The sequence below is a fragment of the Physcomitrium patens genome, chromosome 13 (assembly GCF_059467195.1).
Source record: "Physcomitrium patens ecotype Gransden chromosome 13, ASM5946719v1, whole genome shotgun sequence".
NCBI lineage: Eukaryota > Viridiplantae > Streptophyta > Bryopsida > Funariales > Funariaceae > Physcomitrium > Physcomitrium patens.
The window spans coordinates 13,270,161-13,342,249 of NC_143422.1; the positions used below are offsets into that span (position 1 = coordinate 13,270,161).

General features: G+C 34.4%; 2 protein-coding genes across 4 annotated transcripts; both read right to left on the reverse strand.

Annotated features, from left to right (window-relative positions):
* Window positions 1–10,006: 10,006 nt before the first annotated feature.
* On the reverse strand, window positions 10,007–17,447 carry LOC112290651 (ABC transporter C family member 13). 3 transcript variants are annotated; one of them, XM_024537165.3, is made up of 14 exons: window positions 16,488–17,447; window positions 15,886–16,224; window positions 15,109–15,660; window positions 14,373–14,693; window positions 13,979–14,065; window positions 12,968–13,648; window positions 12,586–12,750; window positions 12,040–12,334; window positions 11,736–11,950; window positions 11,455–11,641; window positions 11,198–11,316; window positions 11,011–11,074; window positions 10,658–10,897; window positions 10,007–10,539 (listed from the first exon to the last, which is right to left on the reverse strand). In XM_024537165.3, the coding sequence occupies exons 1-14, from the start codon at window positions 17,073–17,075 to the stop codon at window positions 10,451–10,453; spliced, it is 3,942 nt and encodes a 1,313-aa protein (XP_024392933.1). In that variant the 5' UTR covers window positions 17,076–17,447; the 3' UTR covers window positions 10,007–10,450. The 3 variants fall into 3 exon arrangements, 2 of the variants coding, with proteins under 2 accessions (XP_024392933.1, XP_024392934.1); XM_024537166.3 differs by having other exon boundaries at window positions 11,736–11,917; window positions 16,488–17,424; XR_002972232.3 differs by lacking the exon at window positions 10,007–10,539 and having other exon boundaries at window positions 10,876–10,897; window positions 11,011–11,114; window positions 11,227–11,316; window positions 16,488–17,424.
* Window positions 17,448–36,075: 18,628 nt separating this feature from the next.
* On the reverse strand, window positions 36,076–39,363 carry LOC112290849 (uncharacterized). The gene is made up of 6 exons (XM_024537628.3): window positions 38,542–39,363; window positions 38,060–38,271; window positions 37,574–37,891; window positions 37,239–37,313; window positions 36,950–37,024; window positions 36,076–36,807 (listed from the first exon to the last, which is right to left on the reverse strand). The coding sequence occupies exons 1-6, from the start codon at window positions 38,747–38,749 to the stop codon at window positions 36,220–36,222; spliced, it is 1,476 nt and encodes a 491-aa protein (XP_024393396.1). The 5' UTR covers window positions 38,750–39,363; the 3' UTR covers window positions 36,076–36,219.
* Between the last annotated feature and the right edge of the window lie 32,726 nt (window positions 39,364–72,089).

A 72,089-nucleotide genomic window follows, 5' to 3' on the forward strand; every position in this document is an offset into this window, starting at 1 on the left:
ACGCAGTCTTCCATTCATCTCCTTCTTTGATCCGTACTAGATTATATGCTCCTCTTAGATCTATTTTTGTATAGATCTTAGCTTGATTCAACTGGTCAAGGAGCCCTGATATCAAAGGTAATGGATACCTGTTCTTGATTATGATCTTGTTGAGTCCTCGATAATCAACACACATTCGTAAAGATCCATCTTTTTTCTTTACGAATAGAATTGGAGCTCCTGCTGGAGATTTTGAATGGCGTATGAAATTCTTCGCTAAATTCTTGTCAATATATGTCTTGAGTTCAGCCATCTCATCTTGCGATAAACTGTAAATTGGTCCAAATGGTGGCTGAGTTCCTTCCTTGAGGTCGATTGAACAATCATATGGACGATGCTCAGGAAGAATATCTGCATTCTTTTTCTCAAAAACGTCTTGATACTCCTGATATTGACTTGGAATGCCACTTGAAGTCTTTACGTTTTCAGAAATAGGTGCAGCATAAATAGCAAAAGTTGATCCTTCTTTTGCTGCGTGTATAAATGCTTTTGCACCTATCAGTACGGGTTTTACTATACTAGACTTATAATTTTTTACTTGGTTGGTAGAACTATTAATAACGCTCTAGGAAAAGTCAAGTTTATGTGAATTCCAATCTATTCGAGGGTTATATTTTTCTAGCCAGGATAAACCTAAAATAATTGGATTGGACGGGGATTTAATTATGTTAAAAGCTATGTAGCTATCATGACCGTCTATTGTTACTTTTATAGGATGAGTTTCATGAGTGACATCTCCAGAAGACAAGGGACGACCATCTATGACTTCTACATGTACTGGTTTAGGTTTCTGTACAAAGGGTATTTTACGACTTTTAACAAATTGTTCATCTAAAAAACATGCTGAGGCTCCCGAATCTAATAAAGCAGAGGCTTTGTAATTCTTAGGTCCTAAATATAAGTCTATTATAAAACAAGGAGAGGGTTCTGAGGAGAGGATAGGACCTTCATTAGGAATTGTACAAGGTTCCAGCTGCACGGTCCCTATTGTAGCTGGACGAATCCGTTTTCCGACATGTTGTCTTTTTTGACCGTCCTACTCCTCATTTTATAGTTGCGTCATTTCTTTGGACAATGTTGAGCAGTGTGCTTAGGTTCTCCGCAATATAAACATAATCCTTCTTGACGACGACGAATCTTTTCTTGCTCAGTTAGGGGTTTAAAACGTACCGCGTCAATTTGCATGTCTTCTACTTCCGAATGTACGTTTGACAAAGATGTTGATGTTGCCATTGAGTAATAACGTTGAGGTTTCTGTGAATGATTCTCAGATCGAAATTCAAAAAGTCGATTATCATATTTTACCGCAAAATCGATTGCTTGACTCAAAGTTTGAGGATCAGGTAAGTTGAGCATCAATTTCTTTACTTCGTATTGCAATCCATAAAGAAATTGACTGATGAGTGCAGCATCATCCCACTTGATGTCAATTGCAAGTTGTCGAAATTGTGAAGCATACACTGTTACTGAGCGATTTCCTTGTCGTAGAATTCGGATCTTATTTGTTGCAACATGAGTTGCATCGTGTTCACCATACATAGATCAAAACTCCGCCAAAAAAGCTTTCAAATTGTCCAATATTGGATTTCGTTGTTCAAGAAAAGATGAAAACCACGATAATGCAGAACCAGAAAGTAGAATGCCAATAAACCTGACTTGTGATCCTGGAGTTGGATAGCTTTGCGGTTGAAGTTCAATTGCCAATTCTACTTGATTGATGAACCCTCGAAACTTTGATCTCGTACCATCAAATTTCTCGGGTAAGGTAATTCTTGGTTCTCTAGTGCTTACATGGTGTTGTACAATTGGAGAAGGAACGTGATTTGTTGTAGATATTGAAGCAGCTCCGATCATCTCTATATCCCCACTTTCTGCTATTCTTGTTCTTTCCTGTGTTGGTGAATTGAGTTGATGCATCGCAAGCATTAACTCCCTCATTTGCTCTTGCATTTGTGCCATTGCACTCTTCATTTCAACAAGCTCTGCCATAATGACACTAAGAAGAAAAATTTGTTTGATACTGCTCAAGACAAAAGAAAATAAAGACTTGATAACAAAGAAGATACTAAGAACAATATCAGTTTAGAAGTGGGTAATCCGCAAACTTCTAATACGCTTATGCCTTGTCAAGAGAAAGGGGTAATCCACTCTTACTCAAGAAAAACAAAGCTCTGATATTGTAAGTGCACTCTTATCAATCTGTCAAGGACAAGAACTCGATGAAAAAATAGTTCAGACAAGTAAGCCTTCACTCAAAGAAAAGTTACAAAATATGAATAATAAGTATGTATATTGAAAAGAGAAACTAGAATGGCTATTGCCAAAAGACAAGAAAACTAGAGACTATCAAGGACAAGAACTCGATGAAAAAATAGTTCAGACAAGTAAGCCTTCACTCAAAGAATAGTAACAAAATATGAATAATAAGTATGTATATTGAAAAGAGAAACTAGAATGGGTATTGACAAAAGACAAGAAAACTAGAGACCCTTGAAATTAAACTAGAAGCAAGAAAGGAGTTGACAAGAGTGAAGAGAGCTTCACTCTTGTCTCTATATATACTATCTAATTAGAAGCCACGTGGCGATATTCTATAAGACCTCCAATATGTGTTGACTTTCTAGGTCACATGTCTTTGCTTGCAAGGCAAGTTTTCTATGAGTCGACTACGTAGTTAGCTTGTCCTTCAAGCTACCAACATATGTGGCACATGGCTAACTTGTTGACTAAGTTTCTAACCTAAAAGTCAACTATGGACTCCTTTAAGGTCAAAGCAGCGTCTATGAAGCTTCTAAGAAGCTTCTGTAGAAGATATTGCACGATTAACCTACTTTTATCTACTTTTACATACTTTTATCGACTCTTGTAGGTAATTATATGTATATCCATGACACCATTTCATATTTGTGAACAAATCAATTATGTTTTTTTATCAATTATATCTATTAGAGTTTATGAAGATCCATTCCATATTCCATGTATCTTTTCTTAAGCCATATGAGACAATGAATATCTCAAGAAGAAGCAAATACTACCTCTTTCTATAAAAATGAATAATATCAATAGTTTGAGATAGAAGAAGTCTTTGATTCCAAATGATGCCAAAATAGGTTAGAATATTTTATTAATTGGCATAGATATGATATTAGTGAATGCGTATGAGAGCTAACAAAGAATCTTACAAATATAACAAAGAAGGTTGAGACTTTTCACTATTAACATCTATCAAAATCAAGACGAAGAATAACAAATCTTTGCTATGAAAAAAACAAGATCCAAAGAAGATAAAATTTTATTTTTTTCTAACTTTGTTTGTAATTTTTGTATATTTTTGGTACTAAGAAGATAGAAAACCAACAGCCAATAGATTCAATTAAAACACTATTGCTTACTATCTTATTAAATATTTGCAATTGTTACAACCTTCAAGATGATGTAATCAAGATGGAGATCTTTAAGAATAACACATTCTTCTTCAAATAGATGGTGAGATGTAACATATTTGATATTATGAGCTTAAAAGAGACTTCTTATGTTTGATAATGTTATTGGAGGTAAGAATGACTCATCACCATGTTCTATATGTCTTATTTGAAGGAAGTTATGAAGGCTTCAATAATAATCAAATAATAGGATAATCTTCTTGACTTAGTTAGAGACACTATTGATGGTTAAAAGGATCTATCAACCATCTTTGAAAAAAACAAAGATCAAAATATGTTGCAAGCATATTCGTTGCATCTTAGATTTCTTCAATGTATGATGATTTTTTCTCATTGAACTTGTTCCTACAAGAGGGAATAATGTCAAGGACATACATATTTATCTATATGATTAAGTAGAAGTAGGTAAAAATAGATTAATTTTATAACATTTTCTAGAGAAGCTTCCTAGAAGCTTCATAGATGTTATTGTATTATGCGTCTCTTTTGTTAGAAATGCACCAAGAATTTGGTTGTAGAAGGTGAAGTCGTATGTTGCAATTATTTAAGAAATCCTAATAGATTTCAACCATTAAGAAAGAAGAAATTTAAATTTTAAGGCAAAAGAGTTTAAAGCCAATTAAAAGTGCTGAAAAATACTCTTTTTAATTACTTCAAGTAAATACAAATCCTAATTGTCTTATTATTTGTTTATTTTTTTTATAACTTTTAATTTTCTCTCCGAATCCTAACTCTAGGCAATAAGCTTCACCTAATTGTAATTCTTAATTTAATTGTCCAAGTGGTATAAAATTTTTCGTACTAATAAATAATATTAATATACAAAAATATACAATACGTCTTCTATATGCTCAAAAAATTTCAATTCAATCCAACTTATAAATTATGAAAAAATGCAAAAGAATTGTGTTAGTATTCTTTGTTCTCAACTTAAAGGTTGATGATAAAGTTTGAGCAACAATTTCTTCATCTTTAATTTTTAACTTTGGCTCCGAATTGGTCTATAGCTTAATATGTCATTCTACTAAAATCACACCAAATTTTTTTTGTTCCAATAAGTAAAACTTTAGATATCATAAAAATCCTATTCTATCCTAAACTACTAACTTTTGGTAATTCCTTGTACTAATAACTAAATATCATCCAATTTCACTATTAGAATAATAAAAAATTTCACATACAATTAATACATCTATTTAACTATACATTGATAAAAATTTCAATTATAGATGTTGTATGCATTTCACAAACCAACTGATAGAACTAGTCTTAATTTTATTGCATAACTCCAAAGTTACTAATAAAAATCCTAATTTTATATAATGATTGAAAGTCTCTTCAAAACCTATAAAAACAAGCTTTATAACTTTTAAAAAATAATTAAAGTTAACTCTTCAATACAACTTTCAAATCTCAAAAATCCTTCCTACTTTGTCTTAAGAAACTATTTTAGTGGCTAGAGGTCTTATTTTGATCCTAACCCACAAACAATTGTTTCTTAGGTATCATTCCAATCTTTCTTAGGAGTTTTTTTTACACAATCCTATCCTTAATTTCATCTTAGAATTGATCTTATTAAATATTTATTTAATCTACTTTATTTTTATCAATTTATGGCTTTTCTTAGATACTAGAAGAATTTTTTACAATCTAAAATGTAAATCTGCTAACCATCTTTTAATCTACAAGCTATTAAAACAAAAAAATAAACTAAGATGCTTTGAAAAAAATCTTGTTTAAATGTATAAAATTATTATTGAACTAAGATGATAGAGTACAAATCATAACATCATTTTTGTTTATATTTTCATCGTATAGTTATTTACAACACAACAATGTGGTTTTGACTTTATACATATTTGTAGTTTAGAAACTTAGTTAATAAATTAGCTACGTTGTTGTCTTAGAAAGTAGTATAATATATAAAAATAATATATAATATTATATATATTTTAATTATAATTAAAAATAAAATAAAATAAAATAAAATATATAAAATAAAATATTTATCTAATTTATTTAAATTTATAATTTAAATTTATAATTTAAATTTAATAATTAAAGATAGAAGTTGTAGGATTTATAAGTAAAGAATTTAAAAGGACTTTGGTATTAAAAGTATAATATTTTGATTCCTAGGCCATCTCATGTGGAAAGATAAGATAAGTGATAGAAGATTTCATTCCCTTTAGTTGAAAGTCATGTCTTATGAGCTTTGAGATATTGTCTAAGATCACATTGGAGTTTGGAACCACTTTAAGGCGACTTATTCAAAGACATATTTAAGGCATACCATTCAAAGCAAAACAATCTATTCAAAGTTTGAAGATTGAATTTGAAAAGTTTATATTTTGGAATAGAATTTGGATGGAAAAAATATAGGATTTGGAGTAGTAATGAGAAAGATAGGATTGTTTGAAGTTAGGATGTGAATTTGGTATCTATTTTTATTCTTTTAAGCATATAAAGAATTGTAAAAAAATATTTAATAATTAAAAAGTAGAATTAAAAAGCTGCTTTAACGAACTACATATCATATCAAAAAATTAATACATTCCAATTTAGAATAAAAGAAAGAGAGCTATTGGAAGTTAGAATTCAAAACTAAGATTTGTAAGTAAGTTGCTTTTAATAGAGGTTTCAATTTGGACCATATCTTGAGTTTTTGGACGAATTTTCAGTTCAAAATTTTTATAAGCATAGATAATTATGTTAAGAAGTTGTATATAAAAAATTCATGGTATGCAAGCATTGGATTTTTGAGATATGATGGAACTAGTGCGTAAATGCCTAGAAATTAATATTTTTAGTATCTGCTAGTAATTAGGTAATGTCCAAAGAATTTTAATGAATTTATGGTAGATTTTTTGTATGAAAGTAGTTAAGGATATAAGTTAATTTTTAGAGAATTTTTAATCCAATTGGACAATTAGATTAGAAGTTATTGAGTGATACATATATGAAAGGGATTTCTATAGGAATAGAAGTGATTTTAGGATATCTAGTCATATCTTGGGTACTCTTGTTCATTCTAGACTTGTGTATTTGATGTAATTATTTTCTTAAAGATAAGATATGAATAATATTTGTGTTGTATAAACTTGCAATTTGTTTGAGTAATTAGTAGCAACTAGAGGCCTAGTGCTTTCTTGAAGCAAAGTCTTTCTACTATGACAACAAGTCACACATGTTAATAGCTTGTAGAACAAGCTAACTATATGGCACATTTATAAAAAACTTGCCTTGCAAGTTAAGACATGTGTTTCACAATTTAGACATGTATTGGAGGTCTATAGAATATTATCGTGTAGGTCTTAGTTAGATAGTATATATAGATACAAGAGTGAAGTCTTCTTCTCTCTTGTCAATGCTATTGTATTATGTATGTTCTTTCTTGAGAATGCACTAGGCACCTACTTTTGAAAGATAAGTAAAAAAATAACAACAATCCTACTAAGTCTAATAGAGTCTTAAATAAACTTTAAGTAATCTTTAATAATCCTAATTAAATTTTAACCAATTCAAAATAAATTTAAAAGAAGTTACAAAAAAATACAAGGTAATTATAAATTAATTTCAAAGAAAAAAAAACATTAAAGAAATATAATAATAAACCTTTAAAGAAATAATAATATTCTTTAAAAATATTAAAAATAGAAAATTTTAAAAAAATAATAAAAAAACTTTTAAAAATATTAAAAAGATTTTTTTTTAAATAAATCCTAAATAAATCCTAAATAAATCCTAAATAAAATCCTAATTAGAATCCTATTGAATCTTAACCAAATCTTATATTAAATCCTAATGAAATCCTAATAAAATCCTAATCAAATTCTAATCAAAGTTTAGAAATTTTTTAATTAAATAAAAATAAAATCTTAATCAGATCTTTGTCAAATCTTAATCAAATCCTAATCAAATCTGAACAAAATTCTAAATTCTAATCAAACTCTTGTACAACAATAAATTTTTCTATTTTCACTTATAAATATACTATAAAATTCATAAAATCTTAAAATTTATAAACTTGTTTTTATTTCTAAATATCCAAATCCACCAAATGCTTCACTAACTTTGAAAATCTCCCAAAATATCAATATCTATTTAAATATTATGAAACTAATACTAAAAAATCTCTCCTTAAGTTTGCTCTCAAATTCTATTCTTTGATTTATTAAAGAATCCCCGAGTCATTGTAGATATATGATTTTATGCCTCAAAATTTGATTTTGATCCAGGTTGACAACCAATTCTCTTCAAATATCAAGTTTTTATAATTTGAAGTAATTTTTGCTTCAATTTATTATCAATTCTCTCTTAAAAATGCCTATATTAATTTCTTATCTTAATTATTTTAATTTTGCTTATTTATGCTTCTACAAAGTAAATAGTAGTCCCTTCTATAAAAGATAATATTAAGACTAAATGTTTATTACCTTTCTATTATTTATCCTTATTTTTCTACTACATCTTTCTATTAGGCTCTTCTATATTAAAATTTTTATTTTTATTTTTCACTATATAGTTGTATTATCACAAGACAATGCCTTTCTTATTCTTAATCTAATTTCAAGAGTCTATACATTTTTTGTATAGACATTATGCACTTTTTGTCTTTGGCAATAGTTATTTTAGCATTAATACTGTATTACTTTTGGAGTGAATATTTATTCTTCTTGAGTTATAAAAGAGTGTTTTAAGGTTCTTCTTATTTTGATTCATATCCTTGATAGTTGGCAAAAGTTGGCATCAGTCTCATTTATGAATTAATTCAAGACCTAATTACATGCTTTGATTATAGAATTTTGAGTGAACATGAAACAAGAGTTATTAATTTCTTTGTGAATCTCCACAAATTCTTTTGTATCATCAAAGTCAAAGAAGTCATCTTGAAAGTTTTTTTTTTTTTGCTATTTTGATTTCAAAATCACTAACCTCATGAGATAGGTGATTTGGTGAAATATCAAGTAATATTTCAAAGTACCAAAGAATACTTTGAGCAAATATTACCTGAAAAGTAGATGTTTGAAATCTCCTAATGACTTTTTTTAAATATAATATTTATAGAATGAAAAATGTTATAACCTCTTATATAGAGATTAAACTATAGAAATTTAAATTTTGATTAATATGTTTTAAATTTGTGTCTATTTAATGATTTGGTTTAAGCATAAATTAATTAAACAATAAATAAAATATTCATGAATCTTGTTCTTTCATTTAATAATTTTAAAAAATAAAGTAATGACATTTTTTTTTATTGTGACGAATTATATTTTTTTCTTATTTTATATTATTATTATTATTATTATTTAAAATTATTTAAATAGATAAATTGATTAAAATTTTAAAATCTTGATGAATTTGACTATTAGAGCTAGAAACAGGTATAATTAATTTAAATATTATTTAATAAAAAAATGTTTTTTAGCATTTGAATACTTATATTTTATACTTATATAAGTTTTATTTTTCTCTATATCATTTGAAGCAAAAGAATTGAAACAGTATATAGATTAAAAAATAATAACTTCTATGATATTATTTTTAATAAGTTTATGTATTTGATAAAAGAAGAAAAAAGAAAAAAAATCATATTTTAAAAATATCATATATTGTTATTTATTATTTATAATGTACATATTGTATGTGATTGTATGCTATAATAAAGCCTACTTTTATTACATAGTGCAAAAAATAAAAATAAAAATAAAAAAAACAAACAAACAAACAAATAAAAAAAGTCAATGTACTCTAATATCACCTATAGTATAAAATATAAATTATACTTTAAAAACCCATGCCATATAAAATTTGATGAAAATAAGTAAATTTTAAACTAAAAATTCAACCAATCAAATGCCAAAAATATCTATCTATTTTTTTTAATATCTTAAATAAATTACCAACTTATATAATTATATATATATATATATATATATATATATAATAAATTAATAAAAGAATTATAGTTTTTTTTTATGTATATATTGCATAAATGGTAGATTTGCAATTATTAAAATACAACCAAATTAAACATTGACTTGTAATAATAGTTCTATTAAAGATAATAAAACAAAAAAAAACTTTAAAAAATAAAAAAACATTAAATAATAATAATTATTTATTATTAAATTATAATTTTTATATATATTATTTTAATATATATATATATATATATATATATAAACCACTTGTAATGAATGTACGGCATACCATGATATACATCTTTTTTTCTACTTAAACAACTTATAAAATACAATCACCATTCACATAGTCCAAAATTCTTGTGTATTTACCATTGTTAAGATAATTACCAACATCACTTATCAAATCAACCTTTTCTATTGCCAAATTCCTTCTTTAGTAGACCTAATCTCTTCCTTTTCTGATTAGTTATTACATTCTTCATTGCTAATTGATTCCAAATTTTGTCTTCATTGACATTAATTTCAGTGACATATATTCCACCACAACCACTATTCCTAATTTCTACTATTGCCACAAAAAAAATCACACAATAATAATACAAACTAACTTGACATTTCTCCCCAAGCAAGTAAAAAAATTGGAAACGATCGCTAAGTTCATGTGTGATCCTGAATAATCTATCCACTACAGTATCTTCCCCATTTGATGCCTCCAGGTATGATCGTTAGCAGAGCAAGCAGGGTTTTCATACACTATACACACGATATCACTGTAACTCAAGCTACTCTGAATAGCCGCTGTTAATCGTCCCAAGTTGCTGATTCAGGGTGTGCTCGTTAAACAGACGAACTCTTCTTAAGTCACCCAACGACTGCAAAATCCATGTAGACAATAGTGGCTACACCTGAATGATACAAGAGAATTATTCGGGTTCGAATCTAGAAATATTAACCTATGATAAGGATTGATGAACTGGGAATGAATCATTTCGCAATCGTGTTCGTTACTCAATTTTGGATAGTTTTGTTTTCCGTAAACTAGATTGAATATTCTGATACCAGCTTTGAGAAGAAAGAGGACTGGTCTAGTAGAAGTGCTGTGGGACTGTCGTGCTCCATAACTCTACCTGCCATCCCAAAATCACAGGTCTCTTAGAACTTACTAGCATTTCATAGTATGCAATCAAATTCTTGTGAGAACAAAACATTGATCACAAAGTAGAGAGTTTGGCAACTCAAACTCACCATTATCAAGCACCAAAACCTTGTCACTGTCGATGATGGTTGGAATACGATGCGCAATAGTTATAACTGTGCATGCACTGAACTCTGATCTCAAAGTTTGTTGAATGAGTCCATCAGTGGCGCTGTCCACTGAGGCTGTTGCTTCATCGAGCACAAGAATGCGCGTTTGCTTCAGTAAGGCTCGCCCTAGGCACACGAGCTGCCTTTGGCCCACACTCCAGTTCTCACCATTCTCGCTCACTGCGCCAATCATCCATGCGGGTGTGAGCTCAGGGTAATTTCCTTGTTAAACAACCCCCAATGATTTGACAAATTGCGAATAAAAATCGACTAACACACTGCGTCTGAGTGACCTGAGGTTTCAAGTTTTTGTTCCTTGGCTCGAATGATGTTCCCGAGCTGACATTTGTCTAATGCCTGGTATAGTGCAAAGAAAAAGTTTAGCTACCGCATGTATCTGATACCAAGACCAACTCACAGGTTAGATTTTTAAAAACTAAAATAAAAAATAAAAAAATAAAAGAAAGACATTTCATGTACCTCCCAAATTTCGGCATCGGAATACTTTCCTAATGGATCCAAATTAATGCGCATGTTACCCTCAAATAGAGTCGGGTCTTGAGGTATGATGCTGAGGCTTGACCGCAGATCATGCAATCCTGTTCACCAAATAAACACGGTGTCACGTTTATTGGAAAACTTCACTGAATTCACATCCAAACTGAGATGCTAATTTGTTGATCTCACGAACGCACCTTGTAATGTCTACTAGGTTACAAAATGGAACAGTTCATTACCAATAGTTGAGATGTCCAGATCATCAATCACAATGCTTCCACCTACAGGCTCCACCGCTCTGAACAATGCTTGGATAAGTGTGGACTTTCCGCTACCGGTTCGGCCCACAATGCCTACCCTTTCTCCACCATTAAATGTGCAACTTACACCATGCAACACTAGTGGCGAATGCGCGTTGTATCGCACCTGAGGTCTCACAAAAGAATCTCACGTTAAGTGTTGTTCAATAAAGTTCTGAAGGGGTTCAAAATTCCTTCTAGGTTTCGAGTTGCAGAACTACCTGCAATCTGTTTATCTCAACGGTGCCTTGCGATGGCCAGTCTCTTGCAGGTCGAACATTGTCGATGACCAAGGGGGGTTCACTCAGCAGCTTGCAATATTGAAGAATTCGCTCCATTGAAACCACAGTTGTTTCAAGTTGACACACATTCCAAACAAGCCTTGCCAAAGCACTGCTGAGGCCTGAACCATACGTGATTGCCACTCCGGCTAGGCCTGTCAGGAGAATTAACAATTAATGCCTCCATCTCTAGAAAGAATTCTCCTAGTCAATCAGGAAGAAGTAGGAATCGCTAGTGGCTTACTTGGACTGATTAACCCCTGAGGAATAGAGACCACAAACACCAAACAGATCGTGTACACGAGCAACGACAGAAACTCCATACGCAAAACTAGCCACTCCCGTGCAGCACACTTGTGGAAGTATGCCCTTGCAAAGGAGTCCAAGAGGTCCAGATTAGACTCCATGAATCGTTTCTCCTGGTGAAACCCACGGATTGTTGCTGCGCCGGAAATGGACTCTTCGTAATGATTGATGATAGGTGATTTTTGAATACTGGTAAGCCGAGCAAGCTCTCTTGCTGAAGCAATGTAGTACCTCTGCATGAAAATATTGCGTTGGAGCTAGGTTAGAAGGAGAGAGTGCACTCCATCCCATTTTGATGAAGTCATTAGGTTGCCAATCAGCACCAATCATGAACAAAAGAAAAGCTGTTCACCAGATGATGACTTGTCAACAATGCAATCTGGTAATTTGATGCAATCCTGAGTATTTCCAACGATTAATACAGTAATTGTGCATATACGAGGCCTTGGATGCTCAAAGTCATGGCAGAAAGGAAAGCAAGAACCTGGAGTAGGATGCAACCCCCAAAGAGGGGGACCGCCAACAACAAGACTTGCCATAAAACCGTTGACATAAGAGCAAATATTCCGAGTAGCTGCAAAAATGTATTTACGACTCGGCTCATCGAAAACTGAATCTCTAGATCCATTGTGCTCTGATCTGCTGACATCTAATCCACATTTCGATGTAGTCATCGTCAGCACTGGTATAGAAAGCCTCACAAATTGACGAAGACTTCATATCTCTAAAGCAGCGCCTAAATCCCATGGACAAATTGGGGAACCTCGAAATCATCACATGGTTACCATTAAGCGTGGATGACCATTAACCCACTTTACTGGCTCTACCAGAAATTGAAGGTTCAGAGGGATAGTAGATGCACATACACGAGTTAGTATGCGGCCCGAGGGCGTGGAGTCAAAGAACGACATTGGAGCCCGGAATATTGACTGCAACATCTTGGAGAAATACTTCTGGCTAGTCTTGAGCCCAACAATTGACACCGTCATTGTTCGGAAGAACACACATGTGGTCCCGGAAAACGCTAGCAACGAATACACCGCAATTAACGTTTTCGTAGAAACTTTCGCTGAGCCACCTTCCGTAGGGGAGGTACCCCATGCCATCCAGTAGCTGCTGAAGATTTGGAAACCCTGAAAACCAATCTGGGAAAGGAGATACAGTGGAATTAAGGCGCCCCCTGCAACAGCAGTTATGTACGCCCAGTAGACCTTGTAACTGACCTTGCCTCTCTCCCTTTCCTCTTCCTTGACCAGCTGCCGTGGACGTGCATTTTCATCAGATGTTACTACCTTCTCAGAGGTCGCACAAACGACATTATTTTTTAGATCCGTGCTGATTTTAGATTTGCTCCGTCCAACGTGGTTTTCACCATTACTTGGCTTGTCAGGGGAATCGTCCAAACCAACATCTTTCATGATGTTTGCATTCATTTGCATGGTTTCTAATGCCTCGTTGTGGGCGTTAAGCAAGGTGCTAAAATCAGTTCCAATCTGAAGAAGGTCCTGGAATATCCCCGCTTGAATGATCATCCCATCGCGAAGAACCTGAAACGTTGAGCAGATAAGTCTAAAATCAGGCCAAACTGGTCTCTCTGTAGCAAATGTTACTGTGAGTCCTACCTTCATAAATTTTTTTTGATGGAAACACGTGAATCCAGAACGGTTGATAAGTTGCCCGTCATGCTATTTGGGGCCATCTGGTATCAACCTCACCACTCCATTTCATTTTATGTTATTCAAATTAAGAAATTCAGAGGTCACTAAAAACCCTTTCTCAAGGAAAGAACTCCCGTATCTTTACGGCAGGACAATAATTTATCGCACCCAAAGCGAAAATCAAAAATCTTCAAAAGCACAGATTGAAGAAAGAGGTACCAGAATGTGATCTGCATCAGACAAGGATTCCATCTTGTGAGTGACATAGATAACAGTTTTGGATGCAAGCATGCTCCTCATGACTTCCTGTTGGTTACGCAGGTCAAAGAATCCAAGCAGTAAAGAGAGCGCAAAGCTTTCAGGAGAAATAATTTCAAGGGCGATCCAAGCTATCCATGTAGCTGAAAGCCTAGTGTCTGATAACCAAATAACAAATACCCAGGGCATAGCTCAGGAAAACAACCAAAGAAAAGCGACAATCTCCTGTGAACTATATCCACACTCTGCATGTGTAATTTCAATGCCTCTGTTAACGAAAGAAGATCGACGGCGTAAATCCGAGAATACACGAGCGGTGCACGTTTACAAGCAAACACAGAAGCGATATACTTACTTTCAGAAGATGAGAGCCGGTGTGGGCATCGACAGCACTGAAAGGATCATCCAAATAGTACACATCTGCCTCTTGGTACAAAGCCCGCGCCAGTTGAATCCGCTGCTTCTGCCCACCACTCAGATTTATCCCCCTCTCACCAATACCAGTCTCATCTCCGAACGGGAACAGCGCTATGTCTTTCTCCAAATCGCACGCTTGTAACACCCTTTCATAAAGTGTCTCGTCCATACGTTTTCCGAAGCAGATGTTCTCTTTAAACGTTCCGCTCTGGATCCAGGCTGTCTGGGAAACATAGGCTGTCTGCCCTTCTACTCTCACCTGCACAGGCACAATGCCCACATACTGAGGTTTTGACATTGCAAAAAACAATGGTACTGTCGAAGTCTGAATCCCCATATCCCCCCCCCCCCCCCCCCCCCCCCCAAATCATGATATGCCATTTAATGAGGAGCATGCCAACGATTGTATTCTCTATTGCACATTATACGATCCCGTCCATGAGCAGATCCTTGACAAGTTTAGTGTACGAGTGACAAGGATGCCAGAAAATCAAGTTCAATATCATCCATATCAAGAGTAGCTCAGAAATCAACTTACAATCGTCTTGACTAAAAGGTATTAATACCCTTCAAAAACAAATATGTATGAATTCCTACACAATCTTGCTATGGTTGACAACAATCAGTTTATCATCAATATATGCATACCGAAGGGATTCCACTGTAAATCATACCCTGCCTTTCAATTTAGGTATCTCGCCCAACATGCAAGCGAGCAAAGAACTCTTTCCTGACCCCACGGGTCCGCAAACTGCAACGTGTGCCCCTTTTCGCACTCTTACATTCACTTCACGAAGTGTAGGTGGTGACTGTTCGTCGCCAAGGTCAGCATCCCAACTGAAAACACCACCCTCAACTTCAATGACGTTTTCAGATGACCCAAGAACACCATTCTCCACGGCATCTTTTGGTAATTCAGGTTCTTGAGAAAAGAGCAGAAGACGGTGCAATGAAACTTTGGCCTGAGCCTGCATGGCTGCAAGGTCCGCTAAATCTCGGAGTGGCTCTCGAAGAACTCTCATGGTTGCAATTGTCGAGAGTACTCTACCTGGAGTTAGAGGCACTCCAAGAAATGCACACGTTCCAAAGGTTGTTACAGCTACAATCGTTGGCGATGTCCAAAGAAGGAATGTAGAAGCTGCGACCATAAATAGGTCTTTGGCTAGCCACTTGTATTCTAACGCTCTCATCTGCTCAATACGGGACAGATACTCGGTTTCCCATGCCTGAAATGACATAAATTTATCATTCGAATGCCGCCATCGTGAGATCATAGCATTGACGTTCGACTTCAGAACAGATATTTCAGAAATAATGAGAACCACATTTTCATATTTGTAAAACAAATCCAGATGATCTGTGAGTACAGAATCTTAGAAAAACCCCGCTACATTCAGTTACCAATATATGAATATTCGATTACATAAACAGAGGCTCCACAAGAATCTAACCTGAAGCTTCAAGATTCGCATATTCCTCAAGCACTCGGAGGTAGTCCTCATCCGTGCATCCTTTACTTTCATAAGCTGCTCTTGAAACTTTTTCTGTAATTTGGTGAGAGGGACGTTCAACAGCATGGTAGCTATGGTAGCGATAAGAGCTGCCAATGTTGCAGCCAAACCGACAAACTTGTACAAAATCGCTAGCGCCAAACCCACTTGGAGTGGAAGAATCCATATGTCGTGCAGCCACCACATGAATTCGACCACGCGCTCCACATCAACAGCCATGAAATTGATGATTTCACCAGTCGTACGGTTTTGCCTTGCAATGCTTGATAATCTCAAACACTGTTGTAAGAATCCAGCAAAAAACAGACGACAGTTCAATACCTGCATCCATTTAATGACTAATCGACTGGTACATCGACACAGATGATTGAGAGGTAATCACTATGAATTATGAGCTTTTGCACCACGTTTAATACCACACTTTTCAAAGACAGTGAGTCAGTAGCGTCAAGAGATGGACAGATGCTGGATATGAAGTATTTTAACATTAAGAGGAGGATTTCAATCAGAAACCTGCGTGAGATTTATAATCCTAAACGCACCTTTTCATAGAGAGTGGCGGTAAGGCAAGCTCGCACGCGGAAGGCCAGGCGGAATATTCCTAAACAGTAGTAGCGCTCTGCCAAGCTGTTGATGAGGTTGGCGATGAAGAAACACGACACTAAAACGTAGCCTTCCAAGGGAAAACGTTGCCTTCCACTCAGAAACTCCACGAAGTCATTGATCAGATACGGACCTACATACGCAGCAAAAACACTAAATGTTTTCAAAATGCCCGTCAAAATTACTGAGACCCAGAACGTTCGGAGCAAATCATATGAAATTGAGGGCGATGTGTCCGGGTGCATGTCCTTTAGAGTCTGCGAGACTTTGTTGAATTCTTTGTACACCTCCCTGCCTCGGTCTTGAGGGGCAAGGAATGGCACATCCTCAATGTTGAGGTGCTGTCGGTAACCAAGGGCAAGTAAAGGGTTCAGCCATGATATTGTCACCAAATTGAGAAGCCCTGTGGTACTGTAAGTGGTCACATTCTGCTGTTGCTCCTCCTGCTGAAGTTTCGCGTTCAGCAACGGCTCCAGAAGACTGTTCTTCCCAGTCTCAACAACAAATTCGTCCTCAAACTTCGCCATAGCCTCCAACGGTACGCTGAGGGACGCCTTTCGCCTACCGCCTAGAGTGGCGATTTTCAGATCGCTATCAAGTGCTGTAGATTCATGAATAATTTGTCAAAAGAATAGCTTGCGTTCGTATTCTACAGCATAGAATCGGAACCCCACATTTGTAGCCTCAATTCTTTTGCCCAAATTCCGATTAAAGGCATAGTGTGTGATCATTAATCGTTTCCAATCCTGTAAGTTGTAGGTGAGCTGTAATATTGCTTGGCGCCCGCCTTCTCCAAACCTTACATGGCTGCCCTAGACACCCCTCTTAAGTTCGACAGTCTACGCCTGTGTGAGCCTCTCAACCCCCACGCTTCCAGTCCTACTTACATTCGATAGGGGGTCACACGCACACAAACTTCACAAGTCTAAGCTCGTTTCTGATCAAGGAATCCCAAAAGGTAATCGATGAGCGACGTGTGGGCATCGGGTCAGGAACTCTATCTACATGGTCCTGAACGAAATAATAATGTCAAGGTAGAGAGACTCACATGCACAACAAATACTACGGTGACATCAGACTCAGTAAGTACTGTACAACAAATACTACGGTCACATAAGACTCAGTAAGTACTGTAGTCTACAGTAAATACTGTAGTTACGGTGTTTGAAATGTAGCAGAGAGAAACTGCTTATTTTCTCCCCTTCTCTTAGTATATGAGAGATAATCATATCAATATACTCATTCTTGTGTGTTTTATATATATGTGCACATTACTTCTAGCTATTCTAGTATCTCTCTCTAAAACATTCTCAACATGTTATCAATACAATTGCTTTTAAGTACTTAGTCTTGGTTCTTAAAAACTTATGTGTATTTTATCTTTGGTTTTTTCATCAATTTTTTTTTCTCTAACTTGCTGCTTTGTTATTTTGCTGTTGCTACTACTACTATTATTGTATTAGTGCTACTACTCTTGTTGTTGTGTTGTTGTTGTTGTTGTTGTGTTGCTACTCTTACGTTGTTACTGTTTTGTTGCTGCTGCTCCTGTTGTTGTTGTTGTTGTATTGCTCCTACTGCTATGCTATACTATTGTTGTGCTACTCTGTTGTCTTGTTGTTGTATTGTGTTGCTACTATGTTGTCTTATTATTGCTATGTTGAATTGCTCCTATTGTTGTTATGTTGTATTGTTGCTATACTACTATATTGTCTTGTTGTTTTGTTATTGTACTATGTTCCTACTATACTGTGATCTTGCATTGCTATTGTACTTTTGCACATTGTTGCCAAACTATGACATCCTACCACCGTTTGCTGCATCCTACCATTGACTGCCGCATCTTATTGCCATCTGCCACATTCTGCCATCGTTTGTTGCATCTTGCCATTGACTATCATACCTTGCCACCATATGTTGTATTCTACTATCGATTGCCATATCTTACAACCAATTGCCACATCTTGCCACCAACTGCTGCATCTTGCCGCCAAGTTGCCATGCCCTATCGCAAACCATTGTAGATCCTTATTTTTGTAAAAAAAAAAAAAAAAAAAAAAAAAAAAAATCTCATCAAATTTTTAACATTTTGATTTCAAGTTTTAACTTTATCATTTTATTTGGCTTTACATTTTAAGGTGAATTTTACTCAACCTTTTCTACTTGATCTTATATTTTTATTTACAAATTTATTGATAATGAGTGCTTCAACATTCTCTACTGCCTCTATTATGTTTCCAACTATCACCACTACATCCCAATATTTTTAAGCTCTTTTATTTCTACCATTGATTGCTGATGGAAACAATTATCTATTATGGGCAAAAATAGCAAAAACAAATTTATTTACAAAATAATTCTTGGATGCAATTCTATTTGAAGAATCTCCTATTGTAAGTACTTCAATTCTTCTTGCTATGCATTGAAAAGCACTTCTTCTCCTTTGTCATCATCTTGTACTTATATTAAAACATGAATATTTAAAAATGGAAGATCTAACCAAGCTCTCGGAGAATCTTAAATCCAAGTTTGATCATCAAAAGATCATTTTTCTTCTACATGCATATCATAATTAGATACATGTACTTATCTTGGATTTTCCAAATTTAAATACTTTCAATAGAGAAATATATTGTATTGTCTTACAATTATGATTATGTAGATAAAGCATCTTTGAATAAGAAATAATTGATATAACTCTCTCTATATTTCCTTCCACATCTATTGTGCTTGCACAATAATATAAGAACATGAAATTTCAGAGTCATCATGATCTCATGTCCTATCTACTTCTTGTAGAGAAACAAAACAAGCTACTCTTGCACAATGCAGAAGCTCATTCTATTGGAACTATGATTCTAAAATCTCATGTATTTAATATTTTAAAGTGTAAAAAAAATTTATACAAATATAGAGAAAGTACTCATAAGCACTAGGTTAGTTACGGTCATGACCATTTTATTCCATATAGAAAGAATAAACGTTTTACAATTAATTACAGTGAAAAGCAAAAATCACAGATGTATTCTTGCCATAAATGTGGGATTATTGGACATTTGGTACATGTGCCATACTTTAGAATACTTTGTTAAAATATAACAAGAAAATAAGAAACTTTGAGTTGAGGTTTGTGAAGTTCATACCATAGATGGATCGATAAACTCAATTGGTGTTAATGATTTAGAGGCTTATATAAATGACAAAACCTCAAATGATGAATCAAATAATGTACTCATTGATTTTGTAATAATACATACTATCTTGCAAGATAGATGGTTTTTTATTAAAAAAACTTCAACTTGGCAAATTAAAAATTTGATGACTATGGCTAGAATGAATGCATTTCATTTTCAAGAGGGAACAACAATGGTAAAATTGCCTATGGGCTCTATCATAAAATATAAACATACAATGTTTGCATCCTCAATACCTCAGAGTCTGATCAGCTACCAAGATGTGTATGCCAATGGTTATCACTTCTCAATCAAAATTTTAGATAGGTGGGAGGTTTTGGTTCTTAAATAGAACCATAAAGTTGTAAAAAAAAAATTTTGCTGCAACAAATTATTTATATCAAATTGGAATCTAACCTCCTATTATATTTAATTTTGTATCATCTATCACAAAAAGTCACATTTCTCTTTGGCATGGACAATTGAAAAATCTAAAATCTACATTATTTTAAAAGATAATTCCATGTATAATTGGGAATAATTTAAGACTTGTAGATGCTAATTCTATGGAATTATGTTGTACATGTATATAAGATAATCATTAAGGTAAGATGATTGCTTATCCTTCAATTTAAAAACTTCCAAAAGAATTACTACCAATGCTTAAAAGATTGCATGGTATCACAAATATATACCTATTATAATTGTTACTTACATAATATAAATAGGTAGAATTAGATAAAAGTAGATTAATTTCATAATACCTTCTAAAAAAGCTTCCTAAAAGCTTCTTAGATGCTATTTTGACTTTATATATGTTTATAGTCGATTGATAGGTTAGAAACTTGGTCAACAAGCTATCCATGTGTCACATGTATTGATAGCTTGTAGAAAAAGCTAACTATGTGGTGCCTATATAAAAAACTTGCTTTGCAAGTCAAGATATGTATCATACAAAGTCAACATGTTTTTGGAGGTCTTATAGAATGTTGTCACATAGATTCTAGGTAGATAATATATATAGATGTAAGAGTGAAGCCTTCTTCACTCTTGTCAACTCTTTTTTTATTTCTAGTATAGTTTTAAGAGTGTCTAGTTTCCTTGTCTTTTGATAATAGCCATTTTAATTTTCTTTTTAATATACATACTTCTCTATTTCTATTTTTTTGAGAGAGTCTCATTTTTTTATTTACTTTCATTGAGTTCTTGTTCTTGACATATTGACAAGACTGTACTTATAATATTAGAGCTTTGTCTTTTCTTGATTAAGAATAGATTACCTATTTTTCTTGATAAGACATAAGCATATTAGAAGTTATGGATTACCTTCTTCTAAATTAATATTGTTCTTAATATTTCTTTGTTTACAAGTCCTCTCTTATGCTTGTCTTGAAAATCATTAGAATTTTTTTTTCTAAGTATTATTATAGCAGATCTTCTTGAAATGAAGAATGCAATGGCACAAATGTAAGAGCAATTAAAAAAGTTGATACTTGCAATGCATAAATTCAATTTATTGCCACCAAGAGTACCAAAATACCAAAAAATAAAGATATACACATGATTGAAGCCACTTCAATATCTATACCAAATCACATCTCTTCTCTTATAGTAGAATGTTCTTCTAATATTAAAGAATCTAGAATTACCTTACCTGAGAAGTTTGATGGCACAAGATTTAAGTTTTGAGGATTATCAATCAAGTATAATTTGTGATTGAACTTCAATCCCAAAGCTATCCAATGCTAAGATCACAAGTTAGATTCATTAGTACACTTCATTCAAGTTTGGCATTATTATGGTTTTCATCTTTTCTTGAATGACAAGTTCCAATATTAAATAATCTCGAAGCTTTTTTGATGGAATTTTAATCTATGTATGGAGAACATGATGCAATTCATATTGCAACTAATAAATTTTGTATCTTGTAATAAGGCAATCAATCAGTGACATCATATGCTTCATAATTTCAACAATAAGTAATTTATATCAATTAGGATGATGCTGCCTTTATTAGCCAATTTTTCTATAGATTATAATATGAGGTAAAGAAATTGATCTTCAACTTATCTAATCCTTAGATATTGAGTCAAGCAATTGACATTGTTGTGAAGAGTGATAATTAGCTTTTTAAGTTTCAATTTGAAAATTATGCAAGAAAGTCTCTACATTATTATAATTTAATAACAACACCAGTGACCTCTCAATCTAAACATTTGAAAGTTAAAGACATGTAAATTGATGTAATACGTTTTGAATCTCTTATTGAATAAGAAAATATTTATCGTCAGAAAGGACTATGTTTATATTAAAAAAAAAGCTAAGCACATTACTTAATATTGTTTAAAGAAATGTTGCAACCACAAAATAAGGAATATTATTGTCAAAGATGAAAAAATATTGAAAAAAAAAAATTTCTAGCAAGAATAGGAATCATGAGGCTAGAATCTTGTACAAATGAATGTCTTATCTTTTCTTCAAAACTCTCTCCTTGTTTTACAATACATGTGCATTTAGGTCCTAATAATCACAAAGCTTCTACCTTGATAGATTTAAGAGCCTCAACTAGTTTCTTAGATAAAGAATTTGTTAAAAACCATAGAATATTGTTAGTACAAAAAACTAAACCCGTACATGTAGAAGTTATAGATGGCCATTAGTTATCTTTTAGAGATATTATTTATAAAATATTTCCTGTAGATGTAGTAATAAATGGTCATAATAGTTGTATAATTTTTAATATAATTAGGTCTCTCTCTATTCTAGTCATTTTAGATTTATTGTGGCTAAAAAAATATAATCCTTTGATAGATTGGATTTTTCATAAACTTGATTTCCCTTAGAACATTATTAAGAGTTTTATAGAAAACCATGAGTCTAATATAACCAAACCTATACTCGTAGGTACCAAAGCTTTCTTGCATGCTGTAAAAGAAGGATTGTCTTTTGTTATTTATGTCAAATCCATTTTTAATGATCGAAAGACTTTAAGTGGCATTTCAAGTAGTTATTAAGATTTTAAAGATTTTTTTGAGAAGAAGAATATAAATATTTTCTTAAAACATCATTCATATGATTGCTCAATCGACCTTAAAGAGAGAAGTTAGCTATCATTTGGTCCAATCTGTAGTTTATTACAAAAATGAGTTAGTTGAACTTAAGAAATACATTGATGAGAACTTGGCTAGAAATTTCATATGCCATTTAAAATCTCTTGTAGAAGCTCTTATCTTATTTATGAAGAAAAAAGATAGATCGTTGCAAATGTGCATAGATTATCAAGATCTCAATAAGATTATCATTAAAATAGATATCCTTTATCCTTGATATCTAGACTTCTTGATCAACTAAATCAAGCTAAGATCTATACAAAAATAGATCTACAAAGAATATTGTCATGTTATAACACAACTATATGGTGAAAGATGATAATATGGATCTTATTATAGAAGAATCAAGTTAAAAGATAAAATAGAAAAACATGAATAAAAGATAGGAAGGTAGTAAAACTTTTAGTAGTAGTATTGTCTTTTTACAAAAGTGACTTCTACTTACTTTGTAAGACTATAAATAAGGCAAAACAAAGTAAATTAGAAAAATAAATGATATAGACATCTGTAGCAAAAAGTTAAGAGTAAATTATAGCAAAATTTACTTAGAAAAATTAGATATTGATGCCCAGAGAGGGCCGGTTATGAACCAGGGTCAAAATTAGACCCTGAGGCACAAAACTAAGTCTCAATGATGATTCCAGGGTTGTTTTGTAAATTAGAGAAAGATATTTGAGAGAAAAATAGATAGGATTTCTATGAGCATTAGTTTTGGGTGATTTAGATTTGTAATGACTTTGTAAGAGCTTTACAAAGTCAAGTTTTTTTTCAGATGACTTGGGTTTTGTGAAATAAAATAGGATTGACGTTTTTAGTGATTTCAAGAGTTTTGTAACAAATCTATGGATAAAATTTTGTGGATTAATGTTTATAGTTGTGTTTAATATATGTTGTGAATCTTAGCTCAATCTAACGGTTGAATTGAAGATTATTGAGGTTTAAATGGATCAAGGTCTCAAAAAGTAGAATTTTAGGTCTAGTGAGGATTTTTAAGATTGCTTGCAATCTACTAGTTGGATTGGAGTGAAATTTATGTGTAAAGATATTAGACTTTTTTTTCTATGTATTTGAGAATTCTGAAATCAATCAAATAGTGAAAAAGAGAGATATTGACTCTACGAGATTAGCATCAAGGTTGGATAAGGTGGCCGGCTAATATCCAAGCACATTTTTGAGGCTATCGTCTATTTGGTAATTGCGATTCTTTTCAAAAAAATTGTGCTTGTTTTCAACTTAATTGTCAAAAATTTTGAAAATTTTGAGTTAAGATCAACGGTTCATTCATTAGTAATTGAGGTTTAAATCTGTTATAGGAATTACTAAGATTTGATTTAGGATTTAGGATTTGGTTTAGGATTTGGTTAGGGTTTGATTTAAGATTTGGTTAGGATTTGATTTAGGATTTAGGATTTGTTTAGAGTTTAAGATTTAGTTAGTTTTTGGCATAAAATTTGAGTGAAGTCCAATAGGATTTTAACTCGGATTAAATTAAGATTGAATTGAGATGTATTTGAGATATATTTGTCATCATTCTAATATTTCTTTAAGATTTCTTATTATTTTTTTGTAATTCCTTTGAGTTTTCTTTGAATTTGATTAAAGCTTTCTTAGCATTGTTATGATCTAATTAGAGTTTAATTAGTATTCTATTAGAGTTGAGATTTTATTGTTGCAATTTTTATTCTACCTTCCATAGCCAGGTACTCGAAGCATTCTCAAGCAAGACTTCACGCATTACAACAACGTACAACTTGGTTTGTATCAAAGAAGGAGATGAATAGAATATTATATTTCAAATAAGATATAGATACTTCAAATATAATGTCATGCTTTTTAGACTCACAAATACACTAGTTGCTTTTCAACATCTTATGAATGATATTTTTTTTGAGTTTTTAGATGATTTTGTTGTTTGTTATTTAGACGATATTTTAATCTATTCTAAAAACATAAAAGAGCATAAAGTTCATATTTGTTATGTGTTACAAAAATTTAGAGATACAAGATTGTATACCAAATTGAAAATGTATGTATTTCATACTATTCAAGTTGACTTCCTAGGATACATCATTTCCAACAAAAGACTTGTGATGGATTCGAAGAAGATTCAAACTATTATAGATTGGAAGATTCCAAAAACAGTAAAAGATGTACAATACTTTTTAGGCTTTACTAATTACTATTAAATCTTCATCAAGATTTTTTTTTCAAGTTGCAGCTCTACTTACACGTCATATATGCAAAGACAAACTTGATTAGAATAAAGAAGTTAAAGTATCTTTTAAAGCCTTGAAGTTGACATTTATTTTTTTATCAATTTTATATCGCATTGATTTTTTCAAGGTATTTTTTATGAAAATAGATTCATCACATTTTGCTATAGATGTTTTTTTGTCATAAATAAGAGAAGATAACAAGCTCTACCTAATAAATTTCTATTTTAAGAAATTCTCAATAATCAAGCTTAATTATGAGATCCATGACTAAGAACTTTTTATAATTGTGGATTCTTTTTAAGAATGATATCATTATCTAGAAGGAGCCTCCAATCTAGTCACCATATATAAAAATCACAAGAACCTTGAATATTTCACATCAGCACATATTTTGAATCATTGTCAAATTTGTTAGAGAATGTCTTTGTCAAAATTTGAGTTCAATATCACTTATAGGCTAAAAAAATAACAAGGTTTATCTGATGTTATTTTTAGACATTCTTATCTTATACCAAAAGAAGGAGATGTAGCTTTTGATTAACAAAAGATAATTTTATTGAAGCCAAAATAATTTTATCTTCGAATAGTGAAATCAAAATTGACAATTGATTCAACTTTTATCAAACAAATTCAATCAAGTATATCCTCTAATCTTCTTATTTATGATATTAAGAATACTTCTTCTAAGTCTCCTAATACTTCTAAGTTTGAATTTAAGAACAATCTATTTATTTTAAATGATGCCCATATGTTCCAAAAAGAGAAGCACATTTATGTATTCTTTATACATGTCACAACTTTGTAACAATAGAACATTTAGAATACAATAAGATTTTGGAGCTAATATCTTGAGATTTTTGATGGCCGCAAATGTGAAAGAATGTAAAAGACTTTATCAATCATATGACATTTGTTCAAGGTCAAAAACTCCTTGTCATTGACATTATAGACTTCTTCAGCTATTACCTATTCTAAAGCAACCATGGTCTTCTGTTTCTATAGATTTTGTTATAATTCTTCCAATCTCAGGTTTGTGTATTTTTATATTTGTGATAGTAGATTTTTTTTTATCAAAATAGTACATTTTGTACCATGCACAAAATCTATTACATATGAAGAAATTACTAAGCTTTTCTTTAATAATATCTATTAGTATCATAGATTGCCGAAAGATATTATATTGGATAAGGATACTCAATTTATATCAAGATTTTAGAGAACCTTTTTTTATGATTTTGAAGGTGGACATAAAGCTTTTTTTGGCCTTTCATCTTGAAATTGATAGATAGACAGAGTACGTAAACTAAGTTTTGGAACAATATTTAAGATGTACCATCAATTATCAAAAAGACAATTGAAAAACCTTCTTATTATTGATAAAGTTTCCTCATAATAATACGATTCATTCTTCTATACAAAAAATACCTTTCTTTGTCAATTATGGTTACCATCTATAACTTGATATTTTTGACCTTTCAAAAGTTGATAATCTTGAGACAAAAGATTTGACAAATTGTTTGTTTGAGCTACATGTAACAATGAAGGTGCAATTAAAGAAAGATCAAGAATAACAAAAGATCAACTTAGATACCTATTGAAAGGAACAACCACAATTCAATGTAGGTGAAAACGTATGGTTACTTCATCGTAATATCAAGACTACTTGTCTTTCTAACAAGCTTGGACCTTTTTCTATTTGTTGACAAATCAAACTAATTTTTTTATCAATTTTATCTATTGGAGTCAATGAAAATCCATCTTGTATTCCATGTATCTATTCTTGAACCTTATAAGACTATGAACATACCAAGAATAAGACAAGTCCCACCTCCTCCTACAAAAATGAATAATAATAAAGAATTTAAAATAAAAGAAGTTCTAGAATCAAGGTGGCGCTGAAATAAGTTGAAATATCTTGTCCATTGGCACAAATATGATATTAATGAATATACATGGGAGCCAACAAAGAATCTTACAAATATAGCAAAGACAATGGAGGCTTTTCATCAACGACATCCATCAAAATCAAGATGAATGATAGCAAATCTTTGCTATAAAAGAAACAAAGTTTAAAAAAAATCACATTCTACCTTCTATCTTTGTTTATAGTTTGTACATAATTGTGGTGTTAAGGAGGTAGAGAACCAATAGACAGCAGATTCAACTCAAAAGCCATCATTTATTGACTTATCAAATAAAAAATTTCTATTATCAAAGCCTTTAAGATGATGTAATAAGGATGAAGATCTTTGAGAACAGAATGTTCTTCCTTGAATGGATGGCAAGATACAACATTGCCATATTATGTGGTTTTCTATCTAGGAATACATTGGATACCTAGCAATAGAAAGTTTAATTTTAACTTATTGGCCAAGCCCCAAGAAATTATTTAACCTTTAAAGTAGAAGATCAATAAATACTACAATATTAAAAAGTTATTGTATTAATAAAACCTTTTATATTTAAGAAGATTTTTACATAAGACTTTCTAAAATATCTAGAAATTTCCTAACATTCTTGGTTATACCAAATCATAAACTCCAAATCACACAAAATTTTTACCAAAATCATAGCCAAAAACCTAAACTTGCTGATTTCAGCCTCCAAAGGTCAAAAGATTCTGAAAGACTAACCCTAATCTCTAATATGGCCTCGGGCAGCCTCCTTAAAGTCCATTGGTCATGATTTTTGACCAATAGGAATGGAGATTTATATCATCCATCTCCATTCATTCATATGGGCGTCCTTATTACCTTTTTTTCTATCAAAATCCGTCTTCAATCCCTTTTCATACAAGATATATATATTATGTATCTTAAACACCAAATTAAAGAACCAAAATAAAACTTCAAGGGTCACCAATGTCTAACAAGGGTGATTCTAAATATATAAAGTTACTACCAACAAATCAACTTCAAAATCAATTATCAAAAGAAAATAAAGTTATACAAATTCTAATAATAATTCTTTTAAACAAACTCCTTTTAAAGTAGTAATTTAACCACACTTTACAACCAATTAAAATTTAGTAACATGGTTCTCACCATGTTGCTAAGTAAATTGTACATTAAATATATAAACACATTATTTTCACATGATAGTCGAACCACAACACAACAATCGGTTTGATATCACGACCTTAGAAAATACTCTTGATATTTAGTGATTTTGTTGGAAGTAGGCACAACTCCTAATGGTGTTACAAATGTTTTGTTTGAAGAAAGTTATAATAGTTTTAACAATAATCAAATCATAAGGTGGTCTTTTTGCCTTGGAATGAGACATTATCAATAACTGAGAGGACCTATTAACTATCTTTGAAGGAAATAAAGATTAGAATATATGACAAATATAATTTTTTACATCTTAAACTTCTGTAACATTTGATCAACACTCCTTGTGGAACTCATTTTTGGAAGGAAGATAATGTCATAGATATATACTTATTGTAATTATTATTTGGATAATATAAATAAGTAGAATTTGATAAAAATAGTTTAATATCATAATACCTTCTAGAAAAGCTTCCTAAAAGCTTTTTAGATGCTATTTTGATTTTACATATGTTTGTAGTTAATTGATAGATTAGAAATTTGGTCAATAAGCTACATATATGACATATATATTGGTAGCTTGCTAAACAAGCTAACTATGTGGTGTCCATAAAAAAAACTTGCCTTATAAGTCAAGATACATGTGATGCAAAATCAACACATTTTTGGAGATCCTATAGAATGTCGCCACATAGATTTTAGGTAGATAGTATATATAGAGGCAAGAGTGAAGCCTTCTTCACTCTTATTAACTCTTTTCTTATTTCTAGTATAGTTTCAAGAATCTCTAGTTTCTTTGTCTTTTGGCAATAGTTATTCTAGTTTTCTTTTTAATATACATATTTCTCTATTTCTATTTTTTTAAAGAATCTCATTTATTTATTTGATTTTATCAAGCTCTTATCTTTGATACATGGTGATATTTGTAGTCCTTTTAATCCAATATTGATACTATTTCATTATTTTTTTATCCTTGTTGATGCATCGAGTAAACAATCACATATTTTATTATTATCAACCTAGAACATGGTACTTGCTAATCTTATATCTAAGCCTATTTACTTTCAAGTATATTTTCTTGATTATCCTATTAAAGCATTGCATATAAAAAATACAAATAAATTTTTATCAAAATCTTTTAAAGACTATTATACTACAACAAGGATTGAATTGACATATTGTGTTCCATATGAATATGCTCAAAATGGACTTGCAAATTCATTTATAAAGCATATACAACTTGTTATCTGGCTACTCCTTCTTCAAGTGAATTTATCTACATCTATGTGGAGTCATGCAATTTTACATATTGTAACATTAATACACCTCTATCCTTCATCTCTTAAAAGTATTATACCACAAGAATTCATTTCAGTTTATGTTCCAAATGTATCTCATCTACAGGTATTTAGTTACCGTGCTTGGGTTCTAATATGAGAATCTCAATGGCATACCATTGAAGCTCATTGATGAGGTGGCATATATATTAGTTCTGATTCATTAAGCATTATTTGTACTATTGACCAATTAATTAGCATATTATTACGTACATATTTTTAAAATTATTATTTTAAAAAATATGTATTTTCATCTCTTTGAGGAAGAATATTTAACTAATAAAAAAATACAATACTTATATTTGAAGGATCAAAAACGTTTATAATGAATTTTGATCCTAAAATATCTTTGGCTGAAATTAAAGTTGTCAAGATTTTGTATCTAAAACGGATTGTAGGTGAAACACCTCATGGCTTCAATGATGCACCTTAGATTAACGAGGCTCAAAATATTCAATTAATGAGGCTCAAAATGAACTTGCTCAAATTATAATACCACTAACTAATATACGTCAAATTAAAATATCAAAAATTAAAAAGACTCATGGACTAGATAAGCAACCACAAAAGCAAAAGAAGGCTATAACATGTGGTGATACTAGTATTGTTTTTGTGGAAGTTCCTAGTAAATCTACGGAACCATTAATTAATGATAATATGTCCATGCAAATTATACCTTCACCTCATGCAATAAAAAATCTTAAAATTAAGAAGAATAAAATTAAGTTGAGTATAGAATTATCTATTCTAAATTATGCTACAAACAACATTTGGGATAGACCATCTATTATAATAGATGAATCATTTGTATTTGTGATTTCAGAAGCTCTTTCTTATAAAAAAGAGAATCCTCAACTTCAAACCAACTAAGAAACAATGCATTGCTTTGATTGATTAAAATAGAAAAATATCATAGAAGAAGAGTATGCTTGTTTGTGTAAGAGAAAAATCTTTGATCTAATTATGGACACTCTTACTTCTCTTCCTATAGGATAAAAGATGGTATTAATATGCAAGCAATATCATGTGGTGTGATTTGGAATCTAAGAATACACAGAGTATCTAGCTGTAGAGAGTTTAGTTTTGGCTTCTATATGATGTTTTAGTTTCAAAAAATCCCTTTATTTGTACAAAAGCTCAAAATATAACAAAACCTTTCAAAATATTTTCTTCCTCTAAAAGTTATTTTTATCTTAAACTTTGAAAATTTATATCTCTCGATCCAACCATTAAATTTTTCTAAAATTTCTATATAACATAGATTTTATTCTTAAGCTATGCTATAAAAAAAATAAATTGTAAATCTATTACGGATCTTTTGACATCTTAGAAATCCTAGCAGGTGCTCTAAATCCTAGTCTATAAGCACCTGAAAACTATTTTCCTCATATCTCAAAAATCCAAAATCCAAATGCCACAAAACTTATGTACAAAGTTTTATTACATAAAAATACACATTTTTTAAAAGCTTAAGCCAAATCTTGACAAATTGCACAAGATATAGCTCAAAGTACAACCACTAGCAATTCCGGTCACTTACTACCCTTAGATTTGCAAGCACTAACTTCAACCTCTAATATCTCCTTCATCCAAACTTAAAATCCATCAAAAAATATTCCAAAACTATAGCCAAGAGAGTGCTCTCTCCAACTCCGGTTGTTGAACCTCTGTTGCTTTCTGTACGCGTGTGGTATACCCAAAAGAGTGACAATAGGTACAAAATCAATACCTCAACTTTGAGCGCCCATATCTCTTTCATATAAACTCCAAATCACACAAAATTTTCACCAAAATCATAGCCAAAAACCTAAACTTGCTGATTCCAGTCTCCAAAGCTCAAAAGATTCCGAAAGATTAATCCTAATCTCTAATATGGCCTTGGGCAGCCTCCTTGAAGTCCATTGGTTATGATTTTTGACCAATAGGAATGGAGATTTATATCATCCATCTCCATTCATTTATATGGGTGCCTTAACTACCATTTTTTCTACCAAAATCCCTCTTCAATCCCTTTTCATATAAGATTTATATATTATATGCTTCAAACACCATATTAAAGAATCAAAATAAAACTTCAAGGGTCACCAATGTCTAACAAGGGTGACTCTAAATGTTTAAAAGTTATTACTAATAAGTTCAACTTCAAAAGTCACTATCAAAAGAAAATCAAGTTAAATAAATTCTAATAGAACCTCCTTTTAAACAACCTCTTTTCAAGGTGGTATTCTATCCATATCTTGTAACCAACAAAAATCCACTAATATGGCTCTCACCATGTTGGCTAGTACATTATGTATTAAATATATATAAATACGTTATTTTCACATGGTAGCCAAACTACAATATGACAGCAAGATGCAAAGGGTCAAATAACTTGCTATAAAGCTTGTCTTATTGGCCAAATACTTACTCAACAATTTGGCATTGATTGTGAATCCACATATTCTCTAATCATGGAATTAATTACATTTTGATATATTATTAGAATGGTAGCTCATGCCACCCTTGAGATGCGATTCATGGATGTGATAATTGTGTATTTATATGATTCTCTTGATTCAAATATTTATATAAGAATTTAATCTAATATAAAAATAGGAACTCCAAACGTACTTATTCTAAGATGATATCGTGGTATTAAATTATATAAGATCCTATATAGTCTAAAACAATCTAAATGTCAAGGACAAGAATACAATAAAGACAAATAAAGGAGCAAGACTTCTCTCAAAGAAAGATGAAAAAATAGAAATAACTTGATATACATATATATATATATATATATATATATTAAGAAAGAAACTAAAATGGCTATTGCCAAAAAGCCAAAAAAACTAGAGACCCTTGAAATTAGATTGGAAGCAAGAAAAGAGTTGACAAGAGTGAAGAAGGCTTCACTCTTGTCTCTATATATACTATCTAACTAGGGGCTACGTGGCAACATTCTATACGACCTCTAATATGTGTTGACTTTGTAGGATACATGCCTTAACTTACAAGGCAAGTTTTTCTACATAAGGGCCACATAGTTAGCTTGGTCTTCAAGCTAACAACATATGTGGTACATGGCTAACTTGTTGATCACGTTTCTAATCCCAAAAAGTCAATTAAAGACACCTATAAAGTCAAAGCAGCGTCTATGAAGCTTCTAAAAAGCTTCCTTATCAAATACTATAGAATTAACTTATTTTTACCTACTTTTACTTACTTCTACCTATTTGTACATATAATTATTGGCTGACATGCATATGTTCGTGACATTACCCCCTCTTTTAGGGACGAGTTCCACAAGGAGTGATAATCATATGTTGAGGAAATCTATGATGCAACGAATTGTATTCATCACATACTCTGATCTTTGTTCTCTTCGAAGATGATTGATAGGGCCTCTCAACCATCGGTAGTGTCCCATACTAGGGCGAGAAGACCACCCAGTTATTTGATCATTGTTGAGGCCTTCATAACTTTCTTTGAATAAAACATTTGGAATACCATCAACAGTTGTTCCTACCTCTAGTAAAGTCACCAAACATTGAGAGTCCCTTCCAAGGTCATGATATCAAACGTGTTGTATCTCGCCATCTATTTGAAGAAGAACATGTCGTTCTTGAAGATCTTCATCTCAATTACATCGTCTTGAAGGTTGTGACAATCGTAATGTCTCGTCTAGCAGATCACCAAACGAAGGCTCTTGAGTCAAATCTGCTAGTTGTTGGTTCTCCATTTCGTGAGCATCACTACTATAAAGAAGCTACAAACAAGGACTGAAAGTAGAATGTTATCTTGCCTAGATCTTGTTTCTTTTATAAAGAAAGTTTTTATCTTCATTTTGATCAATGTCATTGATGAAAAGCCTCCACCGCCTTTGTTGCATTTGTAAGATTTTTTACTCGCTCCCATGTGCGTTTACTAATATCATATCCGCGCTAATGGACAAGATATTTCAATTTATTTTGGCGCCGCCTTGAATCTAAGACTTCTTCAACTTTAAATTCTTCATTATTGTCCACTTCTATAGGAGGAGGTGGAGCTTGTCTTCTTTTTGGTATGTCCACTGTCTTGTATGGTTTAAGAAGAGAAAAGTGGAATCCTGGATGGATTTTTATTGACTCTGGTAGATATAAATGATCAAAAACTGGATTGATTTGTACAAAAATAGAAAATGGTCTAAGCCTTCGATAGTCCAACTTGTCACAAGGACGAGTGGTCTTGATATTGCGATGAAGTAACCATACCTTATCACCTATGTGGAATGGTGGTTGTTCCTTTCGATAGACATCCGCATTGACTTCTTGTTATTCTTGAGTTTCTTTTAATTGCGCCTTCATCGTTGCATGTAGCTCTGACAAATGAATTGCCAAATCTTTTGCAACAGGATTATCAACTTTTGAAAAGTTAAAAGTATCAAGTCGTGGATGATAACCATAATTAGCAAAGAAAGGTGTTTGTTTTGTAGAAGAATGTACCATGTTATTGTAAGCAAACTTTGCCAATGGCAAAAGAGTTGTCCAATCATCTTGTTGGTAGTTAATGGTACATCTTAAATACTACTCCAAAACTTGATTAACACGCTCCGTTTGTCCATCAGTTTGAGGATGGAATGCAGAAGATAGTTTTATATTCACTTTTAGAATCTTGAAAAGAGTCTGTCAAAATCTTGATATAAATTGAGTTCACTTATCTTATATAATATCCTTGGATAATCCATGATAGCGATAGATATTGTCAAGAAAGAGCTTAGTTGTTCCTTCACTTGTGATAGATTTTGTACATGGTACAAAATGTGCCATCTTGGTAAAACAATCTACTATCACGAATATAGAGTTATAGGAACCTAAGATTGGAAGATCCGTGATGAAATCCGTAGAAATAGAAGACCATGGTTGTTCTGGAATGGGTAATGGCTGAAGAAGTTCATAAGGTCGATGATGAGGAGTTTTTGATCTTGAGCAAACATCACCTATAATTTCAAAGCAACGTCTATGAAGCTTTTAGAAAGCTTCCATACCAAATACTATAGAATTAACTTACTTTTACCTACTTTTACTTACTTCTACCTATTTATACATGTAATTATTGGCTTACATGCATATGTCCGTGATACTAGATGCATGTGGTTTCAATGTCTCCAAGATTATTTAATCATAAATAATTTTGTAAATAATCCACTATATCATTGTTTATTTATTAAATGAGATAAAATTCGTTTTGTGCATTGCTATATATTTTGATGATCATAACCTAGTAGATAGCAGATTTGTATATATTGCAGCTACTAACCTACTTATCTCTCACTTTGAGATGAAAATGCTAGGAAAAACAACTTTCTACATTGGTCTTCAGATAATGCATCTCATAGATGATAGTATTTTTTTCTACCAACTAACATATATCAGAAGAATCTTATAAAAATTCAATATGATTGATGCTTATTTATTGTCAATACCAATGGTTGAGCTTCGTCGTGATGGTCATGATCCATATTGTTTGTGCAAGGAAGAGGAAGAACTATTGAGAGATCAATACTCATACCTCATAATAATTTGAGGACTTTTATATTTAGCAACATCTATAAGATCAAATATTGCATTTGCAATTAGTGTTCTTACAAGAAACAGTGCACATCCAATGCTATGACATTAGAATGGCATCAAACATTTATTATCTTATTTAAATGATGCCCGTGAATACAATAAGGTTTTCTTAGATAAGATTTTAATGAGGTAGCAACTATTGATCTTGCAAGATTACAAAAAAGTAAAGATCATGATTCTATGTATAGTTTATGTTATACAAATATTATGACAAGCGAGGAGGAATGTTGAGAGCATTAAATATAGCCAATGCTCTTTATACTATTTAATATAGTCTACAGTAAATATTATAGCTATAGTATTTGGAATGTAGTGGAGAGAAATTGTTTATCTTCTCCTCTTCTCATTGTATATGAGAGATAACCATATCAATATACTCACTCTTGTGTGTTTTATATGTGTGTGCACATTACTTCTAGCTACTCTAGTGTCTCTTCTAAAACATTCTCAATACTTTCACAATTTCTTGTCACACTTGAAGAGCACCACTTCCTTGCACCACCACCAAAAACATAACTCACGTTTTGGTTTCTCCATCAATTGCCAGATGGCCTATGACTACTGTCTAATTCAATTGAATTATCATTTGACATCATATATTTCCAAGGTATATTTAGATGATATAAATGAGGTTACAGTTAGGTATACCCTCTACTGTTTCCCAGCCTCTAAAAACGGAAGCAAAGGGTAGCGGTCACTTTCAGTAATCTTTGCAAAAATTACTGAAAACGTCATGTCAAGGATATAATTCGGCAACTCAATCTGCATGAGAATAACATGATGGGGTGGTCATGGGCCAGCACAGGACAATAGAAAAATTATATACATTTCCAAATACACACACAGACACAGACGTATGTACATATTTACCGAGAGAGATGTATATGAACGTAGGAGACTCAGAATGCTTGGAATGAGTTGGACCTTCTGACCCGCCGAACTGCTCGGGGGTGGAAAGAATGAATTCACCGTTATTACCCTTGCAGCTTTGGGTAAGAGGCTGCAACTTGAGAACACCCATTCATGTAAAAAAAACTGAAACCATCCTTGAAACACATGATGCCTTGTAAACTTCATTATCAATCAGTGCACTAAAGCAAGCCAGCAGAATTGTTGAAGTTAACGCTGCGAAGTATTTACCCGAAATGAAACTAAACTGCACTGCGTATTGTTGTGTACCATATACTTGATTCAGACATACTTTCCTCTGTACTTTGCTCTAACCTCTGGTGGCAATTGATTGATGCCAACCGATGCAGCTAGTAAGTTCTGAGATTCCCCAACCAATGCCTCTGTTGGCCCAAATACAAGACTATGCAAGCTGCCTTTCTCTCTAGTCTCTTCCAGCAACTGCGTATGATTATCTTTGAAATCGAGGTGCTTTTGATGCGCCTCCATGGCCATTTCTTCTGTGTACTTGGCCGACTTTTCCATGGTTATCAAGCACCGTGACCATCTTGTACTCAGGATTTGCTCACTATTAGCAATTAGAGTAAAACAGGGATGCTTAGGAAAATGAGACTCGGAGCAGTCCTCTCTGGCAGCGGGGAAGAAATACACCAACCTACCACCCATGACCAATAGCCTGGCTGCCATGTCGAAAAGATCGTGTACACATTCCACTAGAGTATAGGGGGCAGTTGAAGGTATGTGGTCTTTTCTCATTTCCTCAGGGATCACATAGGCATCTCGTTTTCCGTTAAGCATCTTCCGGCCCCCAGACTTTCGACCACCCGCTCGAACACCATATGGAGGATCACAGATAATGGCATCAAATATCTGACATCAAATAGATGATCATCGAGTTAGCGAAAAAAGAACCTAAACGTGACAAGAAAGATATAAAAGAAACCTGGAGGGCAACATTAAATTTATCTAAGCTTAAAAAGGACACTCGCAAAATAATTGGTGCGAAAAATACCTCACAGACATCAGACCGCCAAGGAGGAGAGTTGTTGTCGGCACGAATGAGACCCAAGGGTTCTCCCAAGTTGTACTGCACACATTCAAAAAAATTCATAAGAAAAACGGAACCTGGAAGAAAGGTTAACGCCTAGAGGTTCTGCACATTTAATTTTTTCAACATGAAGATGACATCAAAAAACACCAAGCAAATTCTGTAATCCTAAGTGATCAGGTGAGTGAAAACCAAATAGACAAGAAAAAGAAAAATAGGAAACACATAAAAATAACAGAAGTTGTACAAATACCTGTTTAAAATTGCTCCAAACATTGCAATTTGGACCTTTTCCATCCCGCACTACTCGAATGTCAATATCTGCTCCCTAATAACACCGTCTAAAATTTTAATGGCAGATAAATGAAACGACAGTGGAACAGTTATCCAACGGGAATCTTTTCCATGACAAAGATGGAAGAGATTATCAACATAATTGAAGACCAGACAACGAGAACACATGCAGGCCTATACGACGCTTCACACAGCACGCATTATAATGTCCTTAACCAAGCTCCTTGAGAATGATGGTTGATATAGGCACATTCGACAGACTTCTACACATATTAAGTACCATCGATAGGTTACCATGGTGAACGCTCCGTAATGTGCAGCAGCCACGAGAATACTTCCTGTCCCGACAAATGGATCATACACAAGCTTCCCCGGCTTCACCAAAGCCTGATGTGCCATCAAAAGAGCGATCTCGGCATCCATAGCTGTGGGTCCTAGGTATTTTCGCCTACTTAACTCGTACTTTGCAACAACGGAGCGATCCGAGCATCCAATTTCACGCGCAAAATACATGCGCTTAGCCGCCAAAGGAGGCAGACCATTTTGCTGCGCTTTTCCATCAATGTCTATGAGCCAGAACTTATACTGTGGCTTTTTCAGCTGCACTTGACCCTGTAATGCAAGTTGCTATAAAAGTCATATCATCTTAAGATATCATGCTTTCAATTCCATTCAAACTCGTTTCGATGTAGCAATAATCTCAAAGTAGTATTTGAGGTGCAACTTCTCATTTTATCTTTCAGGACTTGTGGAAAGGCAAGCAGGTTGAGGTTTCTGCACCTTGAAAGGCACATAACTAACACTCTCGATGCGAGCGCTCTGCTCATTAAATGTCAAGATTTTGCCAAAGCAATCAATGACTATTTTAAACGTCGTATCTTCAGCCAAGTACGGCGCCTTATACTCTTCTGGATAATGCTCCACGGCTTCTTTCAGTTCCTCATGAGTACATCCTTCTCCCCACACCTCATACATTCCTTTCAACAGCAGGCCTGCAACGCCGCGACGTGAACAAATGTATCAATTCCGTGTTTACTATTTCGAAACAAATTTACATTCTGATACGTTTGCTGCAATTCAAATACGGTACTCTCAACTTCTGAACCCTAAACCCTAAACCCTAGTTCTAGAATCGAAATATGATCTTAATGCGAGCTGAAAAATCACTCTCAGATGGACAAAAGGCGACACAGATGAATGATTATTTTTCTTGCTCACAGAGCTTACAGGTATCACTAGAAAAAAGACAGACGCGAGCTTACTTTGTGTGGCAACTTTACGTGCGATTCCCTCATTAGGGAGATTCACATAATAGAAAGGAGAATCGGGATGATGATCAGGAGCTTGTTTCCATTGCAACCCTTGCCCCACCTTATCTCCATCAGAGTATCCATGCAATTTTGCTAGAGCCTCGATTTCTGGTAACCTGTAGTCTAGCAGCCTGTGCAAGAAGTAGCACAAGTACCACATCTTGCCACTTCACAGTCCCTCCCTCTTCTTTACCCGTGGCTCCACAAAACCTCTAGAAACTCAAGAACCCGGAACAACAGAGAGCCAACGTTTAACCCATCCGCCACAACAACTTCAGCATGCAGAAACTTCCCAACACCTCAAGAAAGACTCAGATACTCCGATGCATATCTAATGATCGCTCTCAAGCGGCATTCTCACTAATAGACGCTGCTCTTTCAAGCGTCAGTCAGACATGACGTTAACGCAAACCAACCCTAACCACGAATTTGCTCTCTAATTCTCGAAAATAAACACAAATAGATAAACGAACCTCTCAAAAACAGTGGTACAGAATCCTAGACCTAAACTCTGCGCTACAATGACTACAGCAGGGCGTGAATGAGCAAGGAATTGTTCAAATGGATGGCAAACTGATCCGTGCGAAGCGGCCACCTCATCCACTCTTTTACTATTTCCTTGAAAACCCGACAAACCACTGAACGATTCCAAAATACTACTACTACTTCTCGTCCTTCCTTTCCTACTTCTACGCTTCCTTCTACTCAACAAATTCGGAATACTTTTTCCTTCTTCGCTACTCGTGGTTACGGTGCAATCGTGCGGCCGCGCGAAGCCAGCAGCAGCCGCCGACAAACTCCCCCTCATTTGCTTCTCAGCTCCGTCCGTGCACGCAAATCATCCATTAAATTTTCATTCGTTGGTTCTTCATCCTTAATGAGAACCCTTTTCACACTTGGCAGTCGTGGGCGAGAAGCATCACCGAAGCATCGGTTTCTCTTTCTTATTGGGCTCCTTTCGAATTAAGATGTCTGTTATATTTTTGCAAAAAAAGTGTTTCAACAATGATTGTTATTTGATGGCTCAATGCAACTCGATGAAGTGTTGCAAAACTATGATATACCAAAGAACTGATTATTTGATAAGAAGGTTTATATCTCTACTGTAGAGATTCTAGCCACATGGTTTGTGTGTTCAGTAAAAAACGAAACCCTTGAGAAGAATAACATCATTGTCATAATGAAAATAAAGTATACAAAATTCAACATTTGAATCACGATGGACTGTAATTCATATATTTACATTATTCTTACAATGATGGTCTGGATGACGAAGAATTTGCACCCATTGGAATACCATGTGTAGCCTCACCCACTGTTCCATTGGCTGCAAATGTGTAATTCATTTTTGAAGTTCTACTATCTCAGTAGCATCGCTTATGTTTGCTCAAAATCACGAAAAACAGCATAGAGAAGCACTGGAATTCGTTGCTATATAAGCCTGAACAGTCGAGGCTACAATGAGTTCTTCGCCACTCTTGGGCTCAGTGGCAATCCGGTGATCTTGGTCATGCGAGGAGAGCGGACTCTGTGGATTGCTTCAAGAAACTCTCTTCAGCCATACATTGTCTTGTTGAGCTCCCTCAATCACATTTCCAGGACAACTGCTCGAACATACGAATTTGTTCACAGTTAGAGGAGATAGGAATCCATGGAGAAATCTTAAGCTGCTCAAACTATAGACTGAACCTGTTGGACTGATCGTGAGCGCAGAATCCAGGAGTGGTAAGGACTAGGAGGAGTTTCGAAGGAGAAGCTGTTGCTTACATTCAGAGTCTGTTCGAATCCATTTCCCATTCTGAGTGCAAGCCCAAGCGTTGCCGAAACTGTGATCTCGCCTTCTGATCCGCTCCCCACATCGATCTTTCGCATGATTTGGTGGATTTCGAGGAGGTTGCTGCTGCTGCGTCGCTTTCGGAGTCACTCGAGTTGATTCAGCTCCATCGTCAACGTTTCCAGTGCACGGAGGACCCTCAAGTTTTGTTGCAATCTGATTCGACCACAGTCAATACCAGTTGATGAAAACAAATAGACAAGCCATCGGTCTCAAACATGGGTAATGATCCCGTACCTGCGTTTGGAACTCTTCCGTGGCTGTTGGGGAGTTACACTTCTTATCTGTTACAATTTTGGCTGCAAAGGAAGGGTTGCTCCTTGACCGCCACAGCCTCCAGACTCCTCGAGGAGAATAGCTTGTGGTAATAGTTCTCTGGAGTTCGCGATCGCCGTTTGCCAACTGTTTCTTGTGTGGTTTGTTCCACACCCACTCCTTGTCTGGTTTTGGAGTCCTTCGCCTGGACGTGAAGAGCCCATATACACCAGGCGAGCAGAGTTCCTTGTCGGAGAAGCAATCAATTGTTAAGAACGATACACCAGGCTGCTTTTCAGCGACTTTCTCGATCTCGATCTCAACAGCATTCGGTGTGCGCATTAGGATGATAGGTATTGCACTACTTGAGTAGGACACCCTGTTTAGACCGGCTCTCACAGCCTGGCCATCCAAAAATACTCTCGAAGATGCATCGTGATCGCCAAAGACTGGCAGCTCCTTCCTATTGATGACGGCATTGGTGGTGCTATCTGAACGGAGGCTTCTTAAATTCGATTGATGGAGTTCAGTTTTGTCGTCGGAGCTTCTGACTTCGCATACCAGGAGCTGGACGCTCGATACGCAACCGCGACGAGAATTGTTGAGATCAGATTTGTGTGGTCGGCGGTCGATGTTATCACGTACCCCTGCGAGCTGGTTTAAGCCAAATGTTCCGATGGTAAGCAACCCTTGCTCTTGGTGGCTGATCACAAATTGGATTGTCTCCCCCAACCCGTCTTCCCATTCGCAACCAAGGTCGCTTGCTACCTCAGACATGCATTCATCTACTTTCCCGAAAATTGCAACTTGATAGTTGGTAAGATCCTTCGAGGGCCTAGGAAGCCCCATGTCTGGCATCTGAATTTGCTGTATTTGAAGCCGAATCTCTTCCTCCGATTGGAGTAGATATGCAGTTCCAGGGCTACGGGTACTCCATGCGGCATCTGGTTAACGAAACCATATATTCACACACACACACACACATATGTGCAAAATAAATTGCAAATCAAGACATGCAGCTCACCAATCAAATTCGCTGTTCACAAATTTTATCTCTCATGGATACCGTAAAGATATCTGAGGTTCAATTCGATCACACATAGCCTATGTATCAGAATTCAAATGATTAGAAATGTGTGAAGTTTCTATGATCATAGGGATCGTCAATGAAGCATTACATTTCGTGCTGCAATCGCTCTCCTAAACTACCATCAGTTAGAAGTCGAAAGAGGTGACTGGTGACTGTAGCACCCAGTGACACAGGTCATCTTAAATCTGACTATCTATTCTGAGTAGGATATTTTTGAGTACATCCCAAAATTACAGAAGAAAGTGGATCCTCATGCTTAATGATCACATAAAGGATGTCTTCCATACAACTCACACACGGTGTTGAATCGTTACAAAGTCATGACTGCACGGTTACTGAACATGTGCCGATAGAGGTTGCAAACCTGATTTCTGAACATTTTGAATGCTCAGCTGTGAGGTCGGAGGATCCTTCTTCCTTCCCCAACCGAAAAGCTGCGCACCACCATGGATCTTTAGTTAATTTTAGGCCTCTTATGCGGATTCGACATTTCAAAGCTGGTCAAGCCAGAACGCATACCTTCATAATGGGAAGATAGTGCTTGACTACGCTATCTGAGTTGATCGATCGAGATTCAGATCAAGATCCAGGAAGTTGAAATGGTACAAACTATACAAGAACAAACGCTGCGGTGGGACTGAGAATTATCGGTGGTCCCTACCAAATCGGAGGAAGGATAAACGGTGGATCAGGCATGGAAAGCAGCAAGGTGGAGCCGAAGTTGATTGCTGCGGCGGCCGACTTAGGTAAGTATGTCGATATTTTAACCCTACTTGTGCTATGCCTGGAGAAAAACTCCTCGAAGGATTGATCAGAAGCGGTACAAAGTTCTTGTTGAACACCGAGGTAATGGAGAAAAACTCCTCGAAGGATTGATCAGAAGCGGTACAAAGTTCTTATTGAACACCGAGGTTATTGAAGTGCAATTGAATGAGGAACATATTAAACAAGAGATGAAACAACTCCAACACTACACAATAACAGTCTACTTTGTGGGTCTTAAACTCACAACCAGAGCTTTACAAGCATAGATTGGGCAGTTAAAAGCCAAAGTGAAAGAAGATTAGTACTTAGGATGCAACTTGGGATTTGGATTTTTTCAAGAGGTTTGTAAAGATGAAATTTCTTTGCAAAAGTTATTGATAGAAACTTCACGCATTTCATAGTGGAAAATTTGTATATTCCAACCTTCGATGGCATGGTTTAATCCAAGTGGCCTAGTCGGCATGAAAATGCCAACATGCATAACCTTGAAATTTATTCCAAATGAATTGTTGAGCAATGTAAGGGACTTAGCCCAAAACCTTAGACTTATCTTGGATTAGGACTACAACAACAAAAATGGCCTTGACCAAAATTTATATATAACTTTGACAAATGGAAGTCCTAAGTTGACGACAACAACCTATCAATTATTATATGTGGATGGAATATTTCATATGCAATTGCCAATTGTTGCTAGGTAATTGAAGGTCATTGTAGAATTGGTAATTGGTCTTCGAAACCCCGTATCAATTCTTTGTTGGTAAAATCTGGAATTGGTCGGATGGTTACCAATTGGTATTGGTAGGAATTGGTAGTTAGCGGGAAAAGCGGTTAACAGGCCAAAATATGTACCTTTTGGAATCTGTTAACTGCCATGTCAGTTGAGTAGGATAAGTGGGTTGAGGAAGATGACCTCCGGGCCAGACTTGTGAGTCTTAGAGCCGGGGTATGCTTGGGTGCTACCTCTATTTTTTCTATTTCTTTCCTTTTGTATTTTGATGTTTCGTTGTGTTTATAAAGAGAAGTTTATGAGAATTGTGTGTTGATCACAGTGTTACAGTGAATGCTGTATTGGACCAGAATTGATTCTATACATTGCACATGAAATAGTGTTATAGATTGAGAGATGATAGTTTGAAAATGATTGAATGACCATTGAGTTGGAAAATATAAATGAAGTTAGAATTACAGAGAATTGATAAGAAATTGAGAATGTTGTAATTGAAGTTATTAAATTAGACATGGTACTGAAGAATTAATATTATACAATTCAGTGATTGGGAATTAACTTATTGAATATCAAATGATTATATTCAATTAATGGTGACCTTAACAATTAACTCATGCGACAGTTCTTTCCCTTGTGTTTGAACCGATTTAAACTATACTTAATTCAGAAATTGTGGCAATTCGGATTTCCTGATTACATTTTGGCTCCGCTGCCGGGGAAAGAACAATAGTACGAAGTGTTAAAAATTGAATGTAAAATAGAAAAGGGAAATAATTCCAATAATAAAAATATTGGAAGTTGAATAAAAGGATTATAAGAATGTTTGATTTAGACTTTGAGAATTTTTGGCCAAAGTCATCAAGAGAAAGTTATCTCCATGAAAATGGCTTGCAATTTTTGTATGAACTTGAAAAATTCCAAGGTGAAAGAAAAGATTTAATTGATCAAATTTTAATAAGAGATGAAATGATCAATGATTTAAAATTGGAATTGCGAGAAGAACATGAAACTTTTCAAATTCGGGAAAATCAATTGCAAGAAGAAAGGATATTTAGGGATATGAAACAACAAGAGTTCGATATGAAATATCAAAGAGAAGAATTGTTAAAGGTATATTCTACATTTGAAAGTAAAACTTTACAATTGAAAATTGATATTTCAAAATTGACTCAACAAAATGAAGAATTAAGTAGTCAATTGGAAGAAATGAAAAAAATTAACCTTGATAATGACTACAAGAAGCAAAATTATCAATTAAATATTGAAGTTATGGAAAAAAAATTGGAAATGCTTCAAAGTTCTTGTGATACAATTACAGCACAACATGATATGGCTGAGGATAATCTTACCAAATTTAGTCATAATGTGCAGAAAAATAAATAGAATTATGAATTGTGTATTGAATCTTTAAAAAATGAATTATGCACAAAAACAAATGACTTGATCAATTCATTGGAAGAAAAAGATGATTTATTGGAAGAAACTTCAAATCAAAAAAAGATTATTTATAATTTGAAAAGTAAATTACAACATGAGCATGAAAAATTTCAACAATTAGAAGAAAGAAACCTTGAATGTATGGAAAGGAAAGAAGCAACATTCAAACAATTGCATGAGGATATGAATTATGACAATTTGGAATATAAAGATAAGAATATAAAATTGAAAATTGAGATTACTATATTAATTGATAATAATAGTAATTTAGTTTCACAACTAAATGAAGAAAAATCAAGATTCAAAATTAAGGAAGTTGAGGCCATTGCAAACAAAGTTTTGTCAAAACGAGTTGAAGAAAATTTGCAATCAAAGATTTTAAAGAATAAAGAAATTTTATTTCTAGCTAGACAAAGTGGTGAAGCTTTGGCAAAATTAAAAGTTAAGCCATTGTTTTGCAATCAAGCCATTGAAGGTTGCTTAATAAAATATTTTGAAGTCAAATTCAACAAATTTACAATCTTTAGTACTTGGAGGCATCATTATTTACCAAATTTTAAATTGAAGAATGAAACCATGTCAAATTTGCTTAAAGTAGATAAGCAAGAACCAAAGCTGTTGAAAAAAATTGTTTTAAAAAGGACAATGGATTTCAACATGTGGAAAAGAAAAACTTTTATAACTCAAAAATCAATTGTGAAAACTAAAATATCAGCGTTTCTTTATGAGAATTTTCATTCAAATTTGGACGGTGTGAAGGAAATTTTATATTCTCAAACCTTTAATCTCAAAATTAATAAAATAATTATGGATCTTAAGACGTCTATGACATGTTTAATTGATAACTATACGACTATACTCAATATTGGTGGTTTAAGATTTACAAAATCTTATGAAGGATGTTTTCCAAACATTAAGCAAAGTATGTGTGCAATGAATTCAAAGTATTATCATATATTATTTTCAAGCAATATTATTGCATCAAATGGCAGTTTGAAGAATTTGTTTCTACAAGTGTCAAGTAATGAAAAAACATGGGATCCTGGCATATTTGAAAGGAAAGAAATTCATGCGCTGAACAAAATAAAGATATAAATCAGTTTATAAATGGGAAATCTAGTCTAATGGTAATCAACAAGCCAATTCAGATTGGTAAAGATCCAATTTAGATTAGAAATGACCCAATTCAAAGATGGAAATGACCCAATTAAATTGGAAAATACCCAATTTCAGATTGGAAAAGACCTAATTTAAATATTGAAAGACGAAGGACCAATTCAAATATTGGAACAGACCCAATTATTGAAAATCAGCAAGAACCAATACATGGCGAAGGTACTCCAATACTGTTTAAAAAGGAAAGTCCAATACCAGAACCAATAGTAGGTTCAATTTTATTAATCAATTCGACCAGTATATTGGGTTGTTCACCAATTTTAAGGAGCCAATTTCAACCAATTTGGGTGGCCAGTCTTAACCCGTAAGAGAACCAATTATTGAAACATAGAAAGCAAACTCCACACAAGCAAGTTAGGACCAGCAAGGTTGCACTTTACAAATAGAATGTGGTATGAGATGATTCTTCCCATGCCAACCCTTTTCTTATATACTAGTACCAAGGTACCATGTGTTACAACCCATATGGGATATCTCTTAGGACCAGCCCTCTCCTTGTATTCTAAGGCACTATGGACCAGCAACTAACCTTGTAGGATATCCCTCATTACTCATATACTCTATTGACCATTAGCAACAACTAAATGAGTTCTTTCCTTCAACACTCCCACTTTGCTATTGGTCAATTAGCTATCAATCCTAATGCCTTACTCAATATGTTGTGTCTCTCTTTCACCAAGGCTTTTGTTAGCAAATCAGCCAACATGTCTTTGGTTTCACAATACATCATATCAATAACTCCCATCTCTATCTTCTCTCTTATAAAGTGGTGTTGAATATCAATGTGCTTGGTTCTTGCATGATACTTTGGATTCTTTGCAAAAGCCAAACATCCTTGATTGTCACATCTCAATGGAGTGGCTTCCAATTGCACAAGTCCAATGTCTTCCAACAACAACCTCAACCAAATTGCCTCCATTGCTCCATGACTTGTTGCCATATACTCCGCCTCCATTGTGGACCTTGCAATGGTTGGTTGTCTCTTACAATTCCAAGATATGGCTCCCATTCCAACAAAGAATACATAGCCCGTTGTTGATCTTCTATCATTTGTATCTCCAGCCCAATCCGCATCACAATATCCATGTAATGTAATATTGTTTCCTCCAAGACATAGTTTATGGTTCAAAGAGCCTTTCAAGTACTTCATGATTCTTTTGATGGTTGCCCAATGCATATGACCTAGTTTTGCCATGTGTTGACTTACAACACTTACTGCAAATGCAAGATCCATCCTTGTACCCACCATTGCATACATGAGTGAGCCTACTGCTGCCTTGTATGGTATGCCTTGCATTTGATGCTCCACTTCAGCATATTCCTCATCCGTGAGCTTCATCAACTTCAAGTTGGCTTCCAAAGGAGTTCCAATGGGCTTGCAATCTTGCATGTTGAATCGTTTCAATACTTCTTCAATGTACTTGCTTTGACTCAATGTGATGGTCTTTGATACTCTATTCCTTGTAAATTCCACACCCAAACAATAATGAAGCTCTCCCAAATCACTCATTTCAAACTCTTTCTCCAATTTCTTCTTCAACCAATCTAATTTTACCATGGTGTTGCTTAAGATGATTAAATCATCTACATAGAGGATCACAACCAGCAAGAAGTCCTTGGCTTGCAACACATACAAAGAATGGTCAGCTTCACTTCTTATAAAACCTTCCTTCAGAAAGAATGAGTCAATGCGTTGATACCATGCTCTTGGTGATTGCTTGAGTCCATACAATGACTTCTTCAACTTGCATACAAGGTTGGGTTTGTCTTGATCAATAAATCCTTGAGGTTGCTCCATGTAGATGTCTTCTTCCAATTCTCCATTCAAGAAGGCTGTCTTGACGTCCATTTGATGCATCTCCAAGTCTATTGATGCTCCAATTGGTACTATGGTTCTAATGGTAGTGAATTTGGCCACTGGAGCAAATGTCTCATTAAAATCCACTCCAGCAACTTGTGAGTAGCCTTTGGCAACCAATCTTGCTTTTTACCTCACAACATTGCCCATAGCATCTCTCTTGGTTCTAAACACCCACTTACATCCAATTGCTGAACGATTTGGTGGAAGTGGAGTCAACTCCCATGTCTTGTTGTCCATAAGAGATTTGTACTCTTCTTGCATAGCAATCTCCCACTTCATTGCATCACCACACCTCATTGCATCACACAAAGTCAATGGATCATCAAGAAGAGCAACATTGGCCTCATCTTCACTTACTTGTGGAAAGATGTGGTTCTTCCACCATTCACCTTGTGGTCTTCTTTCACGTGTTGGATATCTTCTTTCATGCAAAGAAGATGAGCCTTCATGCACCTCTTGCTGCCTTCTATGGCTCATACACTTCCTTCTCTCATTCATTGGTTGATATTCTTCATCTTCATTCTCTTCATTGTCCTTGTTCTATCTTGCTGGAATTGAAGTCTTTATAGAGTTGGGCTCTTCTTCAATGATATCTTCATTTCCATCTTCACTTTGAAAATGCTCTTCTTCATCTTCTTCTTTGTTTGCTGAAATTGAAGATGTGTCCACAAACACACCACTACTCCCACTTGGACACATCTCCCACTTTTCACTTGCACTCTTATACTCCAAGAACTCTACATCATGACTTTTGATGATCTTTTTGGTATCTAAACACATGAGCCTATATGCCTTGGTGCCTTCACAATATCCAAGGAATGCACATCTTGTGCCCTTTGCATCAAGTTTGCCTCTCATACTATCTGGAACTTTAGCATATGCAATGCATCCAAAAATCCTCATATGAGATAAACAAGGTTTCTTACCAGTCCAAGTTTCTTCGGGAGTCATTCCTTCAAGTGCACTTGTGGGACACCTATTTCTTGTATATACGGCATTTACCACAGCTTTCGCCCAATACTCATATCCAAGCTTTTGAGCATGAATCATACTCCTTACCATCTCCACAATGGTGCGATTTCCTCTTTCAGCAACTCCATTTTGTTGTGGGGTATAGGGAGTGGAGGTTTGTCTTGCAATGCCTTCATGCTTCAATAACTCATCAAAGTCTTTGGACAAATACTCACCTCCATTGTCCGATCACAGCACCTTAATCTTGTGCTCACATTGCTTTTCCACAAGTGCTTTCCACTCCTTAAACTTAGTAAAACACTCACTTTTGGCCTTGATGATATAAATCCATACCTTCCTTGAAAAGTCATCAATAAATGTGACAAAATATCTTGCTCCACTCATAGATGGTGTTTTCATGGGTCCACAAACATCCGAATGCACAAGCTCCAGCAATTGATTTGCTCTTGTTGCAATTCCACTAGGAAATGGTGTCCTATGTTGTTTGCCTTGAATGCAACTTTCACAAGATAGATTCATAGTAGAATGGCCAAGGTCTAAGCCACTTACCATGGATTGAAGCTCCTTCATGCTTTTGGCATTCAAATGTCCAAGTCTTTGATGCCAAATGCCCACCTTATCTTCATTTGATGGAAATTCAGCAAAAGCAGCAACCTCTACTCCATTGATGCGCTTGCAATTGATAATATAGAGATTGCCATCTCTAATCCCTTTTGCTACTTCTTTGCCTTCCATGGTTCTCACAAAACATCCATTCATATTGAATTGTACTTTGCACCCATGACTTACAAGTTTACTCACCGAAAGGAGGTTCTTCTTCATCTTTGGCACATGCAACACATCCTTGAGTGTGATCCTCTTGCTTATGCCCTTGACCACTACTTCTACTACAATGGTGCCCATTCCAATGGCTTGTACCATACCATTATCACCTAATCAAACCTTAGTTGCTGGAATTGGTTGATAAGTGTTAAATGGACACTTGTATGGAGTCATGTGTTTGGTACATCCAGAATCCACGATCCATTTGCTCATATCAAGCATGGAAGAAGTTTGTTTTTCCATGAATGCAAAGTCATCACCTCCATGGTCATGAAAAGCATTATTGGCATTCTCTCTTTCTCCTCTCTTTGCCTTGAAACAATTTCTAGCAAAATGTCCTGGTTTTCCACAAATATAACAAGTTTTGGAAAGATTATGTTGAATGAAAGTACTTGCCTCACTTGGTCTCGTGAATAGTGCTGATTGCTCTCCAATGGACTCCTTTTGCTTTCTTTTGGTCACTTCATGGGCTAGTCTTGCCGTGACATAGTCCAAAGTAAGATCTTTTCTTGAAATTGACTCCAATGCCACAATGAGGGAGGAATAGGAGTCCGGAAGGCTTGAGAGCAATGTCATCACAACATCTTCTTCAGGTAAAGGCTTGTCAATAACAGCAAGTTGGTTTGCAAGTGCTTTTACCTTATTCACATGAGCCATGAGATCTTCACCTTCTTCCATCTTCACGGTGAAGAATTTTTGCCTTGACCATAGTACATTGGAGAGATTTCTACTCTCATAGACGTTGCAAAGAGTCTTCCATGCCTCTGCTGCCCCTTTGCAAGAAATGACATGAGCAAAGTTGCTCTCATCTAAATTGGTGGCAATTATGCCAAAAGCCTTCTTTTCTCGTCTTTTGAACTCCTTATGCTCCTTGATGCTTGCCTCTACCCCAGGTGCCTCTTCCTCCTCACATACAATCTCCCAAAGATCCAATGACGCCAAAAGTAGCTCCATTTTGGCCTTCCAGTGGTGAAAGTTGTCACCTTTGAACTTTTCAACCATTCTCAAGCTATCACCCTCAAAAGATGCCATCTCAAGCTACACGTAGGTCCAAAAAAATCTTGATTTGGAGTTGTAATGGAGAAGATATCACTACTCAAAGATCGCTGAACCACAAACCCAGAATTCGCTGTTTTGCAACTTTTTGTAAATTATGAGTCCAAATCACGTCTAAATGGTGGAGAATGAATTGTAAAGTAATTCTATGGCTCTCGTAAGTCTCCCTAACATCACTCCACTCAAAATGACTCACTATTTCATAAAACTTTCAAACACTAGTGTTACTTCAGCAAAGACACTATCAAGGTCTTGCACAAAACTCATATACTCACAAATCCACGAGCAATGACTTCAACAACACACTAGCAACAGTCTACCATAAGATCCCAACCACCAAAGTAAGCAACAAAGAAATAATGCAAGAACAACTTACTTGGTAAGAGAGTGTGGGCCCATAACCTATTGAAACATAGAAAGCAAACTCCACACAAGCAAGTTAGGACCAGCAAGGTTGCACTTCACAAATAGAATGTGGTATGAGATGATTCTTCCCATGCCAACCCTTTTCTTATATACTAGTACCAAGGTACCATGTGTTACAACCCATATGGGATATCTCTTAGGACCAGCCCTCTCCTTGTATTCTAAGGCACTATAGACCAACAACTAACCTTGTAGGATATCCTTCATTACTCATATACTCTATTGACCATTAGCAACAACTAAATGAGTTCTTTCCTTCAACACCAATTTTACAAACGGGATCAAGCCAATTCCAGAACCAATTCCACCAGTATCAAGACTTGAACACTGAAATAGAAGATGAAGAAGTGGAGGAGGAGGTTATCAATTTGAAGCCTGGCGCACCAATATCAATGGAAGAAGCCAATGATGCGGCAATTTAGGAAATCGGTTACGCCTGTATAATACATAAACCCGGGACGGGTTTTTTCTATATTGGTGGGGAGGAGGAACGAGTGGTCATTACGTGCTGAAGTGACGGCGCAAGTATTATGATGGGAATTGTAACATGGGTAATAATGCGATTAAGACAGGAAGTGTAATACAGAGGCTGTTACAAAGATCCTAATAGGCTAGGCATCAAGAGCACGTCAGAGTACATCAATTCAGGAAGAGAAACATGGTAGAAGTTAGGAGTAGGACTCTATTTTTGCATTGTTTACATTGCAAATTTTGTGAGCTGTATTCCCGAGTGTGAGTTTAGAGTATTGTTGTGAGTAGAAGAGATGGTGATTCGTAAGAAGAGGACAGCTACGAGAGATGAGAGACAGCGTTCAATCAGGTCGAAGGGCGAAATGCCACCAATAGAGTGTGTTATAGTGACCAATATGGAGTCGATAGCTATGGACATCTTTTGGTCGCAGAAGAGACAGAGAGAGTTTTGCATGGTGCAGATGTATGGATTTTTGAAGTTTTCGCAAAAGCTGCCACCAATTGACATAACATTGGTAACAAAATATTTGAAGAACTATGATCCGGAAGATGGGTCCAGTGTGGCGCATGGCAGAATTATTGGTATAGATGAGGTGGTGTTGAACAAGGTATTATATCTTCCCATGGATGAATTGCCAATATCGAGAGTTCTGGAGTTTGATTTTGTTCCAAGCAACTACTTCAAGTCGGGAAATGAAGCATTTGAGAAGAGTTAAGGGTGAAAAACAGCGGATGCGTTTTCGCAAGAGCTAGTAGAATGGATGCGGTTTGTGCAGAAGAGATTAGGATTGAATCAGCATACGACATATATATCGAAAAGATTGTTATTTTTGGCAATTGCTATGTTGGAGGGGATGGTCTTCAATTGGACAGCATATGTTGCAACAAGGATCCATGCGGAATTGGACACGAAGAGGAAAACAAGGAAGGTTACCACGTTGTTGTGTTCCAATTACGTGGGTAGCGCCATTAAGTATCAGCTGCAGCAACTAGTATTGGTGGCGAGATCGGGACCTGTAGCGACGGAGACAAGACCGGAGCCAGTACCAATACCATCAACACCAGTAGAAGGAGCGCCGATAGCAGAATGCAGTCAAGTTAGGAATCGCGATCGGACCAATGCGAGTTCATCATCAACAAAATTGGTCCCCCCTAGCACCAATAGGGCAGAAGCAACACCGATACCAGTGCAGTATTTTCAACGGGTGGATTCATTGGGAGGTAGTCAGCAGGCAGGAGAGCTTAAGGAGTTGATCTCAGCACAGATTAACCAGCTGCATTTGGCAGTTGTAAGGATGGACAACGAGCTGAGTCTTCGACAGAAATTGGAGGACAAGAACAAGATTTTGGAGAAGCAACAGCAGAAGATCGAGGATTTACAATGCGTTTCAGTAACGGACGCCCTCAAGTATGCTAAATTGGAGCACCAGGTCAAGGAGAGAGAAGGGGAATAGACCAGGCAGCACAAGATGATGAAGACTCTGGCGGAGCTTAACAAGCAGGAATGTATTGAGTTGCGGAACCAGTGTCAGGAGAAAATGAATTGGGCGGAAGAATTGGCGGCCGAGAAGACTAAATCGGAGGACGATTTACGTAGGCAGTCGGAGAGTTCAAAAGTGGAGAACGAGACGTTAACACTCCGGATTCAGGAATTGGAAGCCGAGGTGTCTACATTGAACAAGCAGAAGAAAGCAGCCAATCCCGCCAGTACATCGTCAGGAGAACCGGAGATACAAGTGCATGTACTCAAAGAACAGCTGAAGGAGTGAGACAACCAAATCGCATTATTGGAATCTCAAGTGCGTACATTAGGAGCGTTGAACGAAGATCTGACAGCCAAACTTAAAGAGGAGCAGGCAGAAGAGGGAGAGGAAGACGAAGCCAACCCAATAGCGAAGCATATTGGAACAGAACAAGGCGAACAATAAATTCAAGAATTGGAGGAAGAAGATGATGTGCAAATGTTGTAAAATTGGTGTAGATTGGTGTTTGTGAGGATGCTCCACAACTAGGAGTGGGACTATGTAGAATTGGTAATTGGTCTTCAAAACCCCGTACCAATTCTTTGTTGGTAAAATCTGGAATTGGTCGGATGGTTACCAATTGGTATTGGTAGGAATTGGTAGTTAGCGGGAAAAGCGGTTAACAGGCCAAAATACGTATCTTTTGGAATCTGTTAACTGCCATGTCAGTTGAGTAGGATAAGTGGGTTGAGGAAGATGACCTCTGGGCCAGACTTGTGAGTCTTAGAGCCGGGGTATGCTTGGGTGCTACCTCTATTTTTTCTATTTCTTTCCTTTTGTATTTTGATGTTTCGTTGTGTTTATAAAGAGAAGTTTATGAGAATTATGTGTTGATCACAGTGTTACAGTGAATGCTGTATTGGACCAGAATTGGTTCTATACATTGCTCATGAAATAGTGTTATAGATTGAGAGATGATAGTTTGAAAATGATTGAATGACCATTGAGTTGGAAAATATAAATAAAGTTAGAATTACAGAGAATTGATAAGAAATTGAGAATGTTGTAATTGAAGTTATTAAATTAGACATGGTACTGAAGAATTAATATTATACAATTCAGTGATTGGGAATTAACTTATTGAATATCAAATGATTATATTCAATTAATGGTGACCTTAACAATTAACTCATGCGACAGTTCTTTCCCTTGTGTTTGAACCGATTTAAACTATACTTAATTCAGAAATTATGGCAATTCGGATTTCCTGATTACAGTCATATTCCATGGAGATGAACACACAAGTTCTTTACCTAGCCATGTAATCTCCAACTAGGAGCAATTTTGAGGGACGGATAAATGATAACTACTTGGATTCAACAGAATCCAAGACTCTCTCATTTCCCTCAACTCATTGAAATAGAAGACTCTCACTAAGACATTGCAAACTGGATCAACACATAGTTTCAATCACTCACAAAAAGACAATAGCCCCAACTGAGTAAGGAAAAAACATCATCAAAAAGATAGGATAAATACAAAGGATCTATGTTTAAAGAACATGGAGTTGGCAACATAGATCAATATGAAAGAGTTGTGAGGAAGGGAATCTTCACCTAATACATTGGAGTTCTTAGATATGAACAAACAAAATAAAGTAAAGAATGACTAAAATGCGCAATTGCAAAAAATGATGAATCTCCTAAACAAATCAAAAGTAATTCTACTAAATGAAGGGATTAGGGCAATTACAAATTCTCAATATGTTCATAAGAAATCCATGAAGAGAGACAAGGCTTCAAATGCTTTGATATAGATTAAGACAAATGTAGAAGATCCTTGTGATGAGAGTAATATTGCAAAAAGAGGTCCTTTGAGCATAGACTTGATACTCATAGAGACAATTGAAGAGTTAACACCAAATCCTTTAATGATTCCAGTACAAAGATAATACAAGTAGTGTCGTATAATGTGAATTCTTACTTGAAAATATATCAGGCACATAATTATGGAAAGTAAATAGAAAATGTATTAAGAATATTCTATGAAGTCTAATAGAATTTTAAATAAATTCTAAATAATCTTGAACAACTTTAATGAAATTTTAACCAATTCAAAAGAAATTTAATAGAAGTTACAAAAAAAACATAAAGAAGTCATAAATTAGCTTCAAAGAAAAATAATAAAGAAATCTTAAAAAAATAAAGAAATAAAAACCTTAAAGAAATAAAAATAACCTTAAAAAATAATAAAATAAAAATATTTTAAAAAACAATAAAAGATCTTAATGAAATAGTAAAAATAAAAATCTTTAATAAATCCTAAATAAAGCTTAAATAAATCCTAACCAAATCTTAATGGAATCTTAAATAAATCCTAATAAAACTCAAATAATCCTAAATAATCTTAACAAAATTCTAAAAATAATTCAAAATCCTAAATAAAATTTTAATGAAATCTTGATAAAATATTAACCAAATTTTAATCAAATTCTAAAAAAATCTTAAATTCCATCCAAATCTTAATCAAATCCTAAATCTTAACCAAACTTTAATCAAATCCTAAACAATTCCAAAAAAGCCTAAGTAAATGGTAATCAATTACTATAGCTGTTTTAAAACCTCAATAAATATTAATTAAATTATTGATCTTAATTAAAATTTTACTTAGATTTCAATATATATACAATTAATAAGCATACAATATTTAAAGAAAATCAAATTCACCAATTGAAAGAAAAACTCTCAAAACCTCTCAAATGTTGGCCACCTTCTTTTTCCAACTTGAATATTGATCTTCCAACAACAATTTATCTTTGCTGAACTATTCAATTGTTTCAAAATTTTATTAGAGTATAGATTTTTAAGCCTAAATTCCTCTCACCAATTTTTACTTTTATTAAACTAATAAATATTTTAAGATCACAAAAACCCTCATTGACCCTAAATTTCAATTATTTGACACTATGATCTACAAAAACTCTCACAACCTTCAATCCAACTCCTCAATTGACATCAAATTTTTTAAACATTTAAAACAAGCATAGTAACAAATTGATAAATTTTCATCCATTAATATGCTATGGCACTTACAAAATCATCAAATTTATAATCTTCTTTTTATTTCTTAAAATCTAAATCCATCAAATACATCTCTCACTTTGAAAAGCCTTCAAAATCTCAATACATCTTCAAATCACATAAAAATTAACTTTCACAAATCTTTCTAAAAGTGTTCTTCTAAATACGACTCTTCAATCAACTCAAAAACCTTAGAGTTGCCATAGGTGCATGGTTTTGTGTCTTAGGATTTGATTTTGACCTTGGTTTGAAATTTTTCCTTTCTACATATGAATTCTTTATATTTTGAGGTAATTATTGCTAAAAACCTATTTTAAATTTCTTCTTAAAAATACCTATATCAATTACATATTTTATTTATTTTGATTTCTTTTTTATATTTTAGTGTATATAAAATAAAAGAAAATCTCTTTTTTTAAAAATGTAGCATTAGCATTTATTAATTTTTACTATATCCTTGTCTATTATTTATTTTTTGAAGATAATTTATTAAAATATTTTTATTTAAGCTCTTCTATATATATATATATATATATATATATATATATATATTTTATCATATAGTTGTATTAGCAAATGATAATAGAAGATTATTGTTAAAAATACCAAGTATCTACTTGTAGATCTTAATTAATCATCAAGGTGCTCAGCCAAATATAGATCTTAACAAAAGAAACTTATCTTAGTCAATTTTGATGGACATTAACATAGAAACCAATAGCAGAATAATTGGACATTCTCATCTGGCCTACCAATCTATAAGAGAGACGTTGTTAAAGGAGACATTCCAATCTCCTAGAGTACCAACAAAAATAATATGCAAATTGCCAAGGCTGAATCATGAAATGATGGCTTATTTAGCTTCATTTTTCATAGAGTGGCTTTACAACCAAAAATTAGTGATAGAGTTGGCCCCACTCTTGATACTAAATAGGCTATTGAGTAAGACTATTACACAACAAAATCAAAGATTGAATTCAAATAAGCATCTTTACTCATACATAATTGCATAGTAAGAAAAAGATGGGGACTTATAGGCAATGACAGCAATCTTTGACTAGTACAAATTATGTCCCTAATTCCTCAATTTTGATTAATAAAACTAGCCATTTTAATACAAAACATTTAAGACCTAAATGACTTAGTAAAAATTAAGATAATTAGAAATTACCTCTACCAAAGACAACTCAAAATTGAGATAGTTTGCATCTAGAAACACGAGTTTCATAGACCAATATTAGTGTTTGTGGAAAACCAACTTTGGCCAAGTATAAGCTCTTATGTATAGAACGGAGATATGAAATATAATCATAATGTGTCTCCGACATATACATTTACTCCAATAGTTATTCATATAATTAGATAGAAGTAAATAAATATAGATTAATTTCATAAAGTCTTTTAGAAAAGCTTCTTAGAAGCTTCATAAATGTGGTTTTGGACTTTAAAATATTTATAGGATAGAAACTTGGTCAATAAGTTAATTACATGTTGGTAGCTTGTTGAACAAGGTAACTATGTGGCACATACATAGATAACTTGCCTTACAAGTTAAGACATGTAGCTAGCAAAGACAATATGTTTTGGAGATCCTATAGGATATTGCCACATAGCTCATAGTTAAGAATATATATAGAGGCAAGAGTGAAGCCTTCTTCACTCTTGTCAATTTTGTTTTAGTCTTTAATCTTGTTTCAAGACTATCTAGTCTTTTTATTTTTGGTAATAGCCATTCTAATTAATATTACATTACCTTTTGAGTAACTTTCTAGTTTTCTTCAGTGACACAAGAGTGTATCAAGGATTTTTTTTTTTTGAGATTCATGTTCCTGACAGTTTGACAAGAATGCCAATATATTGTTTTTGTCTTGTTTTAGAAGTGAGTAGATTATCCCACTTCTATTATTGTATTTTAAAGGTTGCAGATTATCCACCTTTAAACAAAAAAATCTTTTTTTTAACATTGATCTTTTCTTTAAAGAGAGTAAATTATCCCTCTTTGTGAAATTTTTTATTAGAGTTTGTTGATTACCTTCTTCTAATTTAACTTTTTGAATTTGTTTGAATTATCTATAGAAGGAAAGATTATAGATGTTACTCGTAGCGGAAGAAAGAATAAATTAACAACTATTACAGATCTTCATGAGCTTATCAACACTCTTAGAATAGAAATATCATGTATTTCTAATGTGAATCATGGAGGTACTATGCCTACGTCTATAGAAGAAGTTCAGACTTTGTAGCAAGACATTGTGCAATTGAAGGAAGCAAGTAGGTCGACCTTACAACCAAATCCAAGGAGTTTTGTTTCTACAAGTATAACAAAGAAAAGAATTAGTATGCTGCAGAATTTTGATGGAACAAGATCAAAATTTTGAGGATTTTTGCAATAAGTCAAGCTTTATCTAACGTTGCATCCTTTCAAATACCTTGATGGATTTACTCAAGTTAGATTCATAGGCATACTTTCTGTTAGGAAGTACTCTCTCTTGATTTACACCTTTAATAGAAAAAGATTTGTAACTCTTTTATGATTTGAATTCATTTCTAGAAGTGTTTATAGCCACATTCAGAGAAAGTGATTGAAAATGAGTAGAAGAGACCAAATTCATATCTTAACGACAAAGATCATGATGAGCCACTATATATATTGCTAAATTCGAAAACCTTGATTGTGATGTGGACTAGGAATGACAAAGTACTTATCAATCAATTTTGATATGGATTGAAGGATAGTATCAAAGATTTATTATTCATAATACCAAAAATAAAATCTTTCAAATAATTTATTGCTCAAATCATTACATGCAACAATTGATTATTTGAAAGGCATCAAGAATAAAGACTTTGCAAGAGAAGAATAAGTCAAGCAATGGCGGTAGCTTTCAAATTTTTTGAAACATATTCATCAAGGCTAAAACCAATGTAAATTGATACAATACATTTTAAACCTGTCACGAAGCAAGAAAAGACTCAACATTGTTAAGAAGATTTGTATTTATATTGTAGAAAAGCTAAGCTTACTACTGTCATTGAAATATGCAAGTAAGCCAATAATTACATGTATAAATAGGTAGAAGTAAGTTAATTCTATAGTATTTGGTATGAAGGCTTCTTAGAAGCTTCATAGACACTGCTTTGACTTTATAGATATCTTTAATTGACTTTTTGGGATTAAAAACATAGTCAATAAGTTAGCCATTTGCCACACATGTTGTTAGCTTGAAGATCAAGCTAACTATGTGGCCCACACATAAAAAAACTTGCTTTGTAAGTCAAGGCATGTGTCCTACAAAGTCAACACATATTGAAGGTCCTATAGAACATTGCCACGTAGCTCCTAATTAGATAGTATATATAAAGACAAGAGTAAAGCTTTCTTCACTCTTGTCAATTCTTTTCTTACTTCCAATCTAGTTTCAAGGGTCTCTAATTTTTTTGGCTTTTGGCAAAAGCCATTCCAATTTCTTTTTCAATATATATATCAAGTTATTTCTATTTTTTCATCTTTCTTTGAGAGAAGTTTCACTCTTTTATTTGTCTTTATCGTGTTGTTATCCTTGATAGATTGACAAGAGTACACTTAAAATATTAGAGTTTTATCTAATCTTGATAAAGAAATGATTACTCTTTTTTCTTCATAAGATATAAGCATATTAGAAGTTACAGATTACCCTCTTCTAAACTGATATTGTCCTTAGTATTTTCTTTGTTCTCAAGTCTTCTCTTTTATTTGTCTTGAGCGATATTAGACATCTTCTCTTTTCTAAGTATTATCATGGTAATACTTGCTATGATGAAGAGTTCAATGGCATAAATGCAAGAACAATTGAGAGAGTTAATGCTTGCGATGCATCAACTCAATTTCCTACTAGATGGAGCAATAAAATTGGTAGGAAGTGAAGATATAGAAATGATTAGAGCTGCTTCAAAATCTGCACCAAATCATATCCCTTCTCCTATGGTGGAACACCTTCTAGTGTTAGAGAACCAAGAATTGTCCTATCCGAGAAGTTTGATGGTATCAGATCTAAGTTTCAAGGATTTATCAATCAAGTACAACTTGTGATTGAAATTCAATCCCAAAGCTATCCAACTCCAGGATCGCAAGTTAGATTCATTGGTACCCTTCTTTCAGGTTCAGCACTATCGTGGTTTTCATCTTTTGTTGAACCACGAGATTCAATATTGGATAATCTAGAGGCTATTCTAGCGGAGTTTTGATCCATGTATGGAGAACATGATGCAATTCATGTTGCAACCAATAAGATCCATATTTTACGACAAGACAATCGATCAGTAATGTTGTATGCTTCATAATTTTGACAACTTATAACTCATATCAAGTGGGATGATGTTGCACTTATTAGCCAATTTCTCTAAGGATTACAATATGAGGTAAAAAAATTAATGCTCAACTTAACTGATCCTTGAACATTGAGTCAAGCAATTTACTTTGCTATGAAATGCGACAATTGCCTTTTTGAATTTCGATCTGAGAACTGTACAAGTAGACCTCAAGATTACTATAATTCAATGGTAATACCAACACTTCTTTAATACATACATTCGGAAGTAGAGGATATGTAAATTGATGTAGTACTTTTCAAACCTCTTACTGAGCAAGGAAAGACTCGTCGTCGTCAAGAAGGATTGTGCTTATATTGTAGAGAACTTAAGCACAATGCTCAATATTTTTCAAAGAAGTGACGCAACCATAAAATGAAGAGTATGGCAATCAAAGAAGATAGCATGTTAGAAAACGAATTTGTTCAGCTACAATAAGGATCGTGTGGTGTCGTGTTCTAACACGAGTATACCATGAAAATATAAAAAAAGGGGACTTTTATTAATATTCAGATACCTTGAATATTGGGAGCAATGACTAATTCCAGTGCAAATATTGAGAGGCCAGGTTTAGTCACCCCGTTACAGTCAGCCGTGGCATACTGAAATACTCCATTCGATTCCAATAATGGGAGTCAGCAGAAAGAGAAAGGACCAATTCAACGACGGGTGAGCCTGGTTCAAAGAGCCAATTGGATCCAATTTCAAGACATCCAATCGAGGTCCTATTACGGGCCTCTTATCCAATATGAGACCTGACTTGGTCGGGCAATCCAATGCGGTTCAATTACGGGAACATCCAGGTCTTACTACAGGCCTCTTAGCCAATATGAGACTTGAATTGGTTGGGCAACTCAATGTGGTCTCGATTACGGGGCTCCGATTCTATTTCAGGCTGTTCCGTCCTTTGTGCCATTTCGAAAACGTCCTTTTGGTAAAAGGATCTCTTAAAGGTAAAAATGGAGGAGAAAGCTCTGACGACGGAGCTAATTCTGGATCCAAGACGGATGTTTGAAGAAATTCAGAGGTTAGGGTTTGAAAGAGGGGAGAATTAGGGTTAAAGGGGAGGATAGGTTAAGAAATGAAGGAGAGAGAATAAGGGTTTTTGAAGGATCAGAGAGCTAGCTTCATGCTTCGGGAGGGGGAAAAAAGACAAAGAATTGGGTTTTTTTTCTTCATAGGGTTTTAAGAAGACTAAGGCAATCGTTGCTGAAGCCGATGTGTTGTACTGGTAAATTGGAGTTTTAATGAAGTGGGTGTGATTACTCTTGACTGTTTTGGGAAATCGAAGTTACGTTTGTGATTGAAGAATTAAAAGGGTGTCTATAGGATTGAGTATGCGGAGTGAATGAAATTTTTTGGGTTAATCTAACAAGACAGTTGATGGATATAAGGTCGTGAGTATAAAGCGGTATTGGAGATTAGCAGATTGAATTGTTCGGGGTTCTCCGTAACATCTAGAGACCTATTGGCTGGGACAAAAAGGATTTCGACGAGCAGTCAAAGGACATCCATATAGATTTACGATATATTCTTGCAGTCGTTTATATTCCAATAGTCAAAAACTGATAGATTGCTTGAATATTAGCGAATCTCCATACTACCTTCTACAACCAGATGTCCGGCACGTTCTCGAGCAGGAAAGCACGTAATACGACACAAGTGGTGAACCCGACGTGAAAGCTTGAGGTGGAAGGTATTGGATTTCGTTTGATTTTATTTTTATTTTTATAGAAAATAAAAATAAAAATTTTGAAGGATCTTTGGGAGGAGTTTTTGGTGGGGGGTCTTCTAAAGGACAAGGTATGCACATGGATCCGTCTATTGCTAGTATGTTTCAAGCCTTCTCATTATCGATGCAACAATAGCAAAGCAATGATCAAAAAAAAGCTTTGGCAACGTAAGCATTACAAGCAGTGGTCAATAAAATTGATCAATTTGATGGAAGGAATATTTCAAGGTATTTAAGATGTTATATTCGTGAAATGGAATTAAATCAGGTTTTTGAGAAGAAAATGGTTGAATTATTTGGACTTGCCATGACATCAGAGATAAGAAACCATATTACATCAATTATGAATGGTTATAGGAATTCATGGGAGATTTTTTCACATGCATTGAAAGACGAATATTTCTTAAAAGATGCTGATCGCGTTACTAAGAAGCTGTTTCTGGAATGGATTGAACGGCCTAATAAGAATTTACAAGCAACAGAGCTACTAAGGGAATTTGAGAGGCAATACTCTCAATTGTCGAAGGTAGAAAAATTGACATTGGAGCCAAACAAAGTTGATCTATTTCTTCAAGCTGCTGATGGAGAATTGCAAGGGAAATTAGAACTCCTTCTTAAAGACAAAGAAGAAGATGAAGGATTGACAACAAAGTGGAAGAACGTTGAAGATGCGGTCGGGTTGCTTACAAAAAGAGAAAGGAGGAAGGATAGGAGCAATATTCCAAAATCAGTACAAGCACCCAAAGCTCCAATACGTACAACACCACCAACAATGCCTACAGTTCAACCTTTGACATCCTTATCAAAAAAAGCAGATATGGGGATGGAAGAAATTATATGCGGAATGCGAGATCTTCAAATCAAATTGGCAAGACTTGAAGCGAATACTTCTACAAACAATTTGAAGAATGTTTCAAAACAAGGATATGTATAAAGATGCATTTCGTGTGATGATGCTTCACATACTAGAAAAGATTACAATGAATTTAATAATATGATATGGCAAGGAATTATTTACTGGAAAGATGGAAAGATAGCATTAAAAGATAGGGAGGATCTTCTTCAAACTAATTTTGGCAAGGGAGGAATGAGAGCATTGGTTCAAGATTACTTAAAAGAGCATGAAACAGCAGCACGAGAAAGTGCAAGTTATGGTGCTAGAGTAGATGATGACCTTGGTGGAAGTACGGAAACTAGTGAGTTTTGGGCTTCTGCCATTTCTACAATGCAAGAAGGGAAATTACTTCGAGAAGCGTTATTAAGGACTGCAGCTATAATACGAGGTGGAACAGATTGGAAGGATCCTGTTGAGTCTCTTTCAATTCATGCATATATTGCTAGGAGCCAACATGAAGCTTTGATGGAAGAAAAGAGACGAGAAAATTTTGATGATACAAGAGAAGGAAATTCTTCTAAGAGGCAAACTCGAGGAGACAAGGCTCGGGAGGCAACTTCACAAGAATTGCCTATAAAGGATATCTTAGCATCCTTAGAAGAAAAAATAAGGGAGACAAAAAATAAGGGCAAATCAATTGCTTATAAGCTACTTTCTGACATTGAAGCGGCAACAAATTTGAAAGGGGTATTGGAAGAACGTATATTAAATGCTAAGGTGGAATTCACATTGAAAGAAGTTTTGGGAATTGCAAAGAAGGAGTTTCATGATGTTATCATTAACAGCATTAAGCAAAAGAGGCAATTAATGGACGAAACTGGAATGAGTCATGCTATTGATGCAAGAATATATAAAGATGAAGAAGAGGTTGATATTGGTTACAAGCAACCAACAAATGAAAAGAATGGGTATAATCAACGAATATGTTTCGAAGATTATAGTGATAAGGAAATAGAAACTTTGAGCTATTATATTCGAAAATATTGGGCAAGGGCAACTACTGAGGTATTGGTGAAAGTAGGAGATATAGAAGAACCAATTGTTGCTTTAGTCGACTATGGTTCTGAAATAAATCTCATGTCTAAAGATCTTTATAAGAAGCAAAAATGGCCAATTGATATGGAACATGGATGGGCAATACGAACAGCTAATAACACACAGGGCAAATTATATAGACCTTGTTCAGATGCCAAAATTCGGATTGGGGATGTTGCGACGGAGCAACATTTTTTTGTTCAAGATACAACGTCTTATCCGTTGATTTTAGGACAACCTTATATTATGGCAACACGGATGGAAACAAAAGTACTTAACGATAGTTCTGCTTATACAAGGGTACGTAGCAAAGATGGAAGGAAAGTTGTACAATTTCTAACAGTACCTCTTAACCATGAACGGAATCGAGATAGGTTGAGGGAGAAACCATTGCCAAAGATTGTTGAAGGATTTAAGGATTTTGGGGAGGTACCACTGTAAAGCGAGATTATGGAGGTACAAAAGAGGAGGTACTCTCGTGAAATGAAGGTGCCTTTGATGCGAGTTTTATTGATATTTTGGAGAATGGAAATATTATGTATAAGAAAGGGGATGATTTTAAAAGAAAAAAAAGAAAAAGATTATATAATATTGAAGGAGAATTACGCAAGTTAGGTACATTGCAAGATGATGAGAGAATTTTAGGTGTTTATGAAGAAAATGGACTGGAAGATTCATTGGAATTGATTACATCTATTGGGTTAGGGGATAATGATAAGATTGTTGAGATTCATTCGAGAGAGGTTTATACCATGCTTGAATCTTTTCAAGCACCAGAAGTCACAGTAGAGACGAGATATAAAACGGCAAATAAGAAGGTAAAGCGTGTTGCCGGACCATTACCAGAGGATTCTAAAGAACAAATGGGAGAAGCATCAAAAGAAGCAAGTTTAAGAGATCCAATGAGTATTGGACATCAGTTTACTAAAGAGACTTTTGAAGAATTGAAGATTGGTTCTGATGGTTCTTTATTGCCGGAGGAAATTACTTGCTTCAAAAAGATGTTGGCTAAACAAGGTAGATCGTTTGCCTTCGAATTTTATGAAATTGGGTATGTAGATCCGAATATTATAACACTTATAGTTATCTTCACTGTACCGCATGTACCTTGGAATCTAAGACCGATTCCAGTACCGAGGGCACATTTACCTAAATTGGTGGAACTATTAAAAGAAAAGATAAAGATGAAAATATTAGAACTCTCATTTGCGCCGTATTCTAGTCGATGGTTTACGGTACCTAAGAAGAATGGGTCACTACGGTTTATTCAAGATATGCAACCGATGAATGCAATAACAATCAGGAATGCAGGAATTGGACCTATTGTGGATGAATTTGCTGAGGCGTTTGCTGGAAGGGCGATCTATTCAATGGGTGACTTGTATTCAGGTTATGATCAATTTCAACTTGACGAAGGAAGTAGAGATATGAAAACAATAAAGACACCACTTGGATTGGTTAGAATGTGCACTCTTCTTCAAGGCGCGACTAACTCAGTTGCGTATATGATGAATGGGATGAATAAGATATTGAAAGATTTTATTCTGGAAAAGACTATGCCTTTTCTGGATGATGTTCCTATAAAAGGGTGCAGAAAAGGAGACAAGGATGAAACTTTAGATAAGAGGAGGTGTCGCAAATATGTTGTTGATCATATACAAGATTGTGAAAAGATTTTAACTTGGCTTGGAGAAGTTCATCTTACATTATCGGGAATAAAGTCCGTATTTGGAGTGCGAGAGGTTGTAATTGTTGGACATTTATGTGGATCTTATGGAAGAAAATCAGATCCGACTAAAGTTGATGCAATTGGAAGGATGAAAGAAGATTGTGATTTTTTAATAGAGGTTTGCAGGTTTTTAAGTGCATGTGTATTTTATCGAATCTGGATCCTTCATTATGCTCACATTGTAGATCTATTATATGAACTATTACTCAAGGGCTACCGATTTAAATGGGAAGAAAGGCATATTCAGGCAATGCAAAGATTGAAGAAATTATTGATGTCACCTCTAATATTGAGGAAGATTGATTATAAGTGTAATAGACCAGTGATTCTTACTGTGGACGCTAGTCCAATAGCCGTTGGATGGGCTGTGGGTCAAGATGATTGAAGTGGGAATAGATTTGTAGTTCGATTTGGGGCTAAAGTTTTAAGTATTCGTCAGCGTGCATATTCGCAAGTCAAAAGAGAACTTTGGGGAGTCGTTTTGGCTATGAAAGCTGAAAAGGACTATTTGATTGGGGCAGTAGTAGTAATTGAAACAGATTGCTTGCCATTGATTGGAATGATTATTAACTGTTCAATGCCAGATATTGCAATGTTGAGATGGATTGCTTATATTAAGTCACTAAATCCAGAATTTAAGCATATCACTGGAAAGGACAATTTAGTAGCAGACATGCTATCTCGAGCAAGATACGAGAAAGAGGACGAAATGGTTGAAGACATTGATGACGTCGGATTGAAATTCTATTCAATATCAAATCTCAACAGAGAAGACAAGCTTTTTCTTGAAGAATCTTATGAAGGAGAATTATTGGATATTGGTCATTACTTGAATACATTGACTAAGCAGGGGAATTGGTCTATAGAAAAATTCAAACAAATAAGAAAAAAAGTATATGGATTTTTGCTTTAAGAGAGATTCTTATGGAAGAGACCAAAGAAAGGAATTGGGATGCCACAACGAGTGATAGGCAAAAAAGAAGAAAAACTAAAATTATTAAATGAGTTCTATGACAGTTTATAGATAAGGCATAGAGGAATCTGGGCTACTTTTGCTAAACTCAAGGAACGATATTGGTGGAAAAATATGTATGGAGATGTGCTCTCATTTGTAGAGTCATGTGAAATCTGTCAATCGTATTCTAATATCCGACATCGAGATGGTCTTCATCCTACGTATCCTCAAGCTATTCATTTTAAATAGATTGTTGATTTGGTTATTATGCCAGTTGGATTATGACAGATGAGATATTTGGTTTTAGCTCGTGAATATTTATCAAATCAAGTAGAAGGAAGAGTATTGAGGACAAAATCTACAGAGGGGATTAGTAGGTTTTTGCTTGAAGATGTCATTTGCCACTACGGATGCGTAGGAAAAATCACTCGAGATCATGGAGAATTAAATGCACAAGAAGCTCGTAAGTTCTTTGAAAGATGTAGAGTTAAACTATCACTGACTACTGCTTATAATCTGGAAGGGAATGCGAAAAGCGAATGTCGTCACTCACCGATTGTGAAAGCATTAGTTAAAGCTTGTAATGGAAAAGTTAAAGAGTGGCCACAGCTTTTGTCATTTGCATTATGGGATGATCGAATAACAAATAGTTCAGTGAGAAGATATATGCCAGTAGAACTTATGACAGGTCGAAAACTAATTATGCTGATTGAAGAAAAGGAATTTACTTGGAGTATGCTACCATGGGAAGATGGATTGACAAGAGAAGAACTTCTAGCTGTTAGGATTCGACAATTGGAGCAAAGATCAGAAGATGTGCAGATATCATTGGAAAGATTAAAAAGAGCAAGGTTACAAAACAAAGCGCGATTCGATAAGCAACATCGTTTGAGACCTAAAGCAATCGAGGAAGGTGACTGGGTACTTGTTTATGACAATAGTCTGGATAATCAACATAGTACTTTGCAGAAATTTTCAAAACGTTGGTTTGGACCATATGTAGTAACAACTGTTCATGACAATGCGACTTACTCATTACGGGAGTTAGATGGTATAAAATTAGAAATATCAATTGCAAGGAAGCGAATAAAAATATTTAAACGAAGACACACTGAGATGAATATGGAAGACCTTAATGAAGGTATAGAGATTCTGCAGCAAGAAGATGAAAGTGATTTAGATAATGAAGGTGACGAAGACAAATGGGAGAAAGACATACAAAATATATTCTAAATCAAATAGCAATTGGGTAAATTGGTGCATATCGGAGGATGCACAGGTTTAGAGGGAGTGGATGTTGTATTGTAACACGAGTATATTATGAAAATATAAAGAAAGGGGACTTTTATTAATGTTCAGTTACCTTGAATATTGGGAGCAATGACCAATTCCAGTACAAATATTGAGAGGCCAGGTTCAATCATCCCGTTACAGTCAGCTGGGGCATATTGAAATGTGCCATTCGATTCCAATAACGGGAGTCAGCAGAAAGGAAAAGGACCAATTCAATGACAAGTGAGCCTGGTTTGAAGAGCCAATGGGATCCAATTTCAAGACATGCAATCGAGGTCCTATTACGGGCCTCTTATCCAATATGAGACCTGACTTGGTCGGGCAACCCAATGCGGTCCAATTACGGGAACATCCAGATCTTACTACGGGCCTCTTAGCCAATATGAGACTTGAATTGGTCGGGTGACTCAATGTGGTCCCGATTACGGAGCTCCGATTTTGTTTCAGGTTGTTCCATCCTTTGTGCCGTTCCGGGAACATCCTTTCGGTAAATGGATCTCTTAAAGGTAAAAATAGAGGAGAAAGCTCTAACGGCGGAGCTAAATCCAGATCCAAGACGAAAGATTGAAGAAATTCAGAGGCTAGGGTTTGAAAGAGGGGAGAATTAGGGTTAAAGGGGAGGATAGGTTAAGAAATGAAGGGGAGAGAATAAGGGTTTTTGAAGGGTCAGAGAGCTAGCTTCATGCTTTGGAAGGAAGAAAAAAGACAGAGAATTGAATTTTTTTTCTTCATAGGGTTTTGGGAAGACTGAGGTAATTGTTGCTGAAGTCGATGTGTTGTACTGGTGAATTGGGGTTTTAATGAAGTGGGTGTGATTACTCTTGACTGTTTTGGAAAATCAAAGTTACGTCTGTGATTGAAGAATTAAAAGGGTATCTATAGGATTGAGTATGGGGAGTGAATGAAATTTTTTGGGTTAATCTAACAAAACAGTCAGTGGATATAAGGTCGTGAGTATAAAGCGGTATTGGAGATTAGCAGAATGGGTTGTTTAGGGTTCTCTGTAACGTCTAAAGACCTATCGACTAAGACAAAAAGGATTTCGGCGAGCAGTCGAAGGACATCCGTATAGATTTATGATATATTCTTGCAGTCGTTTATATTCCAACAGTCAAAAACCGATAGACTGCTTGAATATTAGCGAATCTCTATACTACCTTTTATAGCCAGATGCCCGACGCGTTCTCGAGTAAGAAAGCACATAATACGACAGCGGTTGGAACCTTGTATAATGCCTTGTGAAGGTCCTATCTTCTCCTCAGAAACTTTTCCATTTTTTACGATAAATGTTATTGTAGGACCTAAACATCTCAAAGCCTCTGCCTTGCTAGATTCAGGAGTCTCAGCATGTTTTTTAGATGAAAAATTTGCTAAAAGACATAGGATATTTTTAGTAAAGAAAACTCAACCTGTTCATGTAGAAGTCATAGATAGTTGTTTATTGTCTTCAGGAGATGTTACTCATAAAATCCTTCCTATAGAAATAGCAACTAATACTCATGGTAGCTTTATAATATTTAATATGATTAGATCTCTTTTTAATCCAATCATTTTAGGTTTATCATGGCTAAAAAAATATAACCCTAAAATAGATTGGACTTCTCGTAGTCTTGATTTTTCTGAAAGTATAACTAAGAGTGTAGATAATCAAGTAGAAATTCATAAGTCTAGTATAATTAAACCTATATTTGTAGGTGCAAGAGATTTCTTGCATGTTGCAAAAGAAGGATCACCTTGTGTTATTTATATCACATCTGTTTCTATTGGTGGAAAGACTTCAAGTCACATTCTAAGCTAATATCAAGATTTTCAAGATGTATTTGAGAAAAAAAATACGGATACTCTTCCAAAACATCATTCCTATGACTGCTCAATTGACCTTCAAGAAGGAGCACAATCGCCATTTGGACCAATCTACAGTTTATTTCAAAATGAGTTAGTTGAACTCAAGGAGTATATTGAAGAGAATTTGGCCAAAAACTTCATACGCCATTTCAAATCTCCTGCAAGCGCTCTAATTCTATTTGTGAAGAGAAAAGATGGATCATTATGGATGTGTGTTGATTATCAAGGACTCAACAAAATCACTATAAAAAATAGGTACTTGCTATCTTTGATATCCGGACTTCCTGATCAATTGAATCAAGCTAAGATCTATACAAAAATAGATCTATGGAGAGCATACAATTTGGTATGCATCAAAGAAGGAGATGAATGGAAGACTGTGTTTCAAAAAAGGTATGGACATTTTGAATACAACGTCATGCCTTTTGGACTTACAAACACACCAGCAGCATTCCAACATCTAATGAACGATGTCTTTTGGGAGTTTTTAGATGATTTTATTGTTTATTACCTAAATGACATCTTAATTTATTCTAAGAACCCAGAAGAATATGAACTGCATGTTCGCCAAGTATTACAAAAATTAAAAGATGCAAGACTCTATGCCAAGATAAAAAAGTATATATTTCACACTACTCAAGTCGACTTCTTAGGATAAATCATTTCAAATGATGGACTTATGATAGATCCTAAGAAAGTTCAAACTATTATAGATTAGAAGATCTCAAAAACGGTAAGAGATGTCCAATGCTTTTTGGGATTCACCAACTACTATCAGATCTTCATGAAAGACTTCTCCTAAGTTGTAGCTCTACTTACATATTTGACTTGCAAAGACAAACTTCAATGGAATCAAGAAGTAGAAGTAGTATTTGAAGCTTTAAAGATAGCCTTTGTTTCTACATCAATCTTATTAAAATAAAAAAGGAATAAGTTACCTTATAGAGGATATTAACTTAGGTAAGTTGCTAGTGGTCAAAGGTTTGACTCTTTGTATATGATAAGGACATAAAATGGATATAGGACGAAGTCATGGACTAAGAGTCAAAGTCAAAAGGATAAAGTATTAACAAAGGAATATCCAAAGACTAAGTATGAATCATTAGTATGTGTCATAGGATACCCTCGAGGCTTGTGAGATGCCAAAATGATCCTAGGGCCACGTATATAAAAGTCAAAGAGTGGAAGTTGTCTTTTAGGACAGGAACTACTACCTATAAGTAATGGGTATTGGAAGTGAGAGACATCTTATTCCATACTCTCTGTGTGTGCAACCTTGCTAATACTAAGTATTGTGTCTTCAAAGTTCTTGTTCTTCAATAGTTTATGGATCCACTCACCTTTACTTGTGAGTTTTGAAGTACTTTGAAGTCTTTCTTGTTGTGAAGAATAGATCTTATGGTTGTTGTTGAAGTTTGAATTCACTCTCTTCTAACCCTTCTTATGCATCTAGTTGTTGATATAGTTTTTTGCTCTTACTTGTTGTTAAGTGCATTGATAGTCTTGGTTGTTGTTAGACTCCATTTAATGATATTTTAGAACTTGAGTATTGTATTTCTTTGCTGAGTTTTATCATTGGTGCTCTAACTTTGTGCTTTCATATACTTAACTTCATAAGAGATTTTTCTATTATTATAAGAAGTATTTTGTGTAGTTAGAGGGGTGATTGAAGAGTGGCAAAGCTTATGCAAGAGGTTTAAATAGAGTATAAGACTTGTGAAAAGTCTTATATGTAAAGTTGAAGGTGATACAAGAGTGAAATCACTTTTGTAATTACAAAGAAGGCATTCTGGGTTTCTAAGGCAGCAACACCTTCTTGTTGATTTTGAGAGTTCTATCTTCTCTTTTCTTGATTTTTTTTCACACATCTCTTTCCTAGATATGGCTTCAAGTGAAGGTGAAAGCTTGATAGTAATTGAAAAGTTTAAAGATAACAACTTTTACTATTGGAAGAAGAAAATAGAGCTTTTGTTGGCTTCATTGGACCTTTGGGACATTGTTGATGAAAGTGAAGACCCTCCAAGTGACAATGCTGATATCAAGGTGAATAAAGAATACAAACATCATGAAAAGAAGGCTTTTGGGATGATTGCAAAAAACCTTGATGATGCCAATTTTTCACATGTTATAGCTTGCAATGGACCAATAGAAGTATGGAAGACTCTTTGCAACATCTATGAGAGTAGAAACCTTTTCAACATCCTTTGAACAAGGAGAAAGTGCTTGATAAT

What these genes read in the sequence shown, in the direction of transcription:
- LOC112290651 (XM_024537165.3), bottom strand. Translation starts at nt 17,075, where the DNA reads ATGGCGAAGTTTGAGGACGAATTTGTTGTTGAGACTGGGAAGAACAGT. An exon ending in TGCGAATCTTGAAGCTTCAG is followed by an intron (nt 15,661 to 15,885) that starts GTTAGATTCTTG and finishes ATGTCATTTCAG; the next exon opens with GCATGGGAAACCGAGTATCT. An exon ending in TTGAGATAAACAGATTGCAG is followed by an intron (nt 11,642 to 11,735) that starts GTAGTTCTGCAA and finishes GTGAGACCTCAG; the next exon opens with GTGCGATACAACGCGCATTC.
- LOC112290849 (XM_024537628.3), bottom strand. Translation starts at nt 38,749, where the DNA reads ATGTGGTACTTGTGCTACTTCTTGCACAGGCTGCTAGACTACAGGTTA. An exon ending in ACGTAAAGTTGCCACACAAA is followed by an intron (nt 38,272 to 38,541) that starts GTAAGCTCGCGT and finishes GCGGCGTTGCAG; the next exon opens with GCCTGCTGTTGAAAGGAATG. An exon ending in TTTGGAGCAATTTTAAACAG is followed by an intron (nt 37,025 to 37,238) that starts GTATTTGTACAA and finishes GAATGTGTGCAG; the next exon opens with TACAACTTGGGAGAACCCTT.